Here is a 58,783-nt window from a genome sequence, read left to right on the forward strand (position 1 = left end):
ACTGCTACAGCATTTTTTATAAAATACAGCTGTTAATAAAAGGCGTAGTTTTAGTTAAAATCAACAACCTGTTCTGCGAAACTTGTGTGAGCACTTTTATTTTTTTCTGGGTCATTACCTTCACGTTCTTCCGCATGATGGCCAAGTGTAAGGGCAATGCCTGAGCGTTTCTTCAACGAGATTAGTCGAATCAATATTTGTCCGTTATGACCAGATCTACAATCTCCCCGTCTATTTATACTAGTTTTTACCATCCCCTGAATACATCAAAACAAAAATCTCACATATACTTAAAAGAAAAAGACCAAAACAAAGAAGAGTTAGGTTTTGACAACATGAAGTTCATGACTCTAATGCTCATCTCATTGGTGATAATCGCCATGTCCTCTGCATATCCGATTAGAGCGAATACAGTTGGAAGTTTCGGAGAAATGGCACAATCGTGTGTTCCGACAAAGCTCTTACCATGCTTACCGTCAATAACCACGGGAGGAGACCCGAGTACAGAATGTTGCAACAAACTGGTTGAGCAGAAACCATGTCTTTGTGGTTATATTCAAAATCCTGCCTATAGTATGTATGTTACTTCTCCAAACGCTCGCAAAGTCTTAGATTTTTGTAAGGTTCCTTTTCCTAGTTGTTAAATCCCTCAAGACATTGCTAAGAAAAAGTATTATTAAAAATAAAAAAATCAAACTAGATCTTATGTAACAATGAATCAATCCTGCTATGGTTGAAGCTTATAATTGAAATGTTTGATTTATATATAAATGTGCCCCATGCAATTTTTGAAACACACACGTTTTCCTGATTTTGATTTAAATTATATTTAGTTTAAATAAATAAAAATGGAATGTTAATTTATACAAGTTGGGGATAAGTGGAAGTACAATATAGATATATCCTACACTTAAAGAACGAGACATGGACTTGGAGATTCCAACTAGAGCGAAAGTTCAAAAAAAAAAGAGATTCCAACTAGAGCATGGACTTGAAAACTCTAAGTCATGAAGTTTGTCGCATTAAGTTTACTGAGTTCATGTTGACATTGAGAAAACTTTGTGAATCGTCAACATTCTCGAAGAAGAAGGTTGAGATTGCGGCCGAAAAAATTTAGGGTAACCGTTTAAGCAATATTTCAATATATGTTTCTAAACAATGCAATTGTGAATATATATATACAAGTACAAAGAGGACTGAAGGATTAGCTAATAATTGAAGTTTCCTAAGAAGAAAGGATTGTGATCCTATTTATTATGAGAGGAGATATCGTATCTCTAACACTATGCACTTTTTTTACAACAATACTAAATAGACGTATTCACAGATTCATATAACCAAACCGGAGATCTGAGTCAACACAACCAGGGCCGTCTTTTAGCACGTGCAAGTGGAGCGGTCGAATAGGGTCCAAAATTTTAGAGGGTCTATAATTTTTTTTTGTTTTACTAATAGTTATAAATTTAAAATCATACTTTTATAAAAAAATCAGAATAACTATATTTGAATTTAGGTTCCGTATTTATAACCAATAATGTAAACTACAATTTTTATTTTGTTTGTATAACCAACTAAAATACAATAAATTAGGACGTAATTAATATTTCTATCAATTATATATTTTGGAAAGTAAGAAATAGTTGTTAATGTATGTTTGAATATTCAATGGTAGTATATAAAGTTAATATTCTAATTGATTATGTTTGGGAAAAAATTATTAATTAGTGATTATAAATACGGATAACAAAATATATTTTTTCACCATTTTTAGTTAGAAATAAAAAACACAAAGAAAAGAAAACTAGCCTACAAATTATGTTGACAAGAATGAGTAATTTGTCCAATTAAAAGTATATAGCTTGCTATCCATATCCAAATAATAAACATAAAAAATAACTTAAAAATAGAAGAATGATCAAATTTGATGATTTGATCAACGATTTTGCATTGAAAAATGCTAAATAATCTTGTTCAATGATTTGATTAGTGATTTTGCATTAAAAACTAGAAATAGTGTTATTTAGATATAAAATAATTAATTGATGTATTTATTTTATATTATACTGATATTTTGTAAAAAGAAAAATATATTATTTCAGAATCTTATTTTCTTATTTTCTTATTGTTAAAAAAATCTTATTTTCTTATTTTTAACCGGGTCTGTCTAAAGCTTGAGACGGCCCTGAACACAACTTATAGCACCGTTTGCAAATTTGTTTGTTATGGTATTATGTGCTCTTGTATATGTTTGATCGAGAAGTTAGGGAATAATTCCTTATATAGCCGAAATTCGTCCATATGGATAATAAAAGTTTGCCATCTTCTGATGTCAATACCATCTTAACCAATTAAAAACAGACTGTTGTAAAAACAAACTATATGATCTGTAAGGTCTTCATGCACTACACAACCCAAATCATAGCTTCACATTCTATATATGAAGGTGATAAGCTTTGTCAGATATATTAATTGTCCCATCATATGTCGTATAAGTTTATGGTGCAAAACCAACCTTGACCTGTAAAAAGCTCTTGTTCTCTCTACGCTCCATCAATATAACATTGTTTTCTTCTAAGCTTGTTTCAAATAACTAGAGAGATATCTCCTCTTTTCGTTTTGTCTCTATAAGTTGTGTTTCAATCCATAGAAATTCCTTTTATTTCTGCTATGCATAAAAGTTTCTGAGGATTATCTTTTTTTTTTGTAAACATTATCAAACATTTTCCTTCATATATACCACATAATCCAAGAGAATAAATTAAACACACACTATCTTGGTAATATCCAAAATCATGTTGGTATAGACCGATGATGTTGGAAAAATTCTCGGGCCGGAAGGTACTTGAGATCCCACATATGTAGTGCTGGTGTGATAGAAATCCCTCCCGGGAATTGGCACTCGAAGGTTGGTGATGGATAATCCTTGACTTCCAAAAGGTTGTGGAGCAAGCACCCTGGGTATATTAAACCCAACACCCAATACTACACTTAAGACGATCTTCAAAGAAACAAGGCGGTGGAATGAAGAGTTGGTCAAACGGTAATCAGGACGGACGATGTGAAGAGGGAACGAGCATCTGGTTGAATGACATTAAGCCAAGCATTTCATAGTGTGAAAAATATTCAACCCCAGATAAAATATATACTTGGCCGAAGGAAAGAAATGAAGCGTGAAGAAATTAGCTGGGAATTAAGTGTAGCAAACAGGGGTCAGCTAGAATTGCTAATACCCCATATCAGATAGTTGGACTAGCTGTTTGGAAGCTCAAATCAGATGACACTTTTATTTACAATGACACTAGGTGTTTTCCAGCACCAAGTGCAAAAATAAAAATTTTAAAATTTTATAAAGTAGTATTAAAATTGAAAATTTAAAAATAAGTTTATATTTCTATTTATACTATTATATTATGTAATTATACATTAATGATTATCTATGATTTATTACCATATTCGAAAAACTTACCAAAAATACAAATCGACATTAAATTTAAATGTCCATGTTATAATTTAAAAAAATATTCTTTTTATAAATGCATAGTATTTTGAAGAATTGTTTTAATAATAAAAATTATATACTTATAAAATATAGCTAAATAATATTTCTAAAGTTTAGTTATTATTATATTTCTATTTTTATTATTATATAATTGATTATTATTATATGATGATCTTATTACCATATTTAAAAAAATTACCTAAACTATAAATCAACAATAAATGAAAATATCCATGTCATAATTTTCTTCAAGACATGTCATCAATGTAAGTGAGACATGTCATCATTTTTCTTTCAAAATTAACTAGGTGTTTTCCTGCACCATGTGCAGTAAGAATTTTTTTAAATCTAACTTATATTTAAAAATAAATTTTATTAAATATTATATATTTTACTATTTTCTTACTAGTATTTAATATATATTTGATGTATATGAAATCAATTTGTATAAAACTAATAAAAATGATATAAAATTGTATAATTATAAAAATTTAGCCTAAACAATATTTATAAAATTTGTTAATATATAAGAAACTAATAATCTTATAATTAGATATTTAAATTTTTTAAAAATTGTAGAAATTTTTGAAATTTTTAGTAATACAAATTGTATAATTATACAAAATAATAATATTTCAAATTTGAAATGTTATTTATGAATATATTTATTTTATAGATGATGTATGAGCTATTACCATATTTTTAAAAAGGTTACCAAAAAATATCAATATTAAATGTAATATATGAATTATTACCATATTCTAATGAGTTTGCAAAAAAGTATAAATCAACATTAAATTAAATTAAGTAAAAGAAAACATTAAATGAAATTATCCATGTCATATTTTTTTGAAAGACACATCATCAATTTTAGTAGCCATGTCATATTTGTTTTGTGAAATTGATTGTAAACCGGACATGTGGCAAAATCACTTCGCAAATATAGTCTAGGGGATATGGTGATGACACATGGCAAATCAATTCTCAAATATAGACTAGGGGATGCCACTGAATTAATTAAATGAACCTATATTTAAGTAATCGTTCTCTTTTCCTATTGATTAAAAAATTTCCTAAATTATTTTGAGCTTAATTTCCGTGTTTAATATATTCCCTAAAATAAATGAGCTGATTTTTAGGAATATTCATATTTAAAATCGATTCTAACAATATTAAACTTAGATAACATTACCGTTAATTATTTTGAACAAAATTCAAGTTTAAATTCGATATTAAAATGTATTATGAATATTCCTTAAATATATGTTTAACTTACCATTAATTATTTTGAACAATAAAATCTATATATGCTAAGATTTTAAAATATTTAAACTACTTATAGAACAAGATGAAATATTTGTAACTGGATATTATTTATATATAATTAAATCTCACCTAAGATTATATATTTTTCAAGAAATTCTAAAATAAATGTTTAACCATTTTAGTTGCTATTAATTATTTTCAACAAGAAAATTTAATACTGAAATTCAAATATCTTTGAATTACTTGTAAAACAATGTTTAATGTTTATAACCAAATATTTGTTTTCTAACATATCTAAATCTTACCAAAATATCCATATCTGATCAAAATATTTATTCTTTTTATATTTGGCAAACAATTTCATGTTACAAGAAGTATTACTCAAACTATCAATAGGTCAACATTAATTTGTCAAATGTTTAATAACGGGTACGGGTCACTATTTTTACAGCATATAAACTATTTTATTGTTATGTTTATAAAAATTTAGAAATATGATAAATATTCAAAAATATAAACCGATAGATATTTAAATAATATTCATTTATATAAAAAATGAAAATAAGTATCCATCCGGTGGGACGGATCCAGCTTTAGTAAATATCATTATACTAACTTAACTTATACTAGATTAGGACCCGCCCTAAAGGGCGGAAATTGATTTGTCAAATTTCAATTAATAATATATGGTATATATAATATGTGTATATAATATTATATATATTTTGTGTAACATTTATATATATACATATTAGACATATATATAATATTTTATTAAATATATATAGAATTTAATAGTGTTATAATTTGTGTTGTATTTGTTATTAGTTTGTATTTAATCTTCTTTCATTTTTAGTATAATAATTTGCTTTGTCACACCTTTTACCTTTTAACTTATACACATAGTTATGCTATTTTTCAAAAAAAAACTTATACACATAGTCTCGTAAAATGTAATATATAAAAAACATATTTAAAAAATCTATTGACCATATGCCACCATTATTTGGTTGTTTGAACAAAAAAAATCATGTTCTTGCATAACTGTGTATGTTGTGATATGATGTAGGTGAAGAGTAAATATATGGAAGTAAAGTTAGTGATACGAACATGAGCTTATGTTGGTCTATGCCACAATTATTTGGTTTTTGGAAGATCAATGAGCATAAGCATACACGGTCTTTGTATGCTTACGTTGTAAATGGATCGGATATTTTTTCTCTTATGTCTTGAATGATATGGAACTCGTTGATTTAAGAGTGGTTCGGTTTTATATGATCTAATTATATTAAGAGATTAACCAAAAATATTATAAAAGTGTTACTGGTTAGGTTTAACTAATCTATGTTGGTTAAGATTTGGTTTAATTTAAATTGGTAAGTTGCATTGTATAGGAGGCATGATATATTCTAGCAACAACTATGAAAGAGTCCAAAATTTAAATGAGAACTTCAAATAGTAGATAATCCCTAAATTAATAGATTAGATTATAAACATTAAATATCAGATTACAGTATTCCAACAACAATGTATACTTTTAAGTGGCACAAAATTGTGGAACAGAGCTTCATAATTACGTTGAGACATTATTAGTGAAGTGGGACACCACGTGAAATTAATTACATATGGAAACCCAAGAAAATTTAGATTTGAACTGAGGAAGTTGTTAACCAGCCACAACTTACTTGATTTCTGATCATTTCCATTTTCATTTTACCTCAAATTTATATTTATTCACTGATTCAAATATTGATTTTCCTTTTCTAAAATTTAGGATATAATCCATTTCAAGCGACGCTAGTCATCAACTTTTAATACCCTGTTTCCTACTGTATTTCCTTCGACGTCCAACTAACACAAAAAAAAATTTATATATATTTATTTCAAAACTTATTATAGTTAACAAAATAAAAATAAAAAAATAAATGATGAAATGCATTTCTTTTCACTATAAATTCACGTTTTCCCTTTCATTCTCGTCACAATAAACTCCAATAAACTCTTTTCTGTTTCTTCTCACGTCACATCTGATCTCAAAGAAACAATATTTTCTCCTGAATCTCTCAACTTTCTTTTTCTTGTCTGAATAAATGGAGAATCTGTCTCGAGTCCTCCCTCGTGTCCTCGTCGTCTCTAGACGCACCGTTCGTAAAAACAAATTCGTCGACTTCGTTGGTTCTTCTCTAACCTCTCTGTTTTGTTGCATGCATGGTTCTGTTTTGTGATTTAAAAATCAAAAGTTTTGAATGTATGTTTTCGTGGGTTCTCTCTGTTTTCTTCTATAAATGTTTCTTTAGATAATGATAACCGTTAGTTTTTATTTTCAGGTGAATATCATCTTGATTTGATAGTTCGTTACGGATGTGTACCGGTGATTGTTCCACGAGTCACTGGTGTTCACATGTTGCTTGAGAGCTTCAAGCCAATCCATGGAGTTCTTCTTTGTGAAGGAGAAGATATTGATCCTTCTCTTTATGAATCTGAAATCTCTTCTCTTTCACCTGAAGAGCTAAAAGAGATTAGAGAAACACATGCGAGTGATACATCCATTGACAAAGAGAAAGATTCCATTGAGTTAGCTCTTGCTAAGCTCTGTCTCGAACAGAATATTCCTTACTTAGGAATTTGCAGAGGATCGCAAGTAATATCTATGTCTCTGTTTTGGAAGTTTATGTGTTTTCTAGCTTTCTCTAGGATTAAATTTTTAATGATGGATGATAACATTTTTCGCAGATTTTGAATGTTGCATGTGGAGGGACTCTTTATCTTGATTTAGAGAAAGAGCTTACGAATAAGTTACCGGAAGAGCGTAGAACGAAGCATATAGATTATGATAATTATGATGAGCATAGACATGTTGTGAGGATTGTTGAGAACAGTCCACTTCATTCTTGGTTTAAAGATTCGTTGGATGGAGAAAATATGGAGATTTTGGTTAATAGTTACCATCATCAAGGTGTCAAGAGGTTGGCACAGAGGTTTGTGCCAATGGCGTTTGCTTCTGATGGATTGATGGAAGGCTTTTACGATCCGGATGCGTATAATCCTGAAGAAGGGAAGTTTATAATGGGTTTGCAGTTTCATCCTGAAAGAATGAGATCAAATGATCTTGATGAGTTTGATTATCCTGGTTGTCCTGCAGCATATCAGGTTTGTGTTCTTGAAAATTAATTTATACACTAATTGTGTCATTAAAAGAAACTTGTGAGTTGAGATTTTTTTATAAGGTGTTTTTATGATTTTGATTTAGGAATTTGCAAAGGCGGTGATTGCGTATCAGAAGAAGTTGAATAGCTCAATGTCTCTTCCAAAGACGTTGGTACTTGACGGAGATATGGAGAGTAAAAGAATGATACTTGTTCGATGTTTCTCACTTGCGAGGTATATGTATATTAAAGGAGCACCTGGGAAGAACCCGTCAAAAGTATCAGAGCTCGAAGTTGGAGCCGAATTTCTTGAGGTCAAGATTGCCAAATCTCTCTGCTTAACTTTAAGTCAAATATTGATGCAAAAGGCAAATTGGTTTAGAGAGTACTTCTTTGGCCTCTCGCAGTCCTAAAGGGTCACATAGTAAAAGTTGTCTTTTTAAAATACGACTATGCATTTCAGTGGGGGTTAGGTAATGCCTATGGTTGTTGTGTGAGCCAAAGGGATCCCGAACCGGGCCAGCTTGTTTTATAACGCAATTCCAAACACTCTTATCTGGTTATGATTTCGGCGTTTGACACAAACATGCATGCGGACCTCAATAACTCTTTATTTCTTGACAATTTTTTGTTATCAATGTATGGATTTATCTCCCTTTACCGAATTAAATAATGTTTTGGTGTATGGTGTGCGCTGTTGTAGTCAAACACGGCGCTAAGCACGGAGCAAGAGACGAGGCTGAAGGAGATGGGAGCGACGGTGAGAAACGGAGGATCATATATGAAAAAGTTGAAAGTAGACGAGGAGAAGCACAGGATAGTGAGGAATATGATGAACAAAATGAACATAGAGCAACTCTCAGAGCTTATGTCCTTTTATCATTTGATGGGGAATATCTGTGGAGAAGTCTTGGAGCAAAGGCTTCGTGGTAATGTTGATAAATGCTTCAAGGATATGTGAATGTTTACATGAAAGGCAGAGCATGCTTTCAGAAATAAGGCGACTTTGTGAATTTGCCAACAAATTTGGTTTTGTAAATTTACTAGTAATGCAAACACAATGACGATCTAAACGTTTTGTGACACTACCACCTTTATCATGAATGGGATTAAAAACACCAGCAACATGTATTATGAAGGGCACTGACGTCCCGATAAATTTGGTGGCCCAAAGCATATTTATATTAAAAAATGGTAAATCCGGAAAGAGAATGTGAAAGTTCCGGTGATCACGCACTGTGATAATCTAAGTGTAGATGGATTCGAACTCAGGTCCTTTAGGATCTATGGAACGCTATGCTACCACCCGACCACAGACACGTGGTTTTTATATAATATTATTTATATTTACTTGTAAAATATATTTATATACATATATATACAATATTTTCTTCTGAATATATATACAATATTTTCTTCTGAATATATATATATATATATATGTATTACTTTAGTTTGGTTGTATATAAAAAATTCAGATGACCATAGATTATTAGTAGATATTTCATCTACAATATTTAGAATGTTAAAAAATAAAAAATAGTAGTTTGTTTGAATAATTATTACTTGTTTATCTTAAGTAACACAAAAATAAAAAATAACACATGTGAAAAAAAAAAATTTTAACATTACAAAGTTCAACATAAACCATAATATTGAAGATTCAAGAATTTACCTAAAACAAGAAGTCAATATAATGTCTTTTAACCATTTAAGAAAATGTGGCCTAAAAAATCTAATTATAAAATCAGTTACCTAAAAAACTTGTTAGAAATTTTGTGGCCTAAAGCTTTAGCTTTACTAGGAAGGGTCATTCACTAGAAAAATAACAAAGAACTAGAGCTTGATCCGTGCGACCGCACGGATGTTTATTTAATGATTTATTTATATCATATATTTTGTTATTATATCGTATTATATATTCTATATTAGATGTGTGTTAGAGTACTTATGTAACTATACAAAAAATTGGACGTACATATATATTAATATACTATGCTGGATCAAAGTTATATTGATATTTTTCATATTTATGATTGAAATGTATTATTAATATATTATAAGTTTGGATCAAACTAAAAATGAATTACAAATATTCTAAAAACCCAATTGGATAAGATATAATTTGACCCGTATATTTTAACAAAATCATGGCAATAAAATTAATTTTATTTTAAAACATGAAGCTGATATCGCTGGAACATTCCTTTTTATAAAAACATTTGATGATAATATTCCAAAAAATTATAATTAATTAGGAAGTTTAAAACACAAGTGAATCAGCCTACTATATATACAAAATACTTTTTTCGTAAGTTATAGTAGTAATCATTAATTTGTTTATATATGGTAATGTATACATATTATAACACCAAAAACGTGGAAGCTAATTTTTAAAAATAAATTACATAGTTTAGGTTGTTTCCATAGTTCGTTAATATTTGTTTCAATAGTTTTTGAATATAGATGTATTTAAGTTGATTTAATTACATTTGACTAAAATTTATTTAAGAAAAACACATTAATCTAATTAGAAAAGACAAGTATTAAAATAGGACATTTAATTTAATTATATTTAACTCAAATTCATTTAAGAAAAATACATTAATCTAACTGAAAAGACAAGCATTAAAATAGGAAAATTTAATTTAATTTTCAGTGGCATTGAAGTGTAATTAAATTTGAAAACTAAGGGTATTTTTATATGTGTACTTCTGTTTTAATAAAGTAGATGAAAAAAAGGATGAGAAGAGGAAAAAGGAAAAAAAGAGACATTTCTTCCGGGAGAGATTCTGGTTTTTATTTAAGAAACTCTTTTACATTTGTCATTTTCCTATTATCAAATATTTTTTAATGCTCTACTTAGGGTCTCACTGGTTCAAACGCAGATGTTATAGATGCAGAAGTTTGCGGATACAAATGGTTACAGTTTCTACCATTATTAAACATTTTAGGTGCTTGGTATAATGCTTGAAAATTGTTGGGTTTCCAAATCATTTTTTGACTGGTTTATCCACACAAAAATGCAAAAAATAATTAATAAAAATTATTTAATAGAAAAAAATAATTATAAGAAATTATAGTTAAAATGGTAATTATAAAATCTAATAACATAATAAAAAAAATAATAACTAAAAACAAATAAATTTTTGACATGATTATTGTTTCATTCATTCTAATGATCACCAAAACATACACATCATATAATGGTGATTCAATGAAAAAGAAGGAGGTAGAAGGCGGTTTGACAGTTCTTTCCTCCCCTTTAAACAAATGATGATCGACTGTGGCATATGCTGGAATATCCTTGTTTTGGCAATCTAATATCTTGGGTGGAAAAGAGAGAACAAACAAAATTGAAATGTCGTCTTGGTCGAGCATTAGGTAATGAAAATCGGCATGAAAAATTTCCTCATTCATCTGTTACATATCTACATATATGGAACTCGGATTATCGTCCAATTCTAGCTAATATCATGATTAAACCATTTCGAGCAAAGAAAATTTTTTTTGATAAAAACTAGTTAGATAGTGAGAAAATAAGACAAGTGCTACAAGATGGGTAGATTTCTCCTGAGTTACCACCGGATGCGAATATTATGGCTCACATTGTTAGTTGTCGAACGGCACTAAGCTAATGTAGAAGACATAACAATATGAACTTGGAATCAAGTAGAGGAGCTGAACAAAAAATTTGATGCCATGTATGCGGATGACAATGTTACAACTGAGGAGATCTCAACTGCCTTGAAAGATCTTTTAGAAGCTCTTAAGGCGGAGGAATTGCCTTGGAAGCAAAAAAGTAGGATTCTTTGGTTGAGAGAGGTGATTGATATACCATAGATTTTATCACATTTAGACCATGATATATGTGCTTTATTGACTCTATTATATGGGTTTGGAGTATGTTTTAGAGTGTTTTCAGGTTCATGTACGATTCGGAGAACTTTGGTGATTATAGTGCTTTTTGAGGTGCACAACTGCACAAATGCGTCAGATGTTTATCCTAAACCCGAACCATATATCCAAAACCCAAATTCTAAACCCTAAATTCAAACCTATACCCTAAACCAATCTTATATCCTATACCCTAAACCCAAATCCTATACCCTAAACCCAAACCATATACCCAAGCCCAAATTTTATACCCTAAACCCAAATCGTAAATCCTAAATCCAAATCTTTAAGTTTAGGGTTTGAGTTTAAGATTTAGAATTTAGGTTTAAGGTATACGGTTTGAGTTTAGGGTATAGGATTTGGGTTAAGGGTATATGATATAGGATGAATTTAGGGTATAGGGTTTGGATTTAGGGGTTATGGTTTGGGTTTAAGGTTTAGAATTTGAGTTTAGGGTAATGGTTTGGGTTTTGGGTATAAGATTTGGATTTAAGGTATATATTTGGGTTTAGAACTTAAGGTTTAGGGTTTAGAGTTTAGTTAGCGTCAATAAAATTGACATTATTTTTTTTAAATATCTTTTAAATAATTTAATATTTTTATTTAATTATCTACATGACACTTTGATTGGTTTTAAGGGGAGTGGTGAATTTAAAGGTTCACCATATGGGGTGAACCTAAGTATTGTCCTTACTGTATTATTAAATCACTAGCCTAGCTCAATCGCGACTGTTGAGTTTATTGTGTGTCCACGCTTTTTGTGGATTCAATCCCAAAGTACTACAACTGAACTTTTTATTTGAGAGAGTAAAGTCACTCTTTATGGTAATTCGAGTGATATTAAATTTGGCGTTGTTGCCAAGGAGAATTGGATCACCATAAAACTCAATTTGTTAATTAGGTTTTTTTCTAGGTTTTTATATTTAATTTACTTAGCTAAAAAAATTCTTGTGTTTCAGGTGCATACATATGAGTGCCAAAAAAAACGAGGGAATGGGGTTGTTACTAGTAGAGCCACTAGATTTAGAACGTGTGATCCATAAGTCTAAAGAGGTAGTCAACACACTTTAAGCAGCGATCAATAGCATAGAAATCCAACTATCGAACGACAGTGTATGTCTGAGACTGAAGAGAGTACTACCAGATCAGATATATGAAACAAAATCAGCATTCATAGCAGGAAGACATATTGCATATAACATAATGATTGCTCTGGAGATATTTCATGCCCTTAGGACAAAGCCAGGGGGTCGACAAAAGAGAACGGCCATTAAAAAAGATATGAGCAAAGCTTATGATCACATGGAATTGATATTTATCTAAAAAGTGCTTGAGAAAATGGGCTTTTCAGACAGATCAAATGGATGATGAGATGTGTGTCTACTATCAAGTACAAATTTCTCCTGAATGGCCAACTCAGAGGGAACATAGTCCCACAGAGAGGACTTAGACAAGGAGATCATTTGTCTCCTTTCATTTTTATCTTGCGCACGGAAGCGCTCATTAGCCTTCTTAATCATGTAGAGAATCAAGGAAAAATAACGGGAATGTGCGTCGCACGTGCTAGTCCCCCGGTATCTCACTTGTTATTTGCTGATAATAGGATTTTCTTTTGTAAGGCGGAGCTTCGTGAGTGTGATTCTGTTTGGAAAAATCCCAAGAAATATTAAACAAGAAACAAAATCTACTTTGGGGAATGAGAATGAAGGAGGAATAGGAAACTACTTAGGCATTCCAAAAGATATAAGTGGATATAAGTGGATCGAAGTGTAGGATCTTTGCTTTCCTTAAGGATAGCTCAACCATAGATGGCTGCAAAAAGGAGGAAAGGAGATACTAATAAAAGTCATATCCCTTGCATTACCCACTTACGCAATGTCTAGCTTTCTCCTACCGCTTGAGATATGTGAAAAATTAGCAACTGCCATTGTACATTTTTGGTGGAGTACAAACCCACCTAATCGAGGAATACACTGGAAAACTTGAGATAAACTATGCAAACCGAAGGATGAAGGAGGCATTGGATTCAGACCAATTCATGAACTTACTCTTGCTTTGCTGGCAAAGTAACTGTGGAGATTGATCCAATTCCCAGACTCTCTCCTCGCGAGAGTCCTCAGAGGCAGATATTACGTCTGAATATGCCACTGAGAGCTTCTGAAGCTGATGCACCTTCATATGTTTGGACAAGTTTGTCGGCCGCAAAGCCGTTAATTTTATTGGGGATACGACAAATGGTACACTCAGGACACCAGATTCATATGTAGGAGTATCCATGGATCCCACTATCCCAGCAAGGGCTGCTCAACCAGCTGTGCCAGTATTCCACCCTATCATGCCAATGAGTCAGCTTATCCAAGGCTCGCCAAGAGAAAAGAATGTCGATATGTGTATACCGTAAAGTCAGGATATTGGGTTCTGAGGAACATCCTAGACCGAAACCCTGAACCTTTGGTGTTAGAGCCGAGTATTTCGAAACTACAAGCTTATGCTTGGAAACTCAATCCCCCCCCCACCAGAAGATTCGTTACTTGGTAAGTCAAAAATGATCTCAGGGTACTTGGCAGTGACAGGAAATTTAACACGTCGTCATATGCGGTGTGATAACCACTGTCAGAGATGTGGGGAGGAGGATGAAACTGTCAAACATGTGATTTTTGAATGTCCACCTTCACTACAATCATGGGATTTGGCCTCAACCCCGTTTTTCCCGATGTTTTTTTGATATCGAGTATATACTCTAATATGGATTATCTATTCTGGAGAAAGAATGCAGTAGAAGATCCGGAGCTAGACAGAGATCCATATCAATGGATCATCTGGTATCTCTGGACAGCCATAAATGATAGGCCTGGGCGTTCAGGTCTTTGGGTCGGGTTCGGGTCGGTTCCTTTCGGGTCCACGTTCTTTCGGGTCCTAAACATTTGGACCTAATAGGTACTTCTTGGTCCGGGTTCGGTTCGGTTCTTCTGATAAGACATTGATCGGGATCCGACAGAATTGATAAGACATGCCCAAAATGAATGTAATGCCTGATTTGATAAAAACTCAAAACCAGATGTTGATGTACAAATACCACAACAAACACAGAATACACATGCCTTACGTCTGCAAAGTATTTGTTTGGTTGCAAAGTATTTGTTTGGTTGATGGATCTTGGACCGTGGAATCACAATATAGAGTCTATGGCTGGGTATGGCCGGAAGAAGTAGGAAATGAACAACTCATGGGATTAAAAAAAAGGATCGATGAATGTCACCTTTGCATTCAGAATTAGAGGCCCTCATTTGGTCAATTGAGAATATGATACAGCATACAACTTGTCACATTTTGGGACAGACTGTAAAGAGTTAATTTCAATGATAAAGGATCCGACAGCAAAGCCAGGCTTCTCACCGGAACTAAGAGTGCTAGCATAACTTCAGGAACACTTTCAATATTTCAAGATTATTCATGTTCCAAAGACACAAAACAAGACTGCCGATTCTCTAGCCATGACTGCAAGAGTGTTCCATAAAAGCTTAGTTTTTATTGGTTTGTTCTATCCCGGTCTAGATTCCCATATCACCTCTAGTTTGAATGATATATCAGCCGTCTGATGTCAAAAAGAAAGCATATACTGGTGATTCAGAGAATTAAACAACAAAACATATCATAAATTGATAATAGGACTTTTCAAGGGTCCCTATCAAATGAAGTAGTATATGAGATGTCCAACCAATCCTAAGTGATTTCAATGAATACAAATCCATGCTTAATCTAAGTGCAATCAGGTTTTGAATGATGATATGAACTAGAACTATGCTAAGTGCAATAAAGAAACAAGCTTTCAATCAATCAAGGACAATAGGACTCATGGGAATAGGCATTTGACTTTAAGTGATTAAGATCTAATCTAAGGGTGGCAAGCTTTCAATCAAGAGACTTCCTTAAGTCTTTAACACTAAAATAAACAAGTTCTATGGTCAAGAAGAATGTTCATTTGCTTTAATCAACTAGACATCAAAGGTCTTTGAGCCTAAAAGACTTAAGCAATCATTAAGAATGAGTCTAATAACTATCTAAACTCCCTTAACATCAAAGGTCTTTGGTAAGGCAAGTTTAGAGCAAGCTCTACTTGGTTCAGACATTTCATCAAACACCTTATGGGTGGAAAATATCTAGAGCTCTAGATTAAAGAGACCAACTTTAATCTAGCATTGAGAGTAGTAGACAAGCAAAGAAACAAGAGGTCTAACACTAAACACCCTAGATCTTCACTTAATCACTCTAATCACCCTAGCCCATGAATCCAAAAGGTAACTACTCACTAATAGACATGAATAACCCAAAACCCATGGATGATTGAAGGTTAATCATGCTTAGTGGTCAAGATTAATCAATAAACACAAGAGATAGAGATGAAAAGAAGTTAAAGATTAAATCTTTCACCAAAATAGCAATGTGTTTATAGAGAAAACAAGCTTAGTCCCTACTTTTGGGCTACAAGAGTATTTATATGGTCTTTGGAAAACCTAATGGTTTCCATAGAAAAGTCTAAAATGCCCTATTAAAACTACTAAAATCGACCAAGGAAATACTCTGGAGTGGGTGATCTCAGCCGCTGCACAAACCCGCTCTGGATGTCGTGTGAACCACAGCTGCTTCCTTTGCTCGCTGCACTCACCCGCTCTGGATGTCGTGTGAAGCACAACTACTTCCTTTTCCCGCTTCCATTGGTCGCTCTAGTGCTTAGATGCTTTGATGAGACTTGGGCGATCATTCCTTGTGTGGAGTGGGTACATCAAGTCGCTCTATGTAGCCGCTCCACTGCTCGTTTGGTGTAGAGTGACTCTTCAATGTCGCTGCCATCAACTCCTCTAGTACTTGGGAGTGGTGATTTATGGTCGAAATCTGATGGGAAATGGGAGTGGCTTGATGAGGTCACTGCCAAGACCCACTCTGAACCAAGCTCCACATATAGCTACGTCTTCAACCCGCTGCAAGGACCCGCTGTGTGCCTTGATCCGTCTGAGCTCGATCATAACTCAATATACATTTCTTCTTGACTTGGAATGGCTTCAAACACCTCCAAGAACTCAATGGCACACTCCAACACCTAATAAGGACAATGCATGCAATATGGACTCTAAAGATGCTTAATTCTTAATCTACATGATCATTATGTACAAGAAATGATGGTTAAAAACATGTAAATATGCAACATATCAACTCCCCCACACTAGTCCTTTACTTGTCCTCAAGTAAACTTTCCAAAAACAAAAGGAGGAGAGATATAAAAATGGGAGCTTAAAGCCAAACGAAACACTCATACCACTCAACTTGACATCCTAAAGAAACATAGAAAATAGTATGAGTAAACTCTCTTATTAAACTCTAGCTTCTCAAGGCCTATCCATACTCTTATGCCTTTACACAAGTTGCAATGCTCATCAACCAACAAGTTCCTTCAACCAACTCTCACATTAATTCACACACACACACACACAAGGTAAATTCTCACAAATGGGCACATGATCTCAATCATTTGGCTAGGTAAGCAAATGGTCTAATGTGAATGAAGAGGAGGGTTCAAATGCATCATTTCAAGGTGGCAATCACTCAAGAATCAAGGAGCTTGATCATTATGCAAAATTTATCTAAGACTAGGAGCAATTCTTAGCATACATGGATTCATCCTCATCATTCTACCCATTCCTAAGTGATTACAAATTCTACACCCCTTTCATTCATCCCATACCTCAAAATAACAAACACTCACATCACTCACCCAATGAACAACTCTCTTTTCTTATGATTTAACCACTAAGGACCTCTTAATCACTTTTTAAGCTCTAAACCCTTTTTATTTTCTCTTCCCACTATCTTATTGAATCTTTCATTTTCTTTTCTTTTCTATTTTTCTTCTTTTTTCGTTCTTTTTTTTTCTTTTTTTTATAGATAACGGGAAGGTCTCAAACAATACAAACAAGAGCTTTCTTTTCTTTTTATTCTAGGTCCCTAGGGCTTTTCTTTCTCATCTTTCTCACCCCTCAAACCCAAGACATTAAACCTTTAAGAAACATACACCCACTCACCATCCTAAAAGCTAGCTCAAATGATGACCCTATACTAGCAAGATATGAGAACAAATCCATGTCGCTCCCAATACTCTCAAGATTTTGCACATGACAAACTATCAAAAGAGGTCTCACTCATGCAAATCAATGTAGGCTTCAAAGAATGGTAAGGGTTTTAGGGTAAGGGAGGGCCATTTGGGTTAACAAAGAGTGGTACAATGGAAAAGATAACACAAATGTGTATGAGATCCATGATCAAGTATGCAAATGCCCATATGCAAGAGAGATTAAGTTCATTTAAATCAAGATTCAGGTTGGAGCTGGTCTCAAGAACAATGCCAATATCCAGCAAGCAAACATGTTTCAAGAAGAGTTTTCAAAGCTCGAAGCGTGCAAGGCTTTAAAGAGATGCCTAAGCTACTTGATATGTTTAACTAGGGTGTCAAATTTAGTGCAAACAAGTGTTCTTTACAAGGCATTATCAACAACTGCTCCATATGCAAGTGAATGCAATATATATGATCTAGACTCAATTCTAAGAATGCAAGTGATGCAACTACTTGATTCTTTATGCATTTTTCAAAATTTTAATTTTAATGGTTTTCTATGCATATATGAATGTACAATGCTATGCATGAGACTCACAATCAACAAAGCAAACATGATCAAATACTTGGTACCTCCCCCCACACTTAAATCACACAGTCTCTGTGTGAGTAAGAGAGAAAGAGATACCGAAAATATGATAAAGGCAATGGTATGTACAAAGAAGGGTTGGAGTGATACCTCAAGTGGAAATTGGAGTATAGCACTGGGTGTCTAGGGCTTGAACTTGGAGTTGGCCTGAAACTTCTGCCACACTTATTGAAAACATAAAGAAATGAAATAGCAAGTTTATATACAAAGATAACCATGGGAATTCCTCCCAAGTGAGCTTGTTTTGAGTCACTAGCTTGACTACCTTTTCTCTTGTACTAGTGAGAAGGAGGATCCTTCCCACCTTCAAGAGTGATTGTGAGGACCTGAGTGAGGAGCTCTTGGAGCTTGATGTGGTCGTTTTGAAGCTGAGGAGTGATGATGGCCATTGCGCTTGAAAATGACTTTGACCTGCCCTTGCACTTGACCTTGTACTCAATGACTCCATCCTTGAGCTTCATTGGCTTGAGCTCTTTAGAGGACTCTCCAGCAAGACCTTCTTTCTCAGGTACAACCACTTTAGATTGGGTCTTCTCAATGGATGATTCTTCACAAGTGATTGTTCCACAATACCCAACATCCATTGGAGACTGGATTGGGTAAGAGACAACCTTGTTCACATTGAGGAGTGTGACCTTCTTTTTTGGAAAATCAATACATGCTCCAACTGTTGTGAGAAATGGAGTGCCAAGGATCAAAGGAACTCTCTTCGCACTTGCCATCTTCAGAACAGTGAGGTCTATAGGAATTGTGCATGCTCCAATCTTCAAAGGGAAATCCTTGATGATGCCAATGGGAGTTGTAGAAGATGAATCCCCAAACATAAGAGAAGATGTGTTTGCCTCCATGCTCTCAATACCAAGACTTTTCACCATTTCCAATGAGATCACATTCACACTTGCACCAGAATCAACCAAAGCAACATTCATAGTGATCTTACCAAGGGAGCAAGACAATGTGAACTTCCCTTGAGACTCTAGCTTAGGGAGGGACTGTGGAGAGACTAGTGGATCAATCTTCAAAATGGAGATGTCCAAAAGCTCGGCCACTTATGCTTGGTGGTCTAGAATGTCCTTGATGAGCATCATTTGGACATGAGCTTCACGCATACCGGAGATTTCTGGGAGCCTGACCCCAACATCACTAAGATCTTTCCCGAACTTGGAGATAACCTTCTTCTGAGCTTTGGTGAGAACCCTTTGTAGAAATGGGAGTGGGACCTCATATGGTGGTAGCTCAATTTCAGTGTCTTCTTTCTTTACCTCTTTCAGCTTCTGGCCAGCTCTCCTCTCAACTGGTTTCTCAGCCTTAAGCTCAACTCTCTGTAGATTCGTTGCTTCAACCTTCCTTTCACCTTGTACCTGAACCCTTTCCATAGCTTTATCCACCATCTGTGCTTCAGCTGTTGCTACAACCAATTTCTCAACTTTCCTAAGCTCAGTCCCAAACACTAGCTTCTCAATCTCATCTACCTCTTTCTCATAATCACTCAGCTCAATCTCTGAAGAAGTAGTAGAGATGATAACATTGCAAGACTCCTTGGAATTCTTTTCTGGTTTTCCTGGTAGAGATCCCATTGAGCTCTTGGAAGATGATGGCATAGAGGCGACCTGACTCTCCAAAGTGTTGAAACGAGATGCAAGTTGTAGGAACTTGTTGTTGAGGTCAGAGTAGTTCCCATCAATCTTGTTGTGAAGGTTCTTCAACTCATATCCAACATGCTTCTCACTTCTAGTCTGGGATTCCAAGATCTGTTTCAGTAGAGCATTTGTGTTGCTTTCCTGAGGAGTAGAAGTAGAAGGACTAGCTTGTTGTTGAGAAGGTTGGTTGTTGTAGAGGGGGCTTTGGTGGTAGTTGTTTTGGTATTGAAAGTTTGGCTCTTTCCTATACCATGTGCCATTAGCATTGATGAAGCATAGCTCCTCTTGGCCTTCTAAACCATCAACCTCCTTGATCCCTGCATCCTGCTTTTGTTTCTGGTCTACAACAGAGTTCAACTGCCCTTGCTTAGCCTTCTCTTTGATAAGTATGTCTAGCTTCTCTTGGAGAGACTTAATCTCCTTCCTTGTGTGTTGATCATCACTTTTGTCGGTCCTGTCGTGCTCCCCACTGTAGACTGAATCACTCTTCACCATATTGTCAACCAGCTCCTCTGCATCCTCTTCAGTTCTGCCTAAGAAGAATCCATTGCTTGCTGTGTCTAATCTGGCTCTGTACTCAGGTAGAGCACCCCTGTAGAATGTGCTCAGCAAGCTTTCCTTTGTGAATCCATGGTGTGGACACTGAGACCAATAGCCCTTGAACCTCTCCCATGCTTCACTAAAGCTCTCAAGATTCTTCTGCTGGAAGGTAGAGATTTCATTCCTTATCTTGGCTGTCCTGTAGGCAGAGAAGAATTTCTCTAAGAATGCTCTCTTTCAATCATCCCAAGTAGTGATGGAGTCACTTGGAAGAGTCTTCTCCCATTGGTGTGCTTTATCTCCCAAAGAAAAGGGGAACAACTTGAGCTTGAAGGTATCTTCAGAAACACCATTATTCTTGGACAAGCTACAATACTTATCAAACTTGTCCAAGTGATCATATGGATCTTCAGCAGCAAGGCCATGATACTTGTTGTTCTCTATGGTGTTGAGCAGTCCTGACTTGATCTCAAATTTGTTGTTCTCCACAGCTGGTGCTCTGATTTCCAACCTATAACCATGAATGTGTGGTTGATCATAAGCTCCAATGGCACGAGCTGGGCGTTGTGGGTGTTGTGGTTGGCACTGTGGTCGAAGGTTGGCAGCTCCTTGACCATCTCCTTCTTGGGCAGCTCCCAAGGGGATCTCTCCAGCCGGATTCAGGTTCTGATGATGAGCCATCTCAAAACTCAATCTGTCTAAATGAGCATGTTGCTCCTCCTCTCTCCTCCTCCTTCTATTCTCTCTTTCCAAAGTTCTGATGTCTGGTACTAGTGGAGTGATGTTTGTAGTCCCTCTACTTCTCAAGTTCATACACCTGAAATGCGAAAAGAGGAAGAAGCAGAGCCAATATCACAAAAAAATAAAAATGACTTAGTCTCAAGCAAGTGACCAAATCCCAATGTCAAAATCAACTTAGAACTTGGCAGCGGCGCCAATTTGATAATAGGACTTTTCAAGGGTCCCTATCAAATGAAGTAGTATATGAGATGTCCAACCAATCCTAAGTGATTTCAATGCACTGAGAATACAAATCCATGCTTAATCTAAGTGCAATCAGGTTTTGAATGATGCTATGAACTAGAACTATGCTAAGTGCAATAAAGAAACAAGCTTTCAATCAATCAAGGACAATAGGACTCATCGGAATAGGCATTTGACTTTAAGTGATTAAGATCCAATCTAAGGGTGGCAAGCTTTCAATCAAGAGACTTCCTTAAGTCTTTAACACTAAAATAAACAAGCTCTATGGTCAAGAAGAATGTTCATTTGCTTTAATCAACTAGACATCAAAGGTCTTTGAGCCTAAAAGACTTAAGCAATCATTAATAATGAGTCTAATAACTATCTAAACTCCCTTAACATCAAAGGTCTTTGGTAAGGCAAGTTTAGAGCAAGCTCTACTTGGTTCAGACATTTCATCAAACACCTTGTGGGTGGGAAATATCTAGAGCTCTAGATTAAAGAGGTCAACTTTAATCTAGCATTGAGATTAGTAGACAAGCAAAGAAACAAGAGATCTAACACTAAACACCCTAGATCTTCACTTAATCACTCTAATCACCCTAGCCCATAAATCCAAAAGGTAACTACTCACTAATAGACATGAATAACCCAAAACCCATGGATTATTGAAGGTTAATCATGCTTAGTGGTCAAGATTAATCAATAAACACAAGAGATAGAGATGAAAAGAAGTTAAAGATTGAATATTTCACCAAAATAGCAATGTGTTTAGAGAGAAAACAAGCTTAGTCCCAACTTTTGGGTTACAAGAGTATTTATATGGTCTTTGGAAAACCTAATGGTTTCCATAGATAAGTCTAAAATGCCCTTTTAAAACTACTAAAATCGACCAAGGAAATACTCTGGAGTGGGTGATCTCAGCCGCTGCACAAACCCGCTCTGGATGTCGTGTGAACCACAGCTGCTTCCTTTGCTCGCTGCACTCACCCGCTCTGGATGTCGTGTGAAGCACATCTACTTCCTTTTCCCGCTGCCATTGGTCGCTCTAGTGCTTAGACGCTTTGATGAGACTTGGGCGATCATTCCATGTGTGGAGTGGGTACATCAAGTCGCTCTATGTAGCCGCTCCACTGCTCGTTTGGTGTAGAGTGACTCTTCAATGTCGCTGCCATCAACTCGCTCTAGTACTTGGGACTGGTGCTTTATGGTCGAGATCTGATGGGAAATGGGAGTGGCTTGATGAGGTCACTGCCAAGACCCACTCTGAACCAAGCTCCACATATAGCTACATCTTCAACCCGCTGCAAGGACCCGCTGTGTGCCTTGATCCATCTGAGCTCGATCATAACTCAATATACACTTCTTCTTGACTTGGAATGGCTTCAAACACCTCCAAGAACTCCATGGCACACTCCAACACCTAATAAGGACAATGCATGCAATATGGACTCTAAAGATGCTTAATTCTTAATCACATGATCATTATGTACAAGAAATGATGGTTAAAAACATGTAAATATGCAACATATCATAAATCATAAAACAATAAAGCTGTAATGGAAAAAAAAATCATAATCAACTTTGGTTAGTTTCTTGACTTTTTCCATTGTTTTGAAACCCGACCTAGACATGCGGTTGAACCGGTAAATCTGGTGACCCATGATAAATTTGGTTTGAATTTTCTAAAAAAAAAACAAAATTTAAAAATCCAATAAAACCCACTAAAACCCACTAAAAACTCAGAACCCAGTACCGGTTAAACCAATGGTTAAACTAATAAAAAAATTTAGTTATTATTTTTATAATTTTTACTTAAAGAAAATGAAGTGAATGATCGTAGAGAGAACCAAAATTAGTAGATTTTATTTTCTGTTAAATTATGTTTGTTATCGATAATTTGTTAACAATGCTTTATTTTGGTTTATTTTAGATCTGAAATTTAATTTTAATATTCAAATTATACATTTAAATATTTATAAATTTTTAAGTTTAGATATTTTTGTTAGATGCCATAACTATAAACTTGTTACAAAATAAATTTAGATAGTCCAAACTATTTTTTTGATATTTTTTATGACAAATGAAAATAAATATATAAACTAAAGTTAAGTATTTCCTAAATATCCAAAATATTATTTTATGTTTATAAAAGATTTAGAAAATACTTATATTTATTTTCTATATATCTTTTTCATATCTAATACATTATTATATAATAAAACTAATTCATTTATTAACATGCGGTTCACTCGCGGTCGACCCGATGACCCGGTGATCCGGAACGTTATCCGGTTTGGTGTCTGGGTTGGGTTTTTAAAAACATTGTTTTTTCTTGGGTGGAAGCCATGATTTCAATGGTTTGAAACAAATTAGGGTAAACGTGAATGAGATACTGTCAAATATATACATATGTAATGTTGACTAAAAACAAATTTGAATGTAATCAAGATATATTAAATATAAATCTAATTTTTATCCAACCGCAAACGCTTGTGGGAAGGAGCTTTTGATTTTGAGCAGTACAAAGTGGTTCGAAGCGGTTTATATGACTGTTTCCAAACACTATCAACCGCTACCAATCGTAAAAACTTTGTTTGTGGGTGATAGCGAGGAAACCAGTCAACCCCTTAGAAACTTAGAGTTGCTCATGGCCAAGGACCCACAACGGTATAAAATACTGAAAGCGGAAGCAAATATATTTGTAACACCCTAAAATCCAAAAACAATTTCTATGACCTTAAAAGGGAAAAGCTTGTTAGATTCATGGGTCGTTAGAGTTAAGCTTAGTTTTTTTTTCTTCTTTATAAATTGAAAGCAACACCTTTATTTTTATTCCATCATTTAACTAAAGCGAAATCCTGTAGATATTTTCTGAAAACATGAGATTTTATCCGTCAAGACAATACCTTCTCTCTCACGTCTCTCTCTCTCTCTCTCTCTCTCTCTCTCTCTCTCTCTCTCTCTCTCTCTCTCTCTCTCTCTCTCTCTCTCTCTCTTCTCTCTCTCTCTCTCTCTCTCTCTCTCTCTCTCTCTCTCTCTCTTCTCTCTCCTTGTGATCCATCTTTCTCTTCTCTCCGGCAGTGAGCCGTCACTGGAGCCCAGACTGTGCGCCGTCTTCCTCCGAGCCTGCGAGCAGCCACCGAGCCAAGTGCTTGGATCTGTGTTGCTTGTTTGTGTTTTCTTGTTCCTTGTCTTAAGATCTCTTCAGATCTAGATCAAGGTGAGGTGATTTGAACCTAGTTTGTTTATATTCTTTTATTTTATTTGGTGTTGGAATTAGGATTGATTAGTTATATTTATGTTAGATTGATAGAACATAATGGATGTTAAGATATTATATGCATGATATATACTGCATAAAAACACTGATATTGTTTAAAAATAAACTTATTGAACTGCCTTGTATTGATGAGAGAGATTGATTGTTGCTTTATTGATGTGAATGCTTGAGATGATTGTATTGAAGATAGGTGGATATATGAATGTATTGAACTAAATATGAATGATGTGTATGACAGTTGAAATGTGTTTACACCAATAACGGATGGCAACTACTGTAAGGTCAGTCGGGATGATTGTAAGTCGATAAGAATGAATGATGATAAGAATGAATCTCTCGATAGGATTTAAAGTAGATGAGAAAATTGAGGGAATATGACGCCGGTGCTACAACATCGGGGTGGTAAGATACTGGGGCTCTATGACACCAGGGCACTATGATGTCAGGGTGCTATGATGCCATGGCGCTATCATGCTAGAAAAGGTAGGTAAGGCGATACGAGCCATCAATGTAGAAGGGTGGAACTATCTGAGAGAAGCTGTGTATCTGTGTTAAGATTTAAAAGTGGTAGAGAACGATTAGCTTGCTATTGGCAGAGATAGGTTAGTACTCTATAGATCCTAATGAGGTCTAGATCATCAATTATAACCTATGTATTGTAATGACTGAGTTCATAATGTTGCTTGTTATTAAGGTGTTGTTGATTTCTTGTTTGTTAATGGCTAGTCAGTTTTCATTCTGCATTAAGTAGTATAAATGTTCATGCGGAAAAACTGGTTTAGAACAGCTTTTCATTCTCCTATATGCAAGACTGTAAGTAAAAATGGTGGATATGGTTAGGTTGGTGTGTTATAAAAATGAAACCCGTCTGTAAATCATGGGACCAATAACAGAATTAGGTGGTATGTCTGATTATGTAAACATGTATCCTAAACCCTACTCTCGTAACCCCAGGTTGAATGTAGGCGAGTGTTCCAAAACCGTTGATGAATTAGCCATTAAGCACTATTAATGGGTCTTCAATGGGGTAGACAGTGGAAGCTTTGAGAAATCTTAGGTCTTTAAAAGTTTTTGCGTTTAGGATTAGTTGGAATCGGTGGGTGGCTGAGATTGGACAACAAGAAACCATCTTGGCAAAGAGAGAAAATTAAACGATTTTGGACAGAGAAAATTAAACGATTTTGGACAAAGAAAATTTCTTCTTTGAGGACTGAGGATTATTTGCTCTCCTGAGTATTTTCTGGACCAAAAATGACATAAGATTTTGAGTCTCAGAAATGAAGTAATTACGATTACATAGGAGATTAGATCCGGGGCGATCGCACCTATTGCCCTTCACCCTTGATTAAAGCTGACACTGCTTCCAAATCATTTGTTTTTGTCATTCGGTTCATTTATGCTTTTCAGTTTGTTTGAGGCCAGTTGGCAGGGTCGATCATGGGCTAAGCCTAACTAAATATTCGCCTCAAGCCCCCAAAATTTTTGAAGATTTTTATATGGATAAAAGCCTCCAAATTTATTAAAAAAAAAATTTAGGTCTCCAAATTTTTAAATTTTATCTTTAATCGTCTATAACCCCTAAAATTTCAGGGCCGACCCTGCCAGTCGGATCTTAGACATCGCAAACTCCATTCATCATTTAACATGGCACCATCAGTTCTATCACCTATAATGCTATACAGTAACTAAAAGTGTGATGTGAGTGGTTTAGCATGCTTTTGTGGTGAATAGTGCTTGTTAACTCTTGTCGATATCTCTTTTCGTAGACATCTATTCTTCTTTCCTTTGTTAACTGGATACATGTAGAAAAAAGTACTTCTTATATATGGTGTAAATGTTAATTTGTTAACTATATCAAAATTAGCCAATATTCTTAATTTCATTTCCATATTTTGTTATTTAGCAAATTATTCTTTTTTAGTTTCCTTTTAGAAAGGTAACAAAAGAAAAAAAAAGTTTTGATAAAAAAAAAAAAAGTCAAAGTCAACTAACAAAAACGGGTGACTAAATTATCCAAGTCGAGTGCATATCTCTATTCTTTGACTTAGTCCTTCCCAACTTGATATTTTTTTCACTTTTTTTTAATATAAGGGATCTCGATATCTACTTGATATACTTTTTTTGTTTGCGCATTTATCTGCTCTTTCACATCATACCAACCCCAAGAAAAGGCAACTTAATTCAGATATCAATCAATCAGTCATGTTCTCTTCAATACTCTTCGGTTTCTCAAACGCCAATTCTTGTCTGATCTTGTTATCCTTTTTGTTCTACTTTCACCATCTTCCTTGTGCGCTAAGTCAACCAGACCTTAAGTTCTGTGATAACCTGTTTCACTGTGGGAATATAACAGCGGGGTTTCCTTTCTGGGGAGGGGCTCGAGCAGAACCTTGTGGTCATCCTTCTTTGGGGCTCCACTGTGGCCCAAACTCGAACAAGACTTACTTTATTTTCTCAGGTCAGATGTACAGTGTCCTTTTCTTAGACAGCTCAACTAACACCCTTGGGCTTGCTAGGCAAGACTTTTTAGGTGGATCATTCTGCAATTCTACATTAACCGGTACAACGTTGACTCCTGACCTCTTTCAGCTTTCGCCAGAGTACACGACCCTCTTTGTTTACTACCTCTGCCAATCTCATCTTCCCAATCCGGCGAATTTCAAATGTCCTAGTATTGGTGTTGCATCACTGCATCGGAGCAATAAAAATCATGAAAAGTGTTCTGCAAGTTTCAACATCACTGTTCCAACAAGTTATGTCCCAGAGGGTGAAACCTTGAACTTGACCCGTTTACAAAGTGTTCTTCAAAAGGGATTTGAGGTGAAACTGAGGATTGATGGGAGACCGTGTCAAGAATGTAAATCCACGGGTGGAGTCTGCGGCTACGATGTTGGCACTCCCGTTTGCTGCAAGAAAAATTCTTCATCCAAAATCAAATGCCATCGAATGATTCCATCTGGTATGTTTCTGAATTATTAGCAAGTTTTTTATGCATATCATATTAGTTCTCCCCCTTGCCAAAAATTATGCAGTATTACAACGATGCAACCAGACTAAAACAGAAAATAACAGATCGCTCATAAGTCGATTTGCAGCTTCCTAAGTTCCACTATGACACATAACGTAACTATAAACTCTATATTGCACAACAAGTAAATCAACAAGCATTTAGAACATACTAATCACGAGGAATTACGGCTCATACTAATCACCATGTCACAAAAATATTTTTCGATTACCTTATGCTAGTTTTAGCCGTATTAAGACATACCTTACTTCCTAGTGAGCTCCAGATAGAAGATAGAAACTTGATTGGTGTAAAATTCTTGATATGTCTCTAGCAACTTGGCATACACGATTCCCATCAAGTCATTTTCAATGAATGGACCATGGACGTCTTCATTACCATGAATCATCCGCTTTCTTTATCAGTCCCTTCTTCTACTTCATAGACATCTTTCGGTTCAGTTTGGGTAAAAGCTAAAGAGTCATAGTCTTGTTCCACTCTTCTTTCTTTTTCTAGCCCCATTTCTACTCTGCCTGACTTTTCTTACTAAACTTTGTTACACCGGCACTTACGTTTTTAGTCGTCATACAAAAAAACAAAAAAAGAATAATGTTAATAAGAACTGATATTTTAATAGCAACCATTCAAAATAAAATATTTTAAATAATATAATATCCGGACTGTCTACCAGTCCATTCGAAGACTAAGTCATCCTTACTACACACCTAATTACAAGGAAATTTCCCATTGGAAGTAGTTTTTCAGATAGAGAATACATATAAAGAAACCAAGACTTAGACAAAAACCATGTTCCTATTCATCTTCATCTTCTTCTTCTTCTTCTTCTTCTTCTTCTTCAGCCTCTTACTCATCTTCAAGAAAAAAAAAGCAGAGGAGAGTACCATGATAAATGTTTATCAGTCTCTGACAAAATCTTGGTCCTATGCAACCATATGGATGATCTTTGTCATCCCCTCTTTTTCGTTTTCAGTTGATGATCATCATAAAAAATGCGCTCAGTGGTTTGATTGCGCCAATCTGGTAGAACTCAATTATCCCTTTTGGAAACCTGATAGAAAAGAGTGCGGCCACCCGGATTTTAAGGTTAACTGCAGTGGAGATTTTGCAGAGATAAGTATATCCACAGTTAAGTTTCAAATCCTTTCTGCCAAGTTTAACATCCTTAGACTTGCCATAAAGGATTATCACAACAATCTTTGTCCCCAATACCCTGAGAATGTAACAATCAACCAAGATGTCCTTCACTTTTCTGCCGACGCCATGATGTCAATACTTTACTACAACTGCTCTGATCAAAGTGTAGATGTTCCTCTCGGTTTTCACATTACAAAGCTAGACTGTGAAGATACTAGTGGTGGCCAAAGTTACTTTGTCTCGTCCGCTTTACGTTCCTGGGATAGCGCTATCTTAGAAAAGTCAAGCGCATCGTGTGAAAGAAATGTCACTATTCCTGTCTCTCGATCTGCCTTGAGGATTCAAGATGGAAATCCGACTCTGGAGGCTATAAAGATGGCTCTTAACGAGGGTTTCGAGGTTACATTTAAAAGTGAATGTGGGGAATGCGCAAAATCGCAGGGTTCTTGTGGTTCTAATGATAGCTCGAGAGCATTCGTTTGCTATTGTGAGAACGGGCCTCACGAGCATACTTGCGATAATGAGATACCAAAGACGAGTAATGATCTATCTTTCTCTGTTTCACTGAAATATTTTAGATAACCTAAGTTGATCTGAATCTATATCCATGTCTAAATCTGAATTATCTAATCTGTTCCCTTCCTCAGAAGATCTGTCTTGAGTTTAAAATGGCATTTCTCTCATGGTATTTGTTCATGCAGGTCCCTACAAAACTGCAGGTAGGTGACTATTTCAGTTATTCTGAATCTTAGTTCGGTCTGAAACTAATGTGCTCTTCCACTTCTCATCCCTCCCTTAACCACTCACTGCATGCTACCCCACATCTACAAACCTTATCTTTTCACTGGAACTCCCTTGATGACATGAATATGATTTATTACATTCCTTTTCTAGTGACCTTTGAGAGAAACTCCCTTGTGTTTCAATTTATATATGATTGTAAGCTCTGTCTTGAGTTTGAACTAACACATATCTCATGGTACTTTTTTTTTTTGCAGAAGTCACCAAATCAAATAAAACAGGTAGGCGACTATTCTTTTCCTTCCAAAGAATCTAAATCTATTTTAGTTAATCTAAATTTTAGTTTGGTTTGGAAGTCATGTGCTAAATTTTTTTTCACAAGATCCAGATCTCATCCTTCCTTAACCACTGGATACTAGTATACTACCCCATCTACCAACCCTACCTTTTAACTGGAACTAGTTTAGCTAGCATGAATATGATTTATTACATTCCTTTTCTAGTGACCACTCATACAATCTCCCTTGAGTTCAAACCTCGTTTGATATACTATAATTTTGAGTTCTGTCGTGAGTTTGAACTAACATATTTCTCATGGTATTTTTTTATGCAGGACTCACCACAAAACAGAAACTAGGTAGATGACTGTTCTCTTACTTTCGAGGAATCTAATTCCAGTAAAACATACCTTGTGGGTTCTTGAGGCAACCTAACAAACCCTTGTTTTTTTTGTTGGTCTCAAGGAATCGGATTCGCTGGCGGATTCTTGGGTGCCACTCTTTTAGCAGGAGCTGTACTCTGTGTCATGTCGAGAAGAAAGAAACTGGCAGCTCAAAACATAAGCAAAGGCCTTTCAACAACATCTCCTTATTCAAGCAGTAATACAATGTCCAAAACTACAACTTCCACAACAATCTCCGGAAGCAACCATTCTCTCATGCCATCAATCTCCAACCTTGCAAACGGAAGCGTATACTTCGGAGTTCAAGTGTTCAGCTACGAAGAACTCGAGGAAGCCACTGCGAATTTCTCTAGAGAGCTTGGAGATGGAGGATTCGGTACTGTCTACTATGGTAAGAACCACAACTCTAACTACATACCAAATAAAAACCTCCAAACTTGGGTTTTTAAAAGCTTACGCAAAAATTGTGAAGGCATACTAAAGGATGGACGAGCAGTAGCTGTAAAACGACTGTTCGAGAGATCACTAAGACGAGTAGAGCAATTCAAGAACGAGATCGATATCTTGAGGCACTTGAAACACCCAAACCTAGTGATTCTATACGGATGCACGACAAGACATAGCAGAGAGCTACTCTTAGTGTACGAATACATCTCTAATGGCACACTCGCTGATCATTTACATGGAGACCAAGCACAGTCTCGTCCTATTTGCTGGCCTGCAAGACTCAACATCGCCATTCAAACCGCTAGTGCATTGTCTTTTCTCCATGCCTCAGGTAACACACAAATTTAACAAACACAAACAATTTCCTTGTCTGAAAATTTGATGTAATAGTATGTAGTGCCGGTTTAGCCGGGGACAATAAGTGTGATCGTCCTAATCCGGTGTCCCTAGTATCATAATAATAAAAGTGTACGATTTTAGAATAAAAAGGGAAAAGTTATCATTATACATTTTATAAAATTACTATTCATCAATTAACAAATTAAAAAGAAATAATAAAAAGTTTCAAAATATAATATTTTAAATTTTTAAGGGTTCAATTTTGTTTTTTTTTTTTCAAATGACCTGTACAAGTGTTTAACTGTCCTGATACTATGCTTTCAGGAATCATACACAGAGATGTGAAGACTACAAACATTCTTCTAGATAGCAACTACCAAGTGAAAGTAGCTGACTTTGGTCTCTCACGCTTGTTCTCGACCGATCAAACTCACATCTCCACCGCGCCGCAAGGAACTCCCGGATACGTTGATCCCGAGTACTACCAATGTTACCGTCTCAACGAGAAGAGCGACGTCTACAGCTTCGGAGTCGTCCTCTCGGAGCTGATCTCGTCCAAAGAAGCAGTCGACATCACTCGGCACCGCCACGACATCAACCTCGCGAACATGGCCGTCACCAAGATCCAAAACGACGCCGTCCACGAGCTCGCCGACCTGACCCTCGGGTTCGCGAGGGATCCGGCGGTGAAGAGGATGATGATGTCGGTTGCTGAGCTGGCGTTCCGGTGTTTGCAGCAGGAGAGGGAAGTGAGGCCGTCGATGGATGAGATCGTCGAGGTTTTGAGAGGGATTCAGAAGGAAGGGATGCGAGATTTTCCGGAGGTGGTGGAGATTGATGTGAGCGGAGGAGACGAAGTTGTGTTGCTAAGACACGGTGTTCCTCCGCCGTTATCGCCGGTGACTGAGAAAGAGACGAGTAGTTCGAATACGACAGCGAGTTCGTTTTGAGTGTGTGTAGTAGGAGAGACTCTTGACGTCAACGAGGGTTTGGTGTAAGTATATATACATAAACCGCTGTGAATTTCACCTTTTCACTTTTATTTTACCTGACGTCAGACTTTTTGACTCTTTTGTTTTTCTACTCTTGTGGTATTTTCACGAAAAGACTAATACTAGCTATTGGTACGATATATTCACTGTTTCAAAATGTAAAATCTTTTAGATCAAAATATAAATAATTTTCGACATCAAGACTATGTTAAAACACTATGTTAAAACTTAAAACTCTGCTGACCAAAATGAGAATTCAGTGTCTTTTTTTTTGGGCACAGAGAACTCAGTGTCTATATGGATAAAGAAAGGCAGATAACTATTCACCATGTTCAACATTATCAGTTTTTTTATGTTTTGAGTCCTGAATACCATGTTTTTATCTCGAGAGTATCCGATCTACTTTGTTTCTGTCTATTTCGTCTGGTCTGTAATATAGTTAAAATTTTGTCATGTCTGATTTTGTTACGGATTTTTCGTTGAAATGGTCTAATTTCAGTTTGGGCTTTGACATTATCGTCTTTCTCCAAAATGTTTATCTTAAATAAAGGGCAAATCTCTTCGCAATATGTTTTAAGATTATCTGTTTTTGTTGTGAAACTAAGTGGGGAAACGTGTTTCTATTATTAATCTCGACCAGGGGTCTTACATATATATATATATACATCAGGTCGTGTTTATCCTAAGTGGATAAGTACAACAGTCGATAAGCATTATCTCCTGCGGTCGGTACGGTCCTGGTCGGTCCGGTTATGTCGATCACAATCTGGTACATAACACTCCCCCTTGATCGACACATCCGGTACTGGTTCGTTGCATGCTTAATGTTGCCTCATTAAAACCTCTCCTGGAAAACCCCAAAACCAATGTGGCAAAATGGGAAACCATGGACAGGAAAAAGAGTACAACACATGAACTCCCCCTGATGAATGCATCACTGTAGTAGACGCATTCCATCTGGTATCCGAGTCTTCCTGAACGTTGAAGCTGCATATGACTTGGTGAAGATGATCAACTGGATTCTCCTTGAATGAACTAGTGAATGTTGGACGTCTTGATGTCTTTGGAACTCCATAAAGATGTGGTCAGGATGTACATCTTTGCTGCTGATCACTCCATGTCTTGGTCGGACTGATGGCGCTTCGAACGATGCTCGGATGGACTTTATAGTCTGCAATAAAACTTTACTTGCAGGTCCTTTTCATGTCCAACGGATATACTTTGGTTATATGGCTTTATCAAAACGTGGACATTCAATATATATTGAGTCTTCTGACCCAAACACATACGAACCACTTCTCTTTATATCTTTTGCCCATTTGGACTTATTTCTCTTCGTATGTGCCAATTGTTTTATCCATTGTAGCCAGTCTTTCTTTATTTCCTTTTGTCTATCAATGTTATGTTATAGACCTTGTCTATACACGTCCATTACCATGAGTGTCTAAGGTCATACCATAAATAATTATTTGCTGCAATGGAACTCATCAAACTATGAATTCGCAGTCAAATGCACTCATGTCTTTTATACATAGCTATCGATCTTTTCTTGCCTTTAGCAATACTATATTTATTAAGCCACGACCAGGTATGCTTCTGGTCACTATCTTAGATTATGGTTCTCACTTTAGGCGTGCTGACTTAATCATTCACACACTCACACAGCTATGATTTTTCTGCAGTTTTACCATATGTAAGACATAGCCTGTTTAATCAATTGATAACTTGTATCATTGAAATCATTGAACCTCTCTTTAGGTTGGTTTGTTATAAACATAAACACAAGGAATTATAATATCCTCTATAAGGATCTATGGACTGATTGTACTAAGTATTTTCTTAGTCTTTCATATCACTTGCAGCTGCTTTGTTTTCAGTCAAGGAATAGCTTAGGAACAAAACTATTCTATGAGAATTTATTTTCTCATCTTTTTGATACTTTTATCATTTCTTTATCCAGTGATCAATATGCTACTTACTACATTTCTTTCTACTTATATCCAGACCTTTTCGAATTTGTAGTAGCATCCACCACATAGGAGTATATCTCCTTATAATATGTTCCTTTGGTCTCTGTGAGTATCCTTGTGTAATCAAGCCATTCCTTGAATACTTTAAATATGAATATGAACACCTTAGTGCATGTCTCACGATTTCTTTTCCTTTCCCACACAGGACCTATTTTTCACTGGTTTTATCTTATCAGATGGTGTTTCTATATATGGTCAATACACTCATCTCTTTTATAGATTCTTTGAATCTTTCTTTGAACCCCCACGGTTTCCTTTAGTCTATGAATGCATTCTTGTATTCTCGTGGGTTCTGATCCTCGCTTATATCTTTTAAACTCAAGTGCTATTTCCTTATGCATCTTTATCTTTTATGTGTCGACACTTCTTTTATAGTGTTCCATTGTGTTCCAGACATGAACTAATCGATTAGAGATTTCACTCTTACTAAGAACCTTCATTTACCTTGCAGTTTGGCGTCCCAAACTACATGGTCTGGTATCTTAGATGTTTAGCTGCGCAGCCTTATCTCAATGTCTGGTCTGGTTTCTCTTATGACCTCAGATATGTCATTTCTATGCACCTTTCTTTTCATTTCTGAGGTTCCTTATCTTATGGAACATATTGGTCTATCTTTAGACTTTATAGCAACTTGATTATGTCTCTTCTAGGACATTAATTTCGTGGTGCTTAAGCTGGTATGACTTAGTCATTCTTTTTCTTTTCTTTTCGGGTCTAATCTGTCTGGCATTCTTTTAGCTAGCTTTGTATGATCTTTCTTTGGACGTCTTAAATCATATTCTCTGGTCCGAGGATCTTGCCAAGACAAGGATGGTTAATATCATTCCATTTCTTTATACGTGTACCAGCTTATTTCTTTCTCCCCCTGATGTTGGATAGTCGGATTTAATCATACAATCCGTGAACCTTGCCTTAATCTGATCACCCATATTTGGCTCAAGGTTTCTTATAAAATCATGGGAGAAAGCTTTCTCATATCCAACATATATTCCCAATCTTATCTCATCTTCTTATGAGGTTCCATCCTAGACGGCACATATTATTGTGGTGGTCTAAACATAATCTCTTAGGATGGTCTATGTCTGGATCATGACCCTTTATCATCTTTAGATGGGAATATCTATGCTCACTTTATATGGCCTGATGCATATTATCATTACATGTAAATCTATGTGTTCCCAAGCATTAGCTAGTGATCTTTGTATCACAAAGAATTCGGCCAAGTTCTATCATGGTCATAGACCATGTCACTCGGATTTTTAGTGTTGTTCATGGACCACGGGAGTGTCATTTCTCCCCCTCATGAACATGCTATAAATCTTTTAGATGCTTGGAACATTATAGCCTATTGAGTTTCCCTTGTGTACATGTTACACAACGTGAGATTCTATGGGATAACTCTTTTGTGCCTTTTCTTGATATCAATCTTTGCATCAATTTTAAAGACCTGGATGGCTAGTCCAGTCATGCCATAAAGTGTATAAAATTTCGTGGTCAACCTATCTGGTTACCTAGGCCTTTTGCCTTTATCATACTGATATTTTAGCATAGTTTAGATCAGTTGGGAGTACAGTCTCGACCATTTTTATGCCTTGGGCAATTTTTACTTTCTTTATAATCTTAAGGAACTTATATTTCCTTTGCCCATTGGTTCAATGTGGAAACCATTCACTTTTCAAAATTTTATAACTCAAATGGGACTTTTATTTGGGTGAATAATTCATGCCCCTTTTAGGCAATGCCTTTGGTCGGATGATTTTTAATTACTATACTCATTTTCTAAATTTTCATTTGTCATTTATCAATCAAGGAATTATCAAGACAATCAAGCAAGATAATATAAGACCAGAATCAACTTTTATTATTGCTATAAATTTTATAAATGACAAGCAAATCAAATCAAAACATAAAACATGAAATCAGAATGTCTGAATCTTTGATTCTTTAATCAATGTGTAAGCCAACCTCACAATTTATATTTTCCATACGGCTTCCTCAGATTTTTCTTATATATCATTTTCATCCTCAATGTTTTCAGGAGGTTTCATATCATTGTCTTGTTTCTCAATGTATGTTTACTAAATTTTATCAATCAGTTGATGGTATCTCGAATTTTCTGCTTTCTTTGCTCGGCTGCCAATAGGCATGATAATAAGTCTTTATAGGTCGTGAAACCTTTTAGACTTATGTGATAACAACATATCCTTTGAATGAAATGTGGAATAGTTCATATAAAATAAGTCCTCTTCTGTTACCACTTCAGCACATAGTTTAAAAACTATAGGTGATTCTCATTTGAGCAGAATGATATTTGTCCACGGATTCAAAATCCTAGAACCTGAGAATCTTTCATTCATCTATGGCCTTTTGCCATAATACCATTGAGAATCTCTCAGATCCTTAGTGAGATGATAGCACATAATTGTTATGGCTTTATTTTTTTTTTTCACTTTCAATTACATAATTACCTTGATTAATACACTGTCCGAGTCCTCTTGACATCAGGACTACTGAAGTGTTCATTTGCCATTTTCAATCAATTATCTCCATAAAGATTTTAGGGTAGTATAATCTGAAGTTTCGAAATTCGACATCTGAAATCACATTATCCAAAACAGGTCTTAATTTATGTTAAGTAATCTTTTTAGAAAATTTTATTATTCATATCAATACTTTTTATCACACGCACCAAAAAAAGAATTTTTTTTTTTTTAATAAGTATTGATGCAAGCAAAATAATCGAAGTTATGATGCAATCTTAGAAAACATTTCTAGATGATCAATGAATCAGAGAAGTTTCCCATAAAATTCTATTAAAAAAAATTTCAGAAAAAAAAATTTCTATAAAAGGAAACTTTCTAAAAATGGAAACTTTATATTTTTGAAACTTTCTATAAATGGAAACTTTCTATTTTCGAAACTTTCTATAAATGGAAATTTTATATTTTCGAAATTTTCTATCAAACAATCAAGTAGACAATCGAATTTCAAGTTAATCAAAAAATAGGGTTTTTTTTTTTTTTTTTTTGATGAAATCGATCAGATTTAGATTTTAAAGGGGATTGATCGATTTCTAGGTTTTATCGATTTGATCATTAAGATCAAAGAGGTTTTGAGATTCAGAAACCATTGTGGTTTTGATTTTAATTGTAAAACAATCTCATATCGAACTTTTGGTTTAAGAGTTTCGATTTACTCATGGAAGGGTTTGGACCTATTAATCTTTGCTAGGGTTTGATTTGGGGTTTTGCAAAATTTTAATGGTCATTCCTTTATCAATCAACCATGTTCGATTATGAGTTCTTTTAGGTTTCAAAGTTTACCTTTAGAACTTTGAAGTGTAGATTTGGACCACTGAGAGCTGGAACAAGTCGGATCGCGAACTGCATGACCGGAACAGATCAGAAGCTGGTCGCGTGTCTTAGGTTGAGCAAAAACCTTTTGTATCTTTAGAAACCTTAATCAAAAATGAATCAAAATAAGTTAGTATAGATAGATGAAGTAAATCGCAGAAAATAACAAAGTATAAAGAGAGGCTGCGGTTTAGGCTTTTGATTAGGGTTTTAGGGTAGTTGATGGCGCGGGTTGGAACAGAGCTTGAGGGCGCGTTTGAGATCGGATTGATACGAGGTTTGCGGCGATGGATTCTTCACGTCAAGAGCTTCAATTTGATATATTACACGTCGTCTGGATCCTTACGGTTTGAGAGAACGAACGGTTTGAAGTCGTCGAATGAGTTTTAGAATTTCAGGGTTTTAGGTCACTTGACGGCGTGTCTTAGAATAGAGCGTGAGGGCGCGTCCGGAGTCAGATAGAGGCGAGGCCGACGGCGTTAGATTCTTCTCATCAAGAGCTTTAATTTGATATATTACTCGTCGTCTGGTTCCTCATGGTTGAAGAGATCGATCGATTTGAAGTTGTGCCGAAATTAGGGTTTTTAGGGTTACTGGCGGCGCGTATTGAAACAGAGCGTGAAGGAGCGTCTGAGATCGGATTGACACGAGGTTTACGGCGTTGGTTTGGTTTCGTCGAGAGCTTCGATTTGATATGTGGCTAGTCGTCTGGATCCTTACGGTTGGAGAGATAGAGCGATTTTAAGATGCGCCGTTTTTAGGGTTTTTGGTGGTTTTGGGTAGCTCGAGTTTTAGAGAACGTATCGTGCTGATAACGTGTTGTGAAACTAAGTGGGGAAACGTGTTTCTATTATTAATCTCGACCAGGGGTCTTACATATATATATATATATACATCAGGTCGTGTTTATCCTAAGTGGATAAGTACAACAGTCGATAAGCATTATCTCCTGCGGTCGGTACGGTCCTGGTCGGTCCGGTTATGTCGATCACAATCTGGTACATAACAGTTTTTATGTTTTCAGATAAAAAAAGGTTTTTAGTGATTTAAAGTTTCAATTAAAAATGTAGATAGGATGAAAAATCTCCTTTTTCCAACTAAAATCTTATGTTTGTAAATCTTTAACTATTATAATACCATTAACGCTCTGTAAGCAAAAACAAATTTCTAACCGTAGACCCGTTAAATTGAAACGCAACATTTCATATAATCATAGAAACTATCTTAAAATCAACATATATTTTAGTGATTAAATCTCCAACTATTTTAAATAGTATAGATAATCCCCAATTAAAACTTTATGTTTTAAATTATATTTAATTGCCTTTAACTCCTCCGTAAAATCGGTGTTTTTGGAGCGAAGATCTTTTAAATTGTAATACATTATTTTATTAATCATAGAAATGACACGAGATGTTTAAAGCCGCATTTATCAATGGGCATAGTCAAAATTCATTCTCAAATAAAAAGCAGTGTTTTCTTTATTTTCTGGAACCATTGAAACTGAGCTGAGTAAAAAAAAAACTGCGATGTTTCTAATCCTAATTAGTTTTTTCTGATTTATCTTATTTTCAATGGTTTCTGAAAACGAAAAGAACTCTAATTTTAATCTTTCATCATGATATAAGATCTTTCAAAATTCTGCAAATATCTTGTATTTTAATATACCACTCTAGCGGTTGCTTTTTTTTGTCAACATCATTTTCATTTCATAAAAGAAAGTACAATGGCTTAATAGTGCAACCAGAAGATTGCGTAATTTTGATTGGTTATCCTGGTTTTTTCAACTAACTCCTACGGCGATTGCTAAACTATTGCGATAACATTTCCTACCCCACAATCATTACGAATAAATATTTATATTATTATATCATTTGTTTGACAATTCGTGGCATCATATACGACATATCTCATCCCACAAGGCTTATCATCTTTGGAGTTTTTACTTTGAGACTCCAAACCTAAAATGGCAGACGTGATTCTTGTCTCTTCGAGCATTGTTCGGCCGGAAAACATAAACCAGTCTTGTCGGACAAAGATCCATCTAACCCCCTATGATCTCAAACTTCTTTATTTTGCTTATCCTCAAAGAGGTCTCCTCTTTTCCAAACCCGACCAGGAAACCCATATCATCCCTAAACTAAAGGCTTCTCTTTCTGCTGCCTTAGAGATCTATTTCCCGTTAGCTGGTCGTCTCATCACGATAGACAATCCCGAAGACAATACGGTGTCGTATTACCTTGACTGCGACAGCTCAGGCGCCAAATTCATTCACGCCAAAGCCGAACTCGTCTCCATCAACGATTTGCTTCAGCCTCACGACTCTGTTCCCAACTTCACACGGTGTTTCTTTCCCGCGAACGATCTCAAAAGCTCTGACGGCATCTCTGAGTCCTTGATACTATTACAAGTTACCGAGTTGAAGGATGGAGTTTTTATCAGCTTCGGTTACAATCACATGGTGGCTGATGGTTCTTCCTTCTGGAATTTCATCCAAACTTGGTCCACAATCTGTCTGAACGGTTCAAGTTCTCATATTCAGCCTCTTGTTCTCAAGGAGTTGTTCCTCGAGGGAATCGATTATCCTATCCATATTCCGGTTCAGGAAAGGAAGATACCACAAAAATTTGAAATTCCGTCTAAAGAACGAGTTTTCCACTTTGCGAAGAAGAACATCTCAGACCTCAAAGTTAAAGCCAATGAAGAGATAGGTTCTTCAGATCTAAAAGTCTCGTCTCTTCAAGCGGTTTTAGCACATATATGGCTATCTATTATCAAACAGAGTGGTCTAAACCGTGAAGAAGAGTCTCATATTATAGTAGCTGCGGATATGAGACGAAGGTTGAACCCACCTCTTGACACAGCGTGTTTTGGTAACGTGACACACCAAGCGATGGCTACAGCAAGGGTGGGAGAGATGTTGGATCATGGGCTAGGCTGGGCTGCTTTACAAATAAATGAGCAAGTGAGGTCGCTAACAAGTGAAAACTACAAGACTTTTGCGGAGACTTGGGTCAGAAATGTTAAGCTCCCACAACCAAAGATAAGTGGTGGACTTAGAAAGGCTGATACTTATCTGGTGGTCACAAGCTCTCCATGGTTTGAAGTATACGACAACGATTTCGGTTGGGGAAAACCAATTGCGGTTCGAGCCGAACCAAATAATGGTTTTGGTGTCTCCCTCGTAGTATTTAGAGGAGTTGAAGATGGAAGTATTGATGTTCATGCGACCATACCCTTATCCATATGGTCTGATGTATTAGTGAACCTGTCTACCGATGTTTAAATTGGGGGGAAAATGTTAGACCACTATATGATTTTGTTGGTCTAATAAGACCTATCCTTCTATGAAATGTAATAATTTTAATACATGTCAAAATCATACATATTCAGAATTTTGTAGTATAGTGGTTTGTGCTATTATCGCCCAAGTATCTCCGGTTAAACTGCAGCAGAACCGACCTTTCAAATAACAACCGAATTAGTTTTGATTTTAGTTCAGGAAGCCAAAAAGTATTAAACCGGAACCTAACCGAATACTAGACTTAGACTTGGATGTGTTGTGGTAATATAGATTTTAAACAGTCATAGAACCATACGTAGAACAAATTCAATGTTTCACTCTATTTTTTTTCTTAAAAAGATAACTATATAATTGAGCTGTATTTCATTCCAATTGTACTATATTATATTATTGAGTGGAAAATAGAGTGTGATAAACAAAAAAATAAATAGATTAATCTATATAAAGTAAAAGGCAATTCTCTCAAATATCACTTTTTAGGTTTTTATCACAAAATAGCACTAAAAATAATAAAATGACCAAAATATTACTTTTTTGTTTTGAAAATTTTAATTTTAATTTTTTATTTTAAAAAATTTGAACACATTCCTAAAACTCCATCCCTTAACTCTAAACCCTAAATGTTAGATTAATTAACCCAAAGGTTATAAATGCATATTTACTCTTCAATAAAATTTCTTTTGGTCGTTTTTCTCCTTGTGATGCTATTTTTGTGACAAAAACTTTGTTTGGTGCTATCGTAGTCTTTTTCTATAAAGTAAACTCATTTCTTATTTTGTTATAGAGTTAATAATAGAATACCATTAGAGTTTTTTACTCAAATTTAAAGTGAAAAATAGAGTAAGTTAGATACGCACTTAGTAAAAATCGAGGAGCTTTCACCTTATAGCTAAGATAACAGCAATATTTTGTGTTTCATATGCAAAAGAGGATTAGGAGGGGCTTCAAGAGAAACCAACCTACCTTCAATCATCTCTATGACTGTACATTTATGGACTAACTGAATACAATCCAAATTCAAGATTGTTATAGACGCAATCCATAAAAAAACCGAGCTGTTGTTCGGATCAGAGTTTATGGTCTGTTTTTTTTGTTCCTTGCCTCGATCATCTCAAGAAACAACATTATGTAGCTATACAGATCCGACTTGTGAAACACATTTACATACAGTTTTCTGCAACGTATCTTACAGTTCATCTCATGTCAAGCAATGACAATATGTTTTCTTCCACCTTGCAGCGCTTAGCGAGACTAAAGTCAGCAACTTTATCTCAGAAATTTTCATCTAATATAGTACATGTTTTACAGATATAAAACGAGGGGGTGAAATGGTTTACAAGGAAGAGGAGTGCTACAATAGGAATCCAATATCTTGTAACAACACTCTAAAATCTCTTAAAACGTAATACCTCTTGAATATAGTAAATCATAAGTATCAAATCTAAGAATCTATAAAAACATAACGAGATGATGCTTGTAAGTCACAGTAATCTCATGATAACCACTCTAGTCTCATAACGACTCAACAACAAACAAGCATAAAAAATATAAATGCGATGACAATGAATCATTTATGCAATCTGAAACGGCAAAGCCTCTGACTGCAATCGAGTCTTCTCACTTGAATTCTTCATGCATTGCTTCCTGATGAGATGTCCTCTATTTTTGAAAGTACACCCTCAGCATCTTATTGGTACCCCCCCCCAACAAAATGCAGCTTGTACCCAAGCTCAAAATCTGGAAATTGAGTAATCAATTCCTCGACATCCACAAGTTCTCATGATTTGTAATTCCTCTCGATTTGATCAGTTCTTCAAGAAACCCCATGGAACTATAGCGAGTCTCTAACAGTTCATGTGGTACAGTAAAAAATTCATCCAAATCATTGAGAACTAAAGGTAAAGGATTCACTGAATGTCCAACACTGAAAACAGGTTTGAGCTGAGATATATGAAAGACACGATGTATAAGTCAGAGGTAGCTGAACTCTATAAGCCACTTTTCCGAGACTGTCAAGAATTTTGAAGGGTCCATAAACCTTCACATCAAGCTTCTGACACATGCGTTTTTGACTGAAGACTGTCTATATGGTCAAACCTTAAGGAAAACAAAATTTTCTACCTCAAATTCTAATTCACAGCTATGTTTGTTGGAGTTGTTCTTCATAATATATGTGAACGAAGCATATCCTCCTTTATATGTTGAAACATAACGTCTCTATCTAACACTATCCGCACAAGATCAGCATATGTTGTTGAAACCGCGTTCAAAGCGAACAATAGCAGGTGGGTCATGACCATACACAAATTTAAAGGGTGTTCATCGCAGGGAAGTACCAAAAAGGTTAATCATACCGCAGCTCTGCCCAAAAAGATACTTGTGCCAAGACCGAGGGTGAACAAAAGTAAAGCAGTGAAGGTATGTTTCAAGACAGCGATTCACAACTTCTATTTGGCCATCAGTTTGAGTGGTGAAATGCGATTTGAGTATTTCAGCTTGGTTCCCAACAATTTGAAACATTTTTACCAAAAATGATTCAGAAAAATGTGATCATGATCAGACACAATAGATGATGGAAACTAGTGAAGACGAACCACCTTGCCTATAAACAGATTTGCATCATGAGCAATGAATGGATGACGTAATGACAAGAAATTACCACATTTTGAAAGCCTATTGAAAATCATCAATATCATATTAAACCCTTGAGAAAAAATTCATTTCCATTTTCATATAGCTCTTGGAACTGGGACTGGCTGCAATTATCCAGCAGGAGCAAGTGTTGAATAGTTGTGAATCTGACACACTTCACATTTTACAATGTACCGCTGAGTATCTGCAACATCTTATCCCACTGAAATGACTTCTGTAAGCGTTTCAATCTATTCAATACTCCTGAGTGACCCCCGAAAATCCCATCATAATACTCATTAAGTATTAACGAAATCAAAGCAAATATTGCAGGTATCATTAGACAATGTTTGTACCACAGCAGCAGACTATCTCTCACCATATACAGCTAGTTTTTCATCTAATTGATTAGGAATAGCAGTAATCTTAGCATGACGAATTGGATCTTTCTCGATTCTTTCAATGAATCCTGCAATTGCAACACCAGAGGAACCATCACTCATAGCGGTAGTTACAAAACAGAAATTTCAGCTGGGGAAACAATCTGAGAAATACCATCGGTAGATGTATTTCAATTCCTGATTAATAAAAAAATCTCAAAATTATAACCCAAAAGTTTTGTTAGCCACCTTATCCAAGGACACTTCTTGTTGCTCAGTATGAACCGAAAAATAACGTCCAATGAGACAGTGCTTCCAATTCTATATGGATAATACTATGACCACCAAGTCATGCTCGTATACATGTTTATGTTGTTCCATTGAGTTCAAACCATAAATGAATTTGTGATTTTTTTTTTCTTTTCTCTGCTCCTTCATTTGTGATCGGTTTCTTCTTCTTTAAGACCTAGAAAAAAAATTGATAGATCAGTCTAAAGAAATATAATGATTTTATAAATTAAATCTTAAGTGAAGAAAAGAAAGACTGAAGTAGAAGATTTGTTTGTAAATATGAAAGGAATTTACAAAGAGAAATAGTATGGAAAAAAAAAGATAAAAAAAAATTAAGTGGATTGGGTTAGTGAATCCTTCTATATTTACTTGTCAGCTACTATTCATAAATGTATGTATGGTGGCTGGGATAACATTTAGAAAGTTGTATAGTTCAACCATTATTCAGCTTATTATGAGAAATTTTGTGTATATGGAGTGCAAATACACTAACTTAATTTGTGAAAGACACAGACTTGAGATAAAGTGAAAGATACCTATGATTTATATAAGAAATTGAAAGAGAAAAAGAGACTTGTTCATAGAAAGGGAGAGATAGATGAAGTAATTTGGTCCATTGGATTGAAATGCAATGAAAAGTCTAAAAATGTGATTGTTGCACTTATAGATTGACCAATGATAAATTCTTAATTTTTATTATTTATTTTTGGTCAGTTTTGCAATTCTATGTTTAGTTTTATATTTTTATTTCATGTTTCGATTATAAGTTTATAAATTTATTTTCAACTTTGAAATTTTAAGCATTTAATCTATGATTGTGATTGTATGGTTTAGGTTTAAATTATGATTATAATTAATTTTAATTGTAAAGAAAAAATATTTTTATTTTTATTTTGATTTTGATTTTAAGTGCCAATTTGAAAGATAAAATTTATAATTTGGAGTTTTGAATTATGAATTAACATAGTTTTATACTCCCTCTGTACCATTTTAAGTGGTGTTTAAGGTTTTTACACAAAGATTAAGAAAATACAAATTTCTATTCAATTTATCTAAATTACATAAAATTGCATTAAATAAAATCAGTCTAACCAATAAGAAAAACATGTAGTATTTTGTAATTGATTACAAATTTTAATTGACATTAAATTCTAGAGAAATTGCCAAAAATACCATTTTCATAGTACCACTTTTCATGTTTACACTAACCACTTTTACCACTACTTTTAACGAAGGGTTTAGATTTGAAGGTTTAGGATTTAGGGTTAAGATTTGATGTTTTAGGGTTTAAAGTATATAGTTTAGGGTTTAGAGTTGAGGATTTAGGGTTTAGAGTTGAGGATTTAGGGTTTATAGTTTAGACTTTAGGGTTTAGGGTTTAGGATATTGAATTTAGGGTATATAGTTTAGGGTTTAGGGTTTAGAGTTGAATATTTTGGGTTTAGGGTTTAGAATTGGAAGTTTATGATTTAGAATTTGGGATTAGAATTTTGAAAAGCATATAAAAACAAAGATATAAGAGTTTTTACCATTTTAATAAATAAGGTATTTTTGAAAATGTGTCTTTAGTGGTGGTAAAGATGAATAATGGTACATTGAAAGTGGTATTTTTGAAAATTCCCCTAAATTCTATCTAGAAATGTGAGAACATCACTTATTATGAAACAAAATAAAAATGCTTAAACATCACTTAAGTGGTATGGAGAGTGTATGTAATATTTTAGGAAATAGAGTTTTTGATTTTGTTTAGAGTTTAAGCTTTGTATTTGGAATTTAAGGTTTATGGTTAATCTTTGTATAATATAAATATTTTGAAGTTTGGAATTTGACTTAGGGTTTGAAGTTTATGGAGTAATGTTTAGCGTTCATGAAATAAAGGGTTGAAGTTAATTTGGGGGTTTGATTTTTAGTATAAGATTTGAGACTAAATTTTGAAAATAATAAATTTGTATAATATATGTTTAAGATTTGGCATCTAACTATGAAAATATTAGATTTAATATTCAGATTTATGATTTGAGATATATGGTCTAGAGTACATGATTTGGAGATATAGTGTTTGGTGTTTAAATTAAATTTAAAAGGAGTAAATTTTGAGTTTATGTTTAAGATATAAAATTAAAGTAAAAATAGAGTTTTAAGGTTTGTGTTAAGAGCCTAGTGTTGTTTAAAATCATGTTAAAGGTTTTAAATAGCCATAAAATATTACTGGAAAATTGTGGCTATTTATAAAATATCCAAAAATGTGAGTAAATTGTGGCAAAAATATTTTTTTTTGGATAAGCCACAATTTTATCTATATTTTATTTTTGTGACTATTATTTCACACAACATTTGTGTTAAAATCCTGGAAAATGGTTATTTAATAAATAACCATGAAAAATTTGCGATTAAAATAGGGGCAAATATCTTTTTGTAGATTATCCAAAATTTTATCCATGTTTTATTTTGTGACTTTTTGTCACGAAATATTGTAGCAAAATTGTGGTTATGTTTAGCCACGTTTGTTTCCTTGTAACTTCATGGGATTTTACCATGATTTGAATTATGTATATCATTTCGTGGTATTTTCGTGACTTTTTGAAAAGAGAAATTACTTAGAATAACTCATATTATACGTGAAAATACTAGACTAACTCATAAACTTTTGTAATTACTAGACTAACTCATAAGACCAATAAAAGTACCAAAAACCTCTTCCCTTCATGTTCACAAGTGTGCCATAAAATAAGTTATTATTAGGTTAATGTTTTATTTTTCACCAAAAGTCTCATTTTCTCTCGACGCCGACAAGGAAGTTGGATTCTCTTCACTTACGTCCCCGGCGACTTCTCCCCTGTTATAGCCTCCTTTTGTTTCGTCATGCCCAGCCTAACTAGCCGTCGTCTCTGCCATACAAGAAGAACTCCAAATCCGATTTCACTTTATCAAATCCTCTTTCCAATCGAAGAAAATTGAACATGTAAGTCCTAAAACAATGCAATTCTAAGTTGTCAGTTCATGTGCTTATCATTTATTGTTTGATTGACTGTTGGATTTTGAAAACCCTAAATCCCAATTTTCTCATTCGTACTATTTTGATACGTGTTTCTCTAGTTTTTAGAGTTTGTTTATGAGTCATTGTGTTTTTCACTTTTTGAATTAATTGACTATAATTTTCGTGTTTGAATTAATTTATGAGTCATATGTGTTGTGTGCAGTATCATTGGATCAGTGATTTTGAGCTTTGGATTCTACACTGTGATTTGGGGAAAAAAAAAGAGGATTCAACTAAATCTGTAGCAGGCTCTGAGAAGTCACAGTTACACACCATAGAAGATGAACCTCATCACCTCATCATTAAGATGTGACTGATGCAAGTGGAGTAGTACTTTTCAATAGATATGGAGCCATTAAAATATATTGTCCCCAGTATTTCTTACGTGCATATGTATTAGTATCATTTAGTACATCAATACTTTGTAAAGAAGCTCTGCAACATCAGCTAAAATTATTAGCATTATAGTTTATATAACTATATATATGGTTCCCTTGTTATTGTTCTTTATAATATACCCTGAATAAATAAGCAAAGCCTTCTTCTATCACTTATGTGCAATGCTAAACTTAGCAGCCGCTAGTATGTCTATATGAAAATATCAACTTGAATTCATGGAAGCATAACCCGAGAATTTCACTCGCTACAATCAGATATTGGTGACACACGAAACCTTACAACTCAGTTTGAGGACTGACCCTTAGCTTAAACCCAACACTGTTTCTTTTAGGATCATGTGTCTCCAAACATTAAAGAATGTAACAAGTGATTAAACCACCATGAGACAGTTACCAAAAATTTACTTAATTCTGATCTTAATTAACCTAAAATAAATCAGATTCGGAAAAACCGGGTCGAAATTGACTAAGTTTGGTTTACAAAAATCCTAATTTTCGTCAATAAATCTGCCACAACATAAATCAAAAAGTCTGTCACCACATAAACAAAAAGTCTGCTAACAATTTTAAATCTGATATAGAAATCTGCCATAAAAAATAAGTCTAACATAAAAAAAATAAATCGGTCTTTAGAAAATAAGTTGACCACATAAATCTACCATTTATAACAAATCTGCTACCTCATTCGATAGACATATTTTAAGAAATCGGTTTTCTAATCAAATCGGACAACTAACTCTGCCGTGTGAACAAATCTGACGTTTTTAAAAAAGTCTGACACCACTTTAACGGCAGATTTCTTTTCCTACACAGATTTTATAAACAGATATATTATTCGACAGATTTTTTTTTTAAAACAAATTTGCCGTCGATAAATAATAAGGATATTTTGGTAAAAAAGTTTTTTTGTTATAACTATGTTAAAGGGCAATTTCGACCATAAAAATATTCTAATAATTTTAAAAAAATATGAGTCATTCTAGTAATTACACAACTAATTTGAGTCATTCTAGTAATTGCAAAAAAAAAAGAATGTGGCTATTCGTTACATGTAGTCGAGATTTCTCTTTTTTTCTTTTTTTTTCTTAGTGGAAAAACAAAAGGAAACAACAAATTTTCTTGTGTTAGTCTAGACGACATTTTATCTTGTTTGTCCTGGATGTCATATTTTCAAATCTGAAACATAAATGACTAAAAACGAAACTATAGCAATACTTCTTTTATGGCCAACCAAATATACAACCCACAGACAAATTAAGTACAAATAAATATCTGACTTATTAACACTAAGTTGTAATTTAATAGGTTCTCCACATCCATTGGATCATACTTCGGAGTAAATTGAGCTTTCACCTGATAGCTGAGATGACTCTGAAATATTTTGCATTGACATATGCAAAAGAGGCTTAGGAGGCGCCTTAAGAGTATCCAAACTTCCTTCCATCATCTCTATGACTTCGTTCATCGTTGGACGATCTGACGGGCATAACTGAATACACCAAAGACCGACAATGATCATCTTTTTAGCTATATCTTCTTCTTCTTGATTTAGTTCACCCTCAAGAAGCATTGTGATATCTCCACTTTCAAGATCCTTATAGATCCAATCCGGAAAGTAAACCGAGCTTTTGTTCGAATCAGATTTTCCAACCCTTTCTTTGTTTGCTCCGATCATTTCAAGAAGTAACATTCCATAGCTGTACACATCTGACTTGTAAGACACACTTCCGTACATTCTTGAAAACAACTCTGGAGCAATATATCCTATAGTTCCTCTCGTGTCGAGAGACGACAAGATGCTTTCTTGGTTCTGGCAGAGTTTAGCAAGACCAAAGTCAGAAACTTTGGGTCTCAGATTATGATCTAACAACACATTCTGAGGTTTAATGTCGAAATGCACAATCCTTGTTCTGCAACCATAGTGCAGATATTCAATTCCTTTAGCAACGCCTAGCGCAATTCCATATAGTGTGCTCACATCAAGATTCATCGACTGATCCAGTGATCCATTCTCTACAAACTCATAGACGATCGCTCTTTTTGACCCTTCGTAACAGAAACCAAGCAGAGAAACAATGTTAACGTGAGATGTTTGGCTGATGCTTGCGACTTCGTTGATGAAGTCTTCAGAACTGCTCATCGAATCCTTCAAGACTTTAACAGCAACTTTACTGCCATCACGTAGCTTCCCTTTATATACCGTACCAAATCCACCTCGTCCAACTACTTCTGAAAATGATTTGGTAATTTTCTTGATTTGTCTATAACTATATAGCCTCGACGTTACAAGCGCCTCAAGGTTTTGTTTTCTCAGCGCCTTTTTCTTTCTTCTCTCACATAACAAGAATACTAGAATCATCACCAAAAATGCAATAACTACTGACCCTGCAACTAAAAACATACAAAACCAAAGTTAGTTCATTCAAAGTCAGACACAAGCCGGAAAAGCAATCAGTCCTAACCTGTCCCGATTGTAATCAGAATGAAGCGATTCATGCTGTAACTTCCTGCAAAATTTAATGGAGTAATAAACATTCACAATGTCAAAGTTAGTAATGAAAATTCATGTAAGCGACTTTAATTACCAGTATCATTATTACTATCTCGGCATTCAATTGATCCTGATACATACTTGCAGCAACCCATTCCGGTAACAATGAAGCCGCAGTTTTCACCAGTGGATAAACATTCCGGACAAGGTATCTCCTCCATGTTCAGTTTCGCTTCGAAACCTTCTCTAAGAACACTTTCTAAACGGGTAATATTCAAAGCTTCTTCCTCTGGAACGTAACTCGCAGGAACAGTGACGCTAAACCTCTTATCACAGAGTTTGTTATACCTAGAGTCCTGAACCACCGACACGAGATTATTCATCCGACATGTGAAATTGCCAAGGAAATGGCGACGAGTGTCGCAGGTGTAGAACACGGTGAGGCTTTTGTAAGATGGTAGGTTCTGTAAGAGATCTTGAGGTAACGGTGAGGAGGAGAATGAAGCGGAGCAGAATGGACCCGTAAAATCTTGTCTTGAAAGTCTAAGAGTAAGGGATTCTTTCTTCATGTCTATGTGGAGGACAGTGTAGTTGTAGCCTGAGAGATTGATAGAAGTTGTGTTTGAGCTTTTGTTGCAGCTAAGTTTCAGAAAGGGGTGACCGCAAGATGGGGAGCGTTGCTCGCCCGAGAAAGGGAAACCGACGGTGATGTTGCCGCACTGAAACGGAGTTTCACAATATACAGTTGGTTGTTTCTGGCTTGGTACACAAGGAAGATGATAAAACAAGAATAACAAGATAAGATAGAACTCTGTCCTTGGAGTTTCCATGGATAATGACAAAAGAATACTTTGCTATGATTAGAAATGAGAAAGAGGAAAAGGAAATTAATAAACAGAGCAGTTTTTTGTTGACTTTCAATAAGATGGGAGAGACGTAAAGATTTAAAGTAGCTGACTTTTCTTACTACTAGAGAACATGACTTGCTTAGATCAGTGACATGTGTATGTGTAAGTGCAAAGAAGACACAAACAATAGTAATGCATAAGGTAAATCAGAGAGACAAAATACACAAGCACACACCAATAGCTTTATTAGAATCGCCTTGTAAATCCTATTATAAGTTCTGCTTAATCAGGTTTACACGTCTAGTGTTACACCCTAACACACGCCACTGAACAATTCCTAAGCTACCCGCTTATGTCTCTCCACCGTCAAGTACTTCAGCCCCTGCTTCAGCACGACCCAGAACACTTCCAAGCGCTTCTCTCTCTCTATAAGATCAGCCTCTGTGTCTCTGTCTCTCTACAGACGACTACATAGCTATCTTATACTAACTCCACGTTTCCGAAACCCTAGTCTCCAAGGAACCACAATATGGACATCTTCTATATCAATAAGTGCAACTTTCCTTTTCTTGGAATGCACTTATTCCTCTTCCTTTAAGTCATAAACTTGCTCCCCAAATTTATTCATTTTTGCCTTTTTCTTCAAGATACTCTCTTACTCTCCAAGTCTACACGACTCCAGCTCAGCATCTCGACTCCACATGGTCTTCACCACTCACTACGACGTCTGCTTCAGCAACTACGTCAGCGACTACTTCAGGACGGACATCTTTACATCAACAGTATGGATCTAAACTGAATCCATAATCTAATGAAGAAAATGATTTCTCCATCTCTCGTCTTTTTTTTTTCTGTTATGTCACTCTCTCAAGCTTAGCTGGTTCGAATTCTTGATTATATACTTTTTTTTAGTATTAAACATCATTAAAAACTTCCTCGAAGGGCAATCGGGCTGTAGGTTGTTGGGTTTGTGAAAGCCCATGTCCAACTCTATTTATCCGATTAGTACGATATTGTCCACTTTGGGCTTTAATGGCAAGCCCGCATGGATTTACTTTTGGTTTCCATCCCAAAAGGCCTCGTACTAATTAGAATTAGACTTCTCTTTATATATTAGACACTTCTTGTCTAATTCTCCAATGTGGGACTTAGATTGCATCTCTCATTCTCCCTCTCAATCTAAGGATCACATTCATCTCGTGTCCTTTCCTCCATCGAATTGAGGATGATCCTCGTCCTCCAACATCACAGGTTCCATGATCTTCTGACTCGATCTCTGCCACATACACCTCTCATCATTCCTAACTCATAGGATATACCCATTCTTCTCTCGAAGGGTATTTAGGTCTTCTTCCAGATTTCTCGTCAACCGCTCTGATACCAATTGTTGGGTTTGTGAAAGCCCATGTCCAACTCTATTTATCCGATTAGTACGATATTGTCCACTTTGGGTCTTAATGGCAAGCACCAAATATAGAACTTAAGAATCAAATAAGAATGAACTCTCTTATTATAACTTGAGAAAATTAACCTCAAAACTCAAGCTCTCAAACTCTTAAACTCTTGTAAAAACTATCACATCTCAATAGTTACTTATATAGAGCTTATATTTTCCTAACCCTATTAGATAAACACAACATTAGATAACTCCTAAACTTATTGTGTTTCTATCTCCAAGTCTTGATAGGATTAGGACTCCTTGCTTATATCTCAAGCTATCTTCTTATTCAAGCTTAAACCAACATACTCCCCCTTAAGCTTGAATTCAATTCCTTCTAAATCCTGCACTCCAATGAGATCTCTCATTTCCTTGAACTTGATGCGTCCTAATGGCTTTGTCAATATGTCAGCTCGTTGCTCTGTTCCCGGAATGTGTTCGACCTCTATCAATCCCTTTTCTACACACTCTCTGATGAAATGAAATCTAGTGTGTATGTGCTTACTGCGACCGTGAAAGACAGGGTTTCTAGTGAGTGCAATAGCCGACTGATTATCAATCCTTATGATGACCTTGTCGCCTTCAACTCCATTAATCTCTTCAAGCAAATCATGGAGCCAAATAGCTTGTCTTGCAGCCTCTGTTCCGGCCATAAATTATGCCTCACAAGACGATAGAGCAACAGTTTCTTGCTTCGAAGAACACCACGTAATTGGACAGTCACCGAGATAAAAGACATGTCCCGTTGTACTCTTGCCGTCATCTGGATCCACGTTGTGGCTGCTGTCGCTGAAACCTACAAGTCTTGATGTCCTGTCTGATGTTGCAGTCTTGAACGTAAGTCCGTAAGATACGGTTCCCTTCAGATAGCGTAGACATTGTTTTAGAGCTGCTCCATGTGACTCTTTAGGATCCTGCATAAACCTACTTAATACTCCAACACTGTATGAAAGATCCGGACGTGTGTGAAGTAAGTAACGAAGGCAACCAATCTTCTTTCGATACCCTGTTGCATCGATCGATCTTTCCTCCTCAGACTTGGACAATCTAGAACAAGACTCCATAGGTGTGTGCACCGGATTGCAGTCCTTCATGCCAGCATCTTCAAGTATCTTCATTGCATAACCCTTTTGACTTAAGGTTATTCCCTCCTGATGTTGCTTTACTTCAATTCCAAGATAATAAGTCAACACTCCCAAATCACTCATATCGAACTTAGTTGACATCTCCCTCTTGAACTCATGTATAAGCTCAATGCTTGAGCCGGTAACAAATAAATCATCGACGTAAACGGCAACAATTAGAAGATGCCCTCTCACTCTCTTCCGGTATACTGACGGCTCCTTCGAACACTTACGGAAGCTCAACTCACAGAGAATCGTATTAAGCTTGTTGTTCCATGCTCGTGGCGCCTGTCGAAGACCGTACAAAGCTTTGTTTAATCTGTAAACCTTGCTTTCTGATCCTTTAACTTCAAACCCCTCTGGTTGCGATACGTAGACCACCTCCTTCAATTCTCCATGCAGGAAGGCAGTCTTGACGTCAAGGTGGTGTATCATCCATCCGTTTGAAGCTGCTAAGTTAATGAGAAGCCAAATTGTTTCAATTCTAGCTACAGGTGCAAAGACCTCGTCAAAATCTACTCCGTATTGCTGCACATATCCCTTGGCAACCAACCTCGCCTTGTACTTCTTTATAGTTCCATCTGAGTTGCGCTTTAGCTTAAACACCCACTTAAGACCAATTGCCTTTGCACCTAGAGGAAGTTCAACCAAAGTCCAAGTTCCGTTCTGAATGATTGAAGCTATCTCGTCTTCACACGCAAGCCTCCACTCCTTTGATACCTCTGCTTCTCTGTAGTTTCTTGGTTCATTATTCAAAACCAAGAGTAGGTCTTCTCCCTCCTCTTCTGCGAGAAATAACCAATAATCCTCTAGATATTTAGGCTTGTTGCTTTCCCTTGTTGATCTTCTTAGCTCGAACTCTGTTTCGAGCTCTGTTTCTTCCTCTTCCTCCTCTTTTACTTCGGTTTCGTCTCCATATGTAATGTCGAGACCAGAGACATTACTCTCACTAGTGTCTTTATCCTCCTTGTTGTCAGTTTGAACTTCTTGGATTCCATGATTGCCATATGCTCCAAGCTTTATACTGAAAGTTCCTGCAACGCTTTGATTTTGACTCCAGTTCCAGCCTTTTGTCTCGTCAAAGATGACGTCCCTGCTTACTACTATTTTCTGGACTTCTGGATCAAACATTCTGTAAGCTTTCGTGCCAGGTTCTGTGCCCAAGTGAACCAACATTCGTGACCTATCCTCAAGCTTCTTGAGATGTGGCTTGACAAGCTTTGCGTAACCTATGCAACCAAAAATTCGAACATGAGCAATATTTGGTTTTCTTCCGCGTAGACCTTCATATGGAGTTTTTTCTTTGAGTGATCTAGTCGCAACTCTGTTGAGAAGATAGGTTGTGTGCCTTATAGCCTCTCCCCATAGGTAGTTAGGAACCTTCATATGTTTGAGCATGCTTCTAGTCATCTCCATCATAGTTCTATTGCGTCTCTCCACCACACCGTTCTGCTGCGGCGTGTACGGTTCTGTGAGGTGTCTCTTGATCCCTGCCTCTTCACAATAAAGATTAAAATCACCAGAGACAAACTCACCTCCCCTGTCGGTTCTAAAGGTCTGTATTTTATGTCATGTTTCTTGCTCTATCATAGTTCGAAACTTCTTAAACTTCTCCAAAGCCTCACTCTTCTCCTTCATGAGGATGGTCCACATATATCTAGAGTGATCGTCGATGAGGACAAACACATACTTGTTTCCAGGGACTGTACTAGGAGATATTGGCCCACATAAGTCGCCATGGACGAGCTCAAGAATCTTTTCTGCTCTGTATGATGTTGCTTGGGGAAAAGTCTGTCTCGTTTGCTTACCTAGTAGACACGAGCCGCAAATTTCTTTCTCAAAAGCTATGTGAGGAAGTCCAACTACTAAGTCTTTATGAACCATAGACTTTATAGTTTCCATGTTAACGTGTCTCAACCTTGCGTGCCATTTGCTCGACTCGCTAGTTGCTGTAAACAAAAGACATACAGTGTCTTTTATTCCCATTCGGACCTTATAAAGTCGGTTCTTTGATCTTGTCGCAGAAACGAGTAGCTTCCCATCTTGGTCGTGCATTGTTAAGCATTCCCCCTTTCAATCTTATATCACACCCTGCTTCAGTTGCTTGTCCTAGACTGATAATGTTACTTTTAAGACTCGGAATATAGTAGACATCATTCATGATTCTGGTTTCTCCGTTTCTGTCAATGAATTCAATCGAACCCTTGCCTTTGATGTCTATTCGAGAGTCATCTCCGAACTTTACTTTCCCTGTTATAGCCTCATTGATCTTCTTAAAATAACGCTTATCTCCAGACATGTGATTGCTTGCTTCGTTGTCAAGGTACCACATATCTTCTCCACTATTGAGATCATATGAACTTGGCATTACCTTCTCTTTGTTCAGATAAACGACTTCGTGTAGCATAAGCTCATCTGCTTCCTGTGTGTCGTCTTTATCATGTTCATGTGCTTCTTGTAACTTGAGGAGACGGTCTGGACAGGTTGAGGCATAATGTCCCATCTTGTCACATCTAAAACACATGATTTTTGAAGTATCTCTACCTCCTCCAACTCGACCACGACCTCGTCCCCTGAATGATCGTCCTCCTCGTCCTCGATATCCTCTGTTATCATCTTGATACTCACGGTTTGAAGAGAACTCGCGATGAGCTTGTTGTTCTGTATTTGAATACATTAGTTTGTTTTGCTCTTCTTGAGTTTCATCCTCCTCCGATACACGCTCCTCATAGGCTTTGAGTCGTCCCACAATATCTTCAAAACCTGTGGTTTTTAGGTCAAGAAGTTGCTCAAGAGATGCCACCATATGAATGAACTTCTTTCGAGGAAGACCTTTAAGAAACTTCTTGACAAGTTTTGATTCTTCTATTTCTTCTCCTAGGGCAGAAGTCTTCGAAGCTATCTCAGATAACTTGCCGACGAAGTCATCGATCTTCTCCGTATCCTTCATCTTTAACCTATCAAAGTCGGCCATTAATGTTTGCAATCTCGCTTCCTTAACTCTCTCTGCACCGACGTGATGAGCTTTGATGGCATCCCACACTTTCTTAGCCGTATCCAAACCTCCGACTTGTAGCACCATGACTTCCGGTATTGCATGAAACAGTAAAGATATAGCTAGGGCATTCTTATCTTCCTCCTCTGCTTCTTTCTCGACAATACTCCATACTTTGTGAACTTGAAGTATATTCTTCATCCTAATAGCCCATACTGTGTAATTTGCCGAATTCAACATAGGGCACTTGACAGAAGATTGCTCTCCCACCTTTAGTTTCGCGGTTGACATAACTGCAAGTTCTCCCATCTCCGATAAATCTTATATCAGTCAAGCAGATTGATTTTGTAAGGCTCTGATACCAAATATAGAACTTAAGAATCAAATAAGAATGAACTCTCTTATTATAACTTGGGAAAATTAACCTCAAAACTCAAGCTCTCAAACTCTTAAACTCTTGTAAGTACTATCACATCTCAATAGTTACTTATATAGAGCTTATATTTTCCTAACCCTATTAGATAAACACAACATTAGATAACTCCTAAACTTATTGTGTTTCTATCTCCAAATCTTGATAGGATTAGGACTCCTTGCCTATATCTCAAGCTATCTTCTTATTCAAGCTTAAACCAACATAGGTTAACCGGGAAATGACGGAAAAGATTAGGTTACAAGGCGCAAGAACAGAGATAGCAAACAACATGTAACACGTCTAACAAGTTGAGATCTTCTTTGTGATATATACCTTCTTTGTCCCAAACAAGTTGAGATCTTTTTGGCATTTTCTGATGGATAAACGTTGGCAGTCTTCGTGTCTATTTATGTTAACTTTCTAGTTTGATTTGGTCCTTCCAAGTTTGTAGGAGTCGTGTGTAGTTGGTTTAGAATTAGATCCTGAGTGTTTCTTATTTTCTAGCTTTCTTAGTTGTAAAGCCTTTATCGTTTAATGTTATGCAGTTTTCAGACTTCTTTTGTTCAACTTCGATACTCTGTTTGTGCTCTTGTCTAAATATAATTCTAGATCCGTCCCCTGCATGTGAAATTTGGCACAAGAAACAGAAGAGAATGCTCATGCACTCAAGAATGTCAAAGAACCAGAGAAGTGGAAGATGAGAACAAATGCTTGCAAGTAACTGAGATTTCTATTACCCTTAATGAATTTTGAACATGTTCGATAAGTACTCACGTCAACCAGATTTGATTAAAGAGGCTCAATTCAGTTTTAGATAAAAAAAAAAAAAAGATAAAGCTCTTGACGTGACAATTAAAAAGGCAACGGTACATTACAAAAAGATGGATATTTTTTTATCAACTGAATTTATTAATTAGTTGTTAAACAATAGTATAGATACAATACATTTGAAAATACAATACAACGACGAAACTGTTTAGAAGACAACAATGAATTAAAAATATAATTTTTCAAAAAAAAATATTTTTTTCTTCCGAAGTCTTCTTTAGCAATAGAATATCAACTCTATTAATTTTCTTGGGATCTTTAAATATTCGTTGCATCATCAGTACTAGTTTCTTTTGTTGTATTACATTGACCCCATCCAAGATTGAAGCTAGAGATAATTTTTGGTATAGAATCCAATATATTGATTCAACCTTAGAATTTAAAATCTTGAAATGCCAACTTTCAATATTGTAAAAATATAGCCACACAACAAAAAGAATCTATCTTCCGATTGGGCTCCATGGTTAAATAATACTTGAGATTTATCTATACTTTGATACCAAATATATTGTATCGATATATAGATTTTAAAATATTTTTCAGCCATTTCTGAAGTTATTCTTCTACTCTTGATCTCATCATGTAAGATGGATCGTTTTTATCAAAAAAACAAAGGAAAAATTGAAGATTTTGGTAATTAATGGGAAAGAAGAAAAAATATCACAATGAAATGTATTGTATAAAGGATTTTATGCTGTTTACAATTTTATGTAATAAAAAAGTATTTATATTTTTTTAAACAGTATATTTGAATAATTTTGATGTTAAATTTATTAGTCAATTTTCAAGCACTTAAACAATAATAAATTATAATAGTTTTTGAATTGCTAATGCATGTATTAATAAGAATTTGTAAGATGATTATACT

The 58,783-nt window shown here is 35.4% G+C and overlaps 7 protein-coding genes, 1 long non-coding RNA gene and 1 other non-coding gene across 13 annotated transcripts; 6 read left to right on the forward strand and 3 right to left on the reverse strand.

The window, feature by feature from the left end:
• The first annotated feature begins 260 nt into the window (after positions 1 to 260).
• On the forward strand, positions 261 to 771 carry LOC108853426 (non-specific lipid-transfer protein 2-like). Its single transcript, XM_018626837.2, has one exon. It carries the CDS (start codon positions 336 to 338, stop codon positions 642 to 644), a length of 309 nt encoding a protein of 102 aa, XP_018482339.1. The 5' UTR covers positions 261 to 335; the 3' UTR covers positions 645 to 771.
• A 5,968-nt stretch (positions 772 to 6,739) lies between these two features.
• On the forward strand, positions 6,740 to 8,994 carry LOC108854739 (putative glutamine amidotransferase GAT1_2.1). 2 transcript variants are annotated; one of them, XM_018628376.2, is made up of 5 exons: positions 6,740 to 6,940; positions 7,093 to 7,406; positions 7,499 to 7,915; positions 8,016 to 8,225; positions 8,615 to 8,994. In XM_018628376.2, exons 1-5 carry the CDS (start codon positions 6,856 to 6,858, stop codon positions 8,870 to 8,872), a joined length of 1,284 nt encoding a protein of 427 aa, XP_018483878.1. In that variant the 5' UTR covers positions 6,740 to 6,855; the 3' UTR covers positions 8,873 to 8,994. The 2 variants fall into 2 exon arrangements, with proteins under 2 accessions (XP_018483878.1, XP_018483879.1); XM_018628377.2 differs by having other exon boundaries at positions 6,896 to 7,013.
• A 9,847-nt stretch (positions 8,995 to 18,841) lies between these two features.
• On the reverse strand, positions 18,842 to 21,556 carry LOC130511269 (uncharacterized). The gene is made up of 5 exons (XM_057008183.1): positions 21,262 to 21,556; positions 21,063 to 21,183; positions 20,090 to 20,942; positions 19,658 to 20,035; positions 18,842 to 19,579 (listed from the first exon to the last, which is right to left on the reverse strand). Exons 1-5 carry the CDS (start codon positions 21,554 to 21,556, stop codon positions 18,842 to 18,844), a joined length of 2,385 nt encoding a protein of 794 aa, XP_056864163.1.
• On the forward strand, positions 20,829 to 20,935 carry LOC130512085 (small nucleolar RNA R71). Its single transcript, XR_008945646.1, has one exon. It is a non-coding gene; the product is annotated as a small nucleolar RNA R71 (small nucleolar RNA).
• Positions 21,557 to 27,115: 5,559 nt separating the features above from the next.
• LOC108854737 (LEAF RUST 10 DISEASE-RESISTANCE LOCUS RECEPTOR-LIKE PROTEIN KINASE-like 1.3) lies at positions 27,116 to 32,553 on the forward strand. Of its 3 annotated transcripts, XM_018628375.2 has the most exons (7): positions 28,061 to 29,689; positions 29,853 to 29,870; positions 30,150 to 30,173; positions 30,506 to 30,529; positions 30,636 to 30,965; positions 31,047 to 31,352; positions 31,685 to 32,553. In XM_018628375.2, exons 1-7 carry the CDS (start codon positions 28,804 to 28,806, stop codon positions 32,308 to 32,310), a joined length of 2,214 nt encoding a protein of 737 aa, XP_018483877.2. In that variant the 5' UTR covers positions 28,061 to 28,803; the 3' UTR covers positions 32,311 to 32,553. The 3 variants fall into 3 exon arrangements, with proteins under 3 accessions (XP_018483876.1, XP_018483877.2, XP_018483875.1); XM_018628374.2 differs by lacking the exons at positions 28,061 to 29,689; positions 29,853 to 29,870 and adding an exon at positions 27,116 to 27,948; XM_018628373.2 differs by lacking the exon at positions 29,853 to 29,870 and having other exon boundaries at positions 28,063 to 29,689.
• A 7,070-nt stretch (positions 32,554 to 39,623) lies between these two features.
• Positions 39,624 to 41,140, forward strand: LOC108851388 (uncharacterized acetyltransferase At3g50280-like). The gene has a single exon (XM_018624810.2). The coding sequence runs from the start codon at positions 39,702 to 39,704 to the stop codon at positions 41,019 to 41,021; it is 1,320 nt and encodes a 439-aa protein (XP_018480312.1). The 5' UTR covers positions 39,624 to 39,701; the 3' UTR covers positions 41,022 to 41,140.
• Positions 41,141 to 46,953: 5,813 nt separating this feature from the next.
• LOC108852172 (uncharacterized) lies at positions 46,954 to 47,925 on the forward strand. Its single transcript, XR_001949452.2, has 2 exons — positions 46,954 to 47,303; positions 47,542 to 47,925. It is a non-coding gene; the product is annotated as an uncharacterized LOC108852172 (long non-coding RNA).
• Positions 47,926 to 48,968: 1,043 nt separating this feature from the next.
• LOC108854053 (LEAF RUST 10 DISEASE-RESISTANCE LOCUS RECEPTOR-LIKE PROTEIN KINASE-like 2.3) lies at positions 48,969 to 51,167 on the reverse strand. 2 transcript variants are annotated; one of them, XM_057007497.1, is made up of 3 exons: positions 50,362 to 51,167; positions 50,239 to 50,283; positions 48,969 to 50,161 (listed from the first exon to the last, which is right to left on the reverse strand). In XM_057007497.1, the coding sequence occupies exons 1-3, from the start codon at positions 51,095 to 51,097 to the stop codon at positions 49,101 to 49,103; spliced, it is 1,842 nt and encodes a 613-aa protein (XP_056863477.1). In that variant the 5' UTR covers positions 51,098 to 51,167; the 3' UTR covers positions 48,969 to 49,100. The 2 variants fall into 2 exon arrangements, with proteins under 2 accessions (XP_056863477.1, XP_018483050.1); XM_018627548.2 differs by having other exon boundaries at positions 48,969 to 50,167; positions 50,362 to 51,166.
• Positions 51,168 to 55,670: 4,503 nt separating this feature from the next.
• On the reverse strand, positions 55,671 to 56,981 carry LOC130511270 (uncharacterized). The gene has a single exon (XM_057008184.1). It carries the CDS (start codon positions 56,979 to 56,981, stop codon positions 55,671 to 55,673), a length of 1,311 nt encoding a protein of 436 aa, XP_056864164.1.
• Between the last annotated feature and the right edge of the window lie 1,802 nt (positions 56,982 to 58,783).

Source organism: Raphanus sativus, chromosome 4, assembly GCF_000801105.2.
Source record: "Raphanus sativus cultivar WK10039 chromosome 4, ASM80110v3, whole genome shotgun sequence".
Taxonomy (NCBI): domain Eukaryota; kingdom Viridiplantae; phylum Streptophyta; class Magnoliopsida; order Brassicales; family Brassicaceae; genus Raphanus; species Raphanus sativus.

Excerpts from the sequence above, each read along its gene's own strand:
- LOC130511269 (XM_057008183.1), bottom strand. The coding sequence starts at position 21,556 with ATGAACTTGAGAAGTAGAGGGACTACAAACATCACTCCACTAGTACCA. Across the intron at positions 21,184-21,261 it reads TGATCAACCACACATTCATG|AGAACAACAAGTATCATGGC; the intron begins GTTATAGGTTGG and ends TCAACACCATAG. Across the intron at positions 19,580-19,657 it reads CCGGTATGCGTGAAGCTCAT|ATTGATCCACTAGTCTCTCC; the intron begins GTCCAAATGATG and ends TCCATTTTGAAG.
- LOC108854737 (XM_018628375.2), top strand. The coding sequence starts at position 28,804 with ATGTTCCTATTCATCTTCATCTTCTTCTTCTTCTTCTTCTTCTTCTTC. Across the intron at positions 30,174-30,505 it reads CACCAAATCAAATAAAACAG|GACTCACCACAAAACAGAAA; the intron begins GTAGGCGACTAT and ends TTTTTTATGCAG. Across the intron at positions 30,966-31,046 it reads ATTCGGTACTGTCTACTATG|GCATACTAAAGGATGGACGA; the intron begins GTAAGAACCACA and ends AAAATTGTGAAG.
- LOC108854053 (XM_018627548.2), bottom strand. The coding sequence starts at position 51,097 with ATGGAAACTCCAAGGACAGAGTTCTATCTTATCTTGTTATTCTTGTTT. Across the intron at positions 50,284-50,361 it reads AGATAGTAATAATGATACTG|GAAGTTACAGCATGAATCGC; the intron begins GTAATTAAAGTC and ends TAAATTTTGCAG. Across the intron at positions 50,168-50,238 it reads TCTGATTACAATCGGGACAG|TTGCAGGGTCAGTAGTTATT; the intron begins GTTAGGACTGAT and ends GTATGTTTTTAG.
- LOC130511270 (XM_057008184.1), bottom strand. The coding sequence starts at position 56,981 with ATGGGAGAACTTGCAGTTATGTCAACCGCGAAACTAAAGGTGGGAGAG.
- LOC108853426 (XM_018626837.2), top strand. The coding sequence starts at position 336 with ATGAAGTTCATGACTCTAATGCTCATCTCATTGGTGATAATCGCCATG.
- LOC108854739 (XM_018628376.2), top strand. The coding sequence starts at position 6,856 with ATGGAGAATCTGTCTCGAGTCCTCCCTCGTGTCCTCGTCGTCTCTAGA. Across the intron at positions 6,941-7,092 it reads CAAATTCGTCGACTTCGTTG|GTGAATATCATCTTGATTTG; the intron begins GTTCTTCTCTAA and ends TTTTATTTTCAG. Across the intron at positions 7,916-8,015 it reads GTTGTCCTGCAGCATATCAG|GAATTTGCAAAGGCGGTGAT; the intron begins GTTTGTGTTCTT and ends ATTTTGATTTAG.
- LOC108851388 (XM_018624810.2), top strand. The coding sequence starts at position 39,702 with ATGGCAGACGTGATTCTTGTCTCTTCGAGCATTGTTCGGCCGGAAAAC.